This window comes from Saccoglossus kowalevskii, chromosome 11, assembly GCF_978046115.1.
Source record: "Saccoglossus kowalevskii chromosome 11, keSacKowa6.1, whole genome shotgun sequence".
NCBI classification, from domain to species: Eukaryota; Metazoa; Hemichordata; class Enteropneusta; family Harrimaniidae; genus Saccoglossus; species Saccoglossus kowalevskii.
This window is the reverse complement of record NC_140651.1, coordinates 23553955-23626043: the sequence shown is the minus strand read 5'-3', so window position 1 is coordinate 23626043 and position 72089 is coordinate 23553955. Positions and strand designations below refer to the sequence as shown.

At 35.3% G+C, this 72089-nt stretch overlaps 3 long non-coding RNA genes across 3 annotated transcripts; all 3 read right to left on the bottom strand.

Annotated features, from left to right (window-relative positions):
• Positions 1 to 12673: 12673 nt before the first annotated feature.
• On the bottom strand, positions 12674 to 12929 carry LOC146736540 (uncharacterized). The gene is made up of 2 exons (XR_014930945.1): positions 12840 to 12929; positions 12674 to 12744 (listed from the first exon to the last, which is right to left on the bottom strand). It is a non-coding gene; the product is annotated as an uncharacterized LOC146736540 (long non-coding RNA).
• Positions 12930 to 46919: 33990 nt separating this feature from the next.
• On the bottom strand, positions 46920 to 47165 carry LOC146736539 (uncharacterized). The gene is made up of 2 exons (XR_014930944.1): positions 47086 to 47165; positions 46920 to 46990 (listed from the first exon to the last, which is right to left on the bottom strand). It is a non-coding gene; the product is annotated as an uncharacterized LOC146736539 (long non-coding RNA).
• A 3112-nt stretch (positions 47166 to 50277) lies between these two features.
• Positions 50278 to 50626, bottom strand: LOC146736538 (uncharacterized). The gene is made up of 2 exons (XR_014930943.1): positions 50549 to 50626; positions 50278 to 50376 (listed from the first exon to the last, which is right to left on the bottom strand). It is a non-coding gene; the product is annotated as an uncharacterized LOC146736538 (long non-coding RNA).
• Positions 50627 to 72089: the final 21463 nt, after the last annotated feature.

The following is a 72089-nucleotide window of genomic DNA, read 5'->3' as shown; positions in this document are numbered from 1 at the left end:
ATCCATAAATCTATCAGAAGTGTACGTATATACATTATTATTACCGTCGATTGTTTTGATGTAACCCTACACTTGCATTACAGTCGAAAACTCATTAAAAATATGTACATCATAATATGGACAGACAAATATTCAGACATTGTTGACATCGAAAGCTTATATCATCTTTGCAATGCATGGCTTTATTTGTTTGAACAAAAAAATGTAGACGAATGTATTTCGATGTATGATTGCATATTCTATCTCTACACATGTGGGTCGATTACACTGTTATGGTACACTATCTACAATGTATTGACAAATAGATCTGTAATGTTGAATTTTATTAACATTTTGAAAAACATAGGACGGCACATTGAAATAGACACAATTGGAATCAACGTTAAGAATTTGATTGCTGATTTTGGAAAGTTAAAATTATGATTATGTTGAATTGATATATAAGAGCATGGTTACATGGTATTCATATTTGTAATATTTATAATTAACACATCCAAAAATTATATAAAGGCATGTATTCGGTGTCAGTATTCGTTAAGCATTATTTTTCAAAGTAAACAATGACGTGGTTGCTACTTTCGTAGAGACCGGATTCGTTGATGGCCGTCAGGGTCAGGTGATATTCGTATGAAGGGTCAATGTCTGATACTCGTATTCTAGTTTCCATGGTTTCCAGCCATTTGACCACGTCACTGCCGCCATATACAGTACCTACGGTGAGCTCATATACCATGGAAGATTTGCTGGCATATAAACCTGTCCAATCAATCTCTACCTCTGATGTAGACAACCAGTTTACGCTGATATCACTTTCTAAAATAAAAACCAAAGGATGGAGTTAATACAAACTCAAGTTTTATGTTTGTTCTGCCCAATGTCCACGGGAAGGTAAATGTCATTAGCAATATTTTAACCAATATAGCATGGAAGAAATTATTCATACCCATAAACACGCTTCTATTATCATAAAATTAGCATGATCTGTAAAGATTGTTTGAATACACTCACTTTTAATAATTGGCTTTTCCGTTTCTATGGTAACATTGACTGGCACAACACCGCTGTGGTATCCAACATGATTGACAGCCCGCATCAATATATCGTATGTTGTGTAAGAGTGCATGTTTAATCCGTATAACGTTGCAAATGTTTCGCCATTTCTACCGATGTCTGTCCATCCCAGATACTGTTTGTAACCATTCACTATTTTGCACTGAAATAAACATTAGATTTTTTGTCAATCAATGCAATCGGCTCTTGACGTCAGTGAATGCAGGACACAAGTGATTCGACTAGGCAACTGCAATTTACATAGCCTGTCTCAGAAAACTGACAATAGTATGAGGTTATTACGAGAATATCTCAAAATATGCACGAAGACAGTTCCACAAGGAGTATCGACCGACGCGCAGCGCGCGGCGTACTATCTGAGTGCATACTTTGAGGTACTCTCCTAATCACCTAATAATTGTAATATATCTTTTCCTTCCAAGGATACACCATGGAAATGCCAAAATCTAAAACGTTTAGAACAGAATCAGCGAAGTTTTTTGTGTTGAATCCTGTCAAACTTTGCTAATATGGTAGGATGAAAATACCCCGTAAAATATTGCAAAAGTACGGCAACTTATGGCGTTACGTAGACAGATGTATAATAATACAATATAAGCCGAAGGCAATATCTCGACCAAATAACTGACAACAATTCATATATGGGAGCTGGTGTTAAGTAGATATACTTGAGGAACTTGACCGGTAATCGTACCTGGTAATGCGATATACCGGTGATATCTTCAAATCCGTGCCAGGCTATATCAATCATATTGGACAATGACTGGTGGTGGCGTCTTGTTGCATACTGCGTTTCAGACATTGTAGTTACATCTACGAATGCCTCTCGAGAATCTGGATTATCCTTAACTACAGTAACACCATTTGTTGTAATTGTAGATGACGCACCTACGTAGTTTTGGCAACGAATCGTGGAATAAATCGTCTCTCCGTGTGCCACCATACCAGTCAAGTCTATCTGTGTTCGGTTTAACTCATCCGTCGAATGAAAGTTACGCACATCATCTGTTCCAGGACTGAAACCTAATTCCAGATATAAATTATAGAATGCCATTAAAATAAATGAAACATACATTTTAGTGGTGTTCCAACTATGTCAATTTCAATGATTGATTGTGCTTATCATTTAAATAATTATTGAACCCTACATACCAACGGCTACTTCACATGAATCAACACCGCTCTCCGGGTCATCTACGCGCCAATGTACAACCAACTGATCGCCAGTAATATAATCTATATCGTCATCTTGATTTCCATCCTAGAAAAAACAATAAAATACATTAATAAAACGGTGACATGGATTAATTCGTGCAACATTCCTTTCCACTATGACAATTTTTTAAAAAGCGTATGAATACAAAATAATAAACATGATAACCCACCTCTGCACAACACAAATTTGGAGGAGTCAGGTCTACCGTAATAGGATCCGAATGTATTACAGTCTCCATTCCAACGATATTGGTCACCACTATTGTCACATGCAATTTAGTGTTATGTGACAATACCAGATCCTGGCAGTTTGCTGAGAATTTGCGACCAATGGAAGTAAAACCTTGGAGTTGAGTACTACCTGTAATGTAGCATGATAAGTGCGGAAGTGAAAGCGGATTAAGTGTGATCAATTTAGTAAAATAATGCATGCAACTTGAAATACACATCTGTTAATATGTTTTCCATTCCGAAGCGTATAAGACTTTCAATTATATACTTTGAGATAATAAAAAACTACAACTTTGATATGGAATGTGCCATCAAGTGTTCATACCATATGTAGTTCCAATTGCCCACATGTTGTCGACTATGGGACTTTCAGAGTCAATAACATCCCAGGTTGCTTGTACGGTGTGATAATTCCCAACACGTTGAATTGTAATGTGAACAGGACTAGTCAAATTATTCACAGGATGGTTTGGGTCTTCTGATGGTGTTCTCTTTCCTTCACTCAGATGACGTAGTTCAATGTTATCAAGTGAAATACCTATTACATGAGGTGACACGTATAAAATATGTTACATATTTGTAATAATAACGGTATCTTAACTAATAACTATATTATTGCAACAATTATTTGTGTTTTACCTAGTATTGACTTACCTCCTCTACCAATGGATCCAATAAGAAGGGTAGTCATATGCTCTTCTGCATGAAAGTACTCTACGTATTCGTGCCACTGAATATCGCCCTCAGAAAAATTAAAACGAGAATCTAACCTTCCTTTCCGCTGGTACAATTTAAACACTTTGTATAAGCGGGAAATTTGAACGAATCCTTCTTGTGACAAAGCAGGTACAATAGAATGTGGTGAATAGCTAGCATAGAATCTTAGTCGATACTTCTCGCCAATAGTTGTCACAATGTTCTGTGATATTTCACCGACTACTACTGCAAATGAGTTGCCGTGCTGTGCTAATGTGTTGTTACATGAGTATACATAACCCTTTCCACTTAGTATCCAGTCAGTTGGTACGTCCGATGAAACACAGTCCCCTGACAATACACTGCTGTTTTTGTCATTTGGTATCAGGTACTCAAATGATGGATTGTTCAGCAAATTGTCACTGAAGTTAAACTTCTTTAAAACTTCTGGTGGTGTGGCATCTATGATCACACCGTCAGATATGGCGGGCTCTGATATCAAACCAGCAGTATTAACCGCCATGACTTTAGAATAAACCTTGGTACCTAGAGGAAATAAACAAGAAACTTTAACGTTAAAACTTTTATTTTTGAACCCCAAATATTGAGTATAGTGAGTAAATATTGCACTAGTAATTACAAAACGCATACCACGTTCTGTTGTTAATCCTTGATCAAATTTTTACAATCAATGTCGTCACGCATCGTGTGTTTGAATTTCATTTAAGCATACATGTGCACGTCGCTATGAGTCCCATATCGAACAGGACGCGGCGCGACGACAACGGCTCTTTAATATCTATTAGACTCTATATAGCTATGTCATTAAACATCCAGTCTTAGCTCGTCTTATATAAAATACATATTTGCTTGAGTATGTCAGTGTGTACAATGTACTCACCCGTTGCTATACGCCTTTTGACGGTCCTTGAAAATGACTTCCTCAAGCCAACGGATTGACATGAAAGAATATCATCGAAGCCTGGTGAGCTTCCTACACACCAGAGATAATAGTCAACATAAGATTGTAGATCAGAAAATCCATGCCAGTTTGCAGACACAGTAGTGGTAGAATTCTGATAATCTGCATCGTGTAGTCCAAGTCCATCATAAACAATGCCTTTAGTTGGCGGGCTGTAGTCAACCTATTTGACAATAACATTTATATTTATTGATTAAATTCTTGCGATGTCATGCTGTACACATATCAATGCAATAACGTTATTAAATTACCTTAATACCATCAGAACTGGCGATTGATCTCAAATTCACGTGGTTAGATGCGATGACGTTAGAATAGTAGATAACTCCTGGTTGTAGATTGAGATCAGTAAATACTACAGTGTCTATGTCTGGAGAATATCGAGAAGCACTGAATGGTCGTACATCATCTCCTGAAATAATAAATCGAATTGTATTAATTCAATGACAAAATAATAATCAGTTACACCACACACCGTGTGCTTAGTGATATTATCACATATGTCAGTTGTTTGTAATTGTGCTTCAATTTGTAACAAAACTATTTTAATCCAATACTTGGTCTATCTCGAGTGAGTCTACAGTGAGCATGTAGCTCTGGACAATTTTTGAGAAATGTATTATTGTGTTTCTGTTACTAACCTCCTTTATACGTACTGACTGAAACTTCGAAAAATGCAAGTTTATCTATTTCATCGGTAAACACATCCTTCCAATGTACTGTCAGTGTATTCGTAGACGTAGTGTAATCCTTATCTCTTGTGTTATTAGGACTATGTAAATCTTTAACCTAAGGAGAGACACATTATTTATTAATCCTTCTCTGACGATTGCATAACTGGACTATTATGATCCAGTGCTATTACCTTGTCTTTACACGGTATTGCGTTTGTCTCTTCTGTTGTACTAGTCGATGTTCCACATTGTAGTACAATGGCCGCATTCAGTCATGTTATCGGGCGATAACTGGTTAGTTTTGAGGTCAAGGCATTTGCTTATATTAAATACGGATATTTTAAACAGAAACTCATTTTGATTCTTTCACATTAAATTTCCGTCTGGAACAATCCTTGTGAACGTTTTCGCATGGCGTTTAATAGCGTGCAACTGAAATACAAAACATCTACGATGCACTTGTCACAGTACTAAAGTTTATTCTCAAAATATCAGTATACGTATACTAAATTATTCCACATTTCGTAGTATTATAAGAACTACTGCTGACAAATTAACTTTGTGTTTCTGTTTTTGATTCAATCGATAACGCGTCAAGGGCTGGTTGTTACCCGCAAAATTTCAACAAATAAACGTAGAAACTTAAAAGTCGTAACATGACATACTGGTCGGCGATGGAATACATGATTTAGTAAAAACAAGTGCTTCATAATTATATATACTATGACGGGGAACCTGGATTTTTGCTACTGTTTACAAGTGCTGTAAATTTCAGTTATTTACGACATCATTGTCATTGGCAATAACAGAAAGCTTCCCCATGGACTGTTTCTCCGAATTCCTGACAAATACATTGAAATTTACACACCTTTCTAGAGTCAGACATTCGCGGAGATGTGTATAATATTGTAACTCCGTTTGACTGAAATATCGCATACGTACTCTCATCATACCACGCTTTCACGTAGAATACATACTGTAAACCTTCCAACAGTGGATCTATTGGACGAAATGTGCGTTCATATTACATTAACAGTTGGTAGAATAAAATTCATAAATAAATGTAGAGAATGACTGAGTGAAGAAACTCACGTTCTTGTAGAAGTATTGCATATGTCTCTAATCCAATGTCGTACCAAATACGATCGTTTGCTGGGTCGAACACACCGGTACCTGGGTCATCGCCTTTTATTCCTGCACTCCATTCATAGCGTTCAACAGCTATGCCTTAAAACATAAATATACGCATGAGATATTAAACTTAATAAGTCAATGTAAATATAGTGAAGACTTTTTACTGTACAGTGCCTACCTTCATTTCTGGCTTTCCACACAGCTGCTAGAGCACATCTTGATGGAGAATAAGTGACGTCACGGGGATCAGTGTCTTCTATCCGGTAATTTATAATGTCGAATACGTCAACGTGATCATAATCTGAGTGTTCTGTACATAATAATGATAAATAACGATCACAGGATTACCAATACATGATATGCTTCTACCACAGTAAAGTGAACTGCCAATTTCAATATGAAAACATTCGTTTACGTAATAGGAGTAATAGAGAGAGGCAGCGTTTCGTTCGCTATAATTATGTCCATATTTTACCTGTTACATTTGAACATTTACTTTCATCTCCATGACAAACAGAATATCCAGGTGCGCATGTGCAATCACCTTGACAAGTTTGTGCCGAACATCGTCTTAACAACACAAGAATTCCTTCATGATCATTGGATTGTACAACTTCGAACGTGTCATGTGCCTCCATGCTTCGCTTTCCAACCTTTTGATATGAATATTCACGTTTGTCAACTTTGAACAAGATATTTCAGAATTACAAAGCAGCAAGATAAATCACATACAGGTAAACTAGCGACCTTGTTTTTTGTCCAAATGTTTATAAAAACAATTTAAGATTAAAATTAAATTAAATTAAGCTAAAAGAACTTGATACAAAGACGTGTCCTAACGGAGAATGATGTACAAATGTGACTGTACTTGTTAGAGTAGAATGAAAGTTCGAAGAAATATTTGTAATTCGTTGTGTTTCAAACAACTTCGGAAATCTGACATAGGAATTTCAGATTTCATTAGTGGCATGAATGATGACAAATTATAGACCTTTCCTCTCGATGTATCTATAATCGCTGTTTGTTAGTTCCAGGGGACAGTTTTATTTTACCAAGGGGTACAAATTTCGCGTACTGTACCACCTTTGTACGTGATTGTTGATGCTTTAAAGTTATTCCCGTATATCAGAATTTACATTTAAAATAAAGTTTGAATATCATAATGGCATGAAACAACAGAAATACGATTTTGCACAATCCACCTCATATACCCACTTGCTAACGCTTGCGTATATACATCATGGATTGTGTAACGTCATGAGGTATACCCTACTTTCATAGCAGGTAATATGACGGAAATTGTTTTGATAAATTACAACTCACCCATAAAGTCAACATTTGTATCAAACATACATGGCACAACTTTTAAGCCACAAGTGTAATACCAACCTCAGCTATCGCTGGTGTTGCATATTAATACATTCATGGATGTTATTACATCGTTGGTTATAAGGCATTTTTTCTACTTACACCATTTACTGCCCATAAAGTTATGTATATATATTCTCCTGGTACAAGATTTCTGTTGATTTCAACTATTCCAGTCTGCACGGCTCCTTCATCACGAAAAGGCTCTCCATTCTCATGTACCAATGCTACAGGACCCTCCTGAAAACAGTATAAACTGATGATAAAACTGAAACGCATAATATATGCATTGTGATAATTAATAGTTTGGAATTCAATTGGACGCTTTTCACAGCTATTTAAACATACCGGTGTTAGATCTCGACCACTATATTGACTTCCAACTGTCACATAATAGTGTGTAATTCCTGAGTGAATATCAGAGAAACCAAGCCACGCTAGTTTGATAATTGCTGGATTATCTTCAGTCTCCTGTACATACGTCATGTATCCTTCTTGGTGTCTTGAAAGATCAGCAGAATGATTAGATTCCGCAGCAAATGTACCAACAGTCGGCTGAGAGGAATCTACCTACATATAAAAATATTGACTGACTGTTTTTTTCCTTAGTACATGTATAAATGTGTTTCCAAACCAAGGTCAATCATAATGTGACATGAAATAGAATAGGGTTATATTTGTCATTGCTAAAATAATTTCTCTTGTTTTTAAAGTTTACTTACTAGAATCCCATCAGTTTGATCAGAACTGCAGAGTTTTGCAGCGTTACATGCAACGATCTTCACATAATATGTATCACCATCTTGTAAAGAGAGATCAGTGAACGTATGCTCCGTAGCTATGCCGGGAACCTAAGTATGTAAATAATCTGTATTAGTAACACATTTCCTTGCATGGCCGTTCCTCAATAATGTAATGTGTATTTTGTGGCTTTTCAATTCAGCATTATCGATACCACACTAATTTTATATTACATACCTGTGTTGATGGTACGTCTACTTCTGATTGGTAACTGGTGAAAACTGACAGTATCTGCCGCTCGATTGGACTCTCAGCATCGTCAAATCTCCAGTTGACATGGAGAAAGCTTTTCCAAACCTAGTGGAGGAAAATACATTTCATAACAGACATTGATTTTCTGGATTAATATTGCTAATTTAGTTGTAATGAGAAACATGAACCTCGATATGATATGTGCGACTTGACGCAAACCCAGGTGTTTAATATTCGTGACATGATTATTGTTACAAGTAGTCATAATAAGTGGTAATACCTGTGTAGCTGGTAAGATAGATCCCACACTATGATTAACGGTTATGTGTCTTATAATACGTGGAACAGTCACGTCAATTCCCATACCATTTGAAGTAGCTTCCACAGATAACCCTGTTTAAATATAATTAAATATATTACAAAGAGTTACATTATTAATGATTGTTGAAACAAAATAATCTATTACATCAGTTTTCGTCAATTACTTTACTCACCAATGCTATCGTATGCTTTAATAGTAGTATATATTGTTGCATTTTGTGGCATGAGTGACTCTAACTGTGGAACATAGAGGCTTTCAGTTATATGCAGAGGCGTTGATCTAACAATGTCATCTCCACCACGTGTTACACCTGCTCTCCATTCATAGTGAGATAACTTAGAGTGATAATCGTGAAAGTTGTACCAATGAGCTGCTAGTCGTTTCCTTGATTAACATTGGTAAAAAACAGCAATGTCAGCTATACCAATTTCATAACATATTTTCGAGGTTAATTTTAATTGCTTATTATTCTGAGAATATAAGAGACGTACATGGATGCCTGGTATTGCCAGTCTTCACCACTTGGGCCATCAAATACTATACCAGCAATGGGTGGAGAATTGTCCGGAGTGACACCATCAGAGGATGCACAAGTACACAAGCCAGCCGAATTGCATGCTGTTACCGTGGTATAGTACGTGAATCCAGGTTTTAAATTGAGATGATCAGCTTTCATGTCTGCAAATATACATAAGCATTAATTTATCAAGTAGAAAAATATCCAGATGATAACCAACGGCACATCTATTTATTTGTTGAGTAAGTTATAAAATGTACATTTTAATTGTACCTGTAACCAGTCCAACGTGTTGTTCTTGCATCACATCATCACATCCACGACACGTACCTATCTTCCAAATATAATCAACAATTCCCGAATGAGGATCCATGAATCCTTCCCAGTAGGCATTTATATTTGATGTATCAAACTGCAATATGTTTATATGATATATTATACTTCCATTCGTACTTACGTACACTTCTACGGTTGTATCGTGTATACTGCACTATATATTTGTTGTTAGTACACACTGCACCATCAGCAAATATGTGTATTACATGTTGTGTAAGTAAGATTCTTGAATTTCACAGAGCAAGACTATGTGCGCAGATATGTACACAATGTAATGTTTAATTAGTACTTATAATCCGGCAAGATAAACATGATTATTTTTTTGTTCGAAATTCGATAGATATAAAATATAAAATGTCCGCAACCCATTCACAGTGTGACTTCAGCATCTCAAAAGGACAAACTGTAAGATAATGATGTAATTACACTACATAATAAATAATACCAAAATCTCGTATAACATACGGCGCAAACTTTTCCAAAATGAATTGATCAATGTAAGAAAATTACCTGGTAATCGGAATCCTTGACCGTGCTGTTTCTCTCACCATCATATACAATGCCTGGTTCTGGAGGACTTGTATCGATTGTTACTGCCCATGAAGTAGCCATTGCGGACATACCAGCACCATTAAAAGCCTATATAAAACAAAACCCAAATAAGCCTACATATGGCGTCTCGAAAATCGGTCATTTATATCAATGAATATTCAATGTATCGCACATATACTTACTCTGACTGAAATAAAGTAAGAATGGCCTTCTTGTAAGGCAAGCTTTTCTGCAGTTCCATACTCACAGTTTGTGACTGTGAACGGGGAAATGTCAGCAATAGCTGGTGTAGAACCAATAGCCCATTCATAATAAGATATTTCTGTAAATAATTGCACAAAAATACATGTTACACTGTAGCTATGGCATCGGGATTAAACTAGAAAGCATTACACATGACAAAGTCCTCCCTCGTCATGACAATGGTAATAGTCAAACACGCTTTTACAACATCACTTGGCAAAACTTCACAGCGTTCTGAGTTTTGGTAAATTTAAATCATAAATTACCCAGTCAACCTGTGCATGCTTGATGTCTAATACTAAACCTGTTATTGTATCAGTCATAACCTAACTAAAACGAACAGACGTTTAGATGATGTAGGTTGAACGGATTTACTACTGCAATTCACGAGCGTCAAAACAACCTGTATCTAATAGAGGGCGCCGGCAAAATTGCAACAAATAAACATTTGAAAATTACAGGTCATTTTCCGTAACAAACCTATTTATTGGATTGAATGCTTTAGAATTATATATATTGTTTGAGGTGAACTGGATTTGGGCTATCAATCACTGATTTGGTCACATAATGGTAATAAATATACACGCGTACGTCAGTTCCATTCCAGTGTTACGGATGGGGTAGCTGCTACTCGCAACATAGGCTACCTGTCATGGTAAGAGTTACCGGTAAAATTGTCAACACATCAATTGTCGCCTGCATCAAAATGGACAGACTTTAGTTCCACAATTAATATCAAAACGAGACAATATGAAATGGTAGATTCGTTGTAGTAGATCTGTGAAATTCGGTTATTGATGATATCGTGGTCAATGACACAGGCAGGAAGGTTTCCACACGTTCTGTTTAATCGGATGTCAGACATATAATAAATTTATTAGCAAAAGTATAGCCAGGATATGTTAGCGTTATTTTCACACCGGCTAAATGAATACGTTAAGTCACACTCGTATACAACCTATGTTCAATGTTTGGAGAGTATCAATAGTCCATATTACTACAGTCGCTCGACCAAAATAAAGATACGCCAGTGATATGTTGATGTATGTTGCTACGATACAACAACTAATATAAATCACACCGTCTCCGTAGGGGATTAAAGTTAATTGTAGTTTCATGAATTTAAACAATCCATAAATAAATACCGCGCCCTGCAAACAGAGAAATTATTGTTGAGATGCGTCGGGCGTCCAACTGCACGGTTTGCGGTATATATGTATCAATGAGACTCTTGTTCATAACCGATATGCACAATCTCTGGCGTACAAAATGTGTTCATTTGAACTTAAATTTATCTTTTTTGTACTTTGCCAATTTTAGACCAATTGATGATATTTCATGTAACTCACGACTTTCTTCATCATAGAACAACATTTCCCATGATGCACTGAGGATTGTTGTAGAATGGTGATATGAGCCACCAACGTCAATCTTCACATTGGTTTTCAACGGCAATGACGTGTCAATTGTGACTCCTGATGAAATTGATTTGACGGACAGACCAACAAAGTCAATTGCTGTGAATGAAATTAGAAATACGATTAGACAAAATAAATAAATTCATACCTGATCCATAGTATAGCATAGTTACACATTTAAAACAATATCAAAATACTATCAATAATATGTATTACATGCTTTTTTTGAACAATGAACACAAGTTGTAAGTACAATATCACTGACACGTCTGATAGATATACCATGCAAGTATCACGACGATTTATTACGTCAATTAATCTAGTTTACACTCTGAAAGATAATTTTAATAGGTCTACCTTTAAGCGTTACATAATAGGTGTACCCGTCTCGTAGTTGTAAACTATGGGCAACAGCCCAATTTGTGACTCCAACATCAGCAAAGTCTTGAACGTCCACACCTCCTGGAAATGATCCTGTCAAATACATTATAGATAGTTTAGTTTCTTATTCAACGCTGTAGTTTGCAATAAGAAGACCGAAAAAGCATTAACATGTACCTAGCGCATATTCATATCTTTGAATTCCTGAATCATGTGACATCTGAGCTTCTGATTCTTCGATATCAGTAAACCCCATCCAATTGATGTACATGTGAGAGGTTGATGTCTGAAAAATAGAAATACGAGGTTATCAACTGTTGCTATGTGATTTCACGTCTTGAGTAGTATCTGGTCTACGTATTCCCTGTGTATTTTGTATAGGCTTCCGGTTCACATAAACCAACCTGATAGTGGTGTCCTACTCTGTTAATCCAAACAGTGCCGGCCTCAGGTGGTGTCCAGTCAACGGTTATACCATCAGAACATTCAGATACCATGGGGAGTATCTGCAATGTGTCTTCCTTTTCTATGTGTGTCTCATTTGCATATAAACATATGTAATACCTCCTACCATACTCAAGATCTAGATTGTCGATGTTAACGAAGTTTTCCTACAAATAGTAATGTTTGATTATATGTAAAAAAATACGTAGCAAGTACAATAGTAGGGAGTGGTAGTATTTGAGAACAACTAATCCAAAATTACTTTAGTAAAACCGCAAGACAGTACTTCGACTGATCCACAGGAGTAGGTTCCGTAGTTCAATTCTGTGCTGGGTTCAGCATACGCCCACCTATCAATAGACTCATCTGCAACAACCTTCCAAAGATACTTATATTGTCTGAGAGTTGGCCAAACAGCAGACAATTTATGTTTCGATAACGTGTATTCAGCATCCACTTCATTCCATTCATCATTGACAGCAAGGTAGATATCACTGTGAAGTTATTATTGTGATATAAATTTGGTAAATTAATACATAAAATTGTTACATTCATTGTATTGTGAGGAAAATAGAAATACGATGGTAATAACTCTATTGAAAAGGCTTTATATATATATATATATATCAAATATTGCAATACAGGATACTTGTTATTCTTGTAACCAACTATCCACACAGTTTTTCCACAGGTGTCTCTAAGAACCAAGTATATTAACTGAGAGTAGGTAGCTTGTACGAATTGTATAACCTTAGTTTACTTACTCCACATCGCCCTCATCATTCCTGTCGCCAACGGCATCAATGACTGTATTTGGAGTAATGTACTGTGAATAAATCGATTCACAGTCGTATATTTCCTTGTAAACTGTAGAGTATAAACCAGCTTTGTTGTTTCCACGTATAGCCAACTGTATACACTCTGTGAAGACCAGTTTACTTTGCAGTACGACATTGTGGGATAACTATAAAAAAATGTAATTATTAAACATTTACTGCAAATTACTCAACCATTTCCCGTGGAATAACTTTAATTTTGTTTATGCCTACTATGTAAATGAGACAGAATAGTTCTTCACATGGGTATTTGATGCGGTCTATTTAAACGCCAATCATGAAAAAAAAACGTATTCCGCAACCGTAAGATCGCGGCTATGACGTACTATCAAAATTACATTATCAAGACACAGTTCGAATCTGGTAAATATATATCTATGTCATATCAAGTTAATACAATAGACACACATACCTTTCCATCTACATTTACAGGATCGATAATTCGTTCCCATGGATACAATAAATCTCCGTGGTTAGATGTTTCAGAATCTACAGACAACGTCCATTCATAATATGCCATGTATTCACTGCTTTCAAGACTAGTTTCAACTTCGACATTGATGAATTCCACCCAACTAAAACTTAATTCTGCTGTATCCCTAAATTATATATAACATACTTTAGTGTTCTTTATATTGAATCACCTCCTAGATATTTTAATGATATTATATGACAATATATTGTATATACTCACTCGATATATTCAATATTCTCAATGCCTTCTGAAATCGGTGGAAATGGAATCACCCAAAATCCATTACTAACAATCGATTGAAAACATCCTTCTGGGTGGCAGAAAGCTATGGCTGTCCTATAATGAGCACCTGGACTCAAGTCCAAATTAGTCATCAGGACGTGGTTATTTTGAGGGAACCTATCATATACATGCTTGGAATTCCATGTTGAAAATGTCCTGAATAAAATTATTGAAATTAGTATTATGTCTATGAGCCATGCGATCATGATATAATAATATCAACAACAAAATATTATATAGTGTTTATCATTTACTTGTATATGTTTTCTCTCTGTACCATAACCTCGAAATGAGTGATGTAAGGGAATGATTCATTTGGCATATCCCAATGTGCGTTGATGATAGATGTGGACGACTGGTAATCAATATCCTCTTCACATCGAAATCTTCCATAATAATCATGATGTTCTTCTGTTGGTAATTGTTGTATGTCTGTAAAACAAACGAAGTGAAATGTTGTGATGTTATGCTATGTACGACTGGTTTAGATACATTACATGAAACAGAATATATCATTTGTGTGCAGAAATTATCATAAACAGTATTTTGTTTACCTCTTGTAGTGCAATCAACTCCATCAAATATTTGAACACCCTCTATGTAATCACTATCTTGAATGATCAATATTCCATCAGAGCTGGCATCTACAAAACCAGATTCACTGGATGCTCGAATTGTCACAAAGTATATCTGTAAAATACGCGTCCTATAATTTAGTTCAATTCAACTGAACAAAACTTAAATACAATGACAGAAAATCCAGGTAGTAATTAATAAATTATTGCCTGAGCGGGCGTATTAGAAATAGAAAATCGATGATATGTAAGATCAAAATAACGAATACTATGTCGTATTAAAAAAATAACGTTTAACATTACAACATTTACAAACAAGTTCACCACAAACCAGTGGTTTAGTCGCAACAATGATACACAGGCTATCACGGTGCAATGTGACAGTTACTGTATTTACCTGATTTGACGAAAGGCCCAGGTTAAAGTTCGAGTGTTCTGTTTGTGTACCAAGATAAATGAAGTCAGATATATCAGTATCTCCCGGGGAAGTCCCAATTGCTAGCTTATACGTTACAACCTGATTTAGACGGGCGAATCCGTACCACTTAGAGTGTATCTCTGTTGCCGTTGACTGGTAGTCTATATCATGTAGAAACTGAAATTCAAAGTATGGAACTTAACATTATTCTATTTCTTGTTTATCTAGATCAGCGTTGTGAAGCTTTTGGGTCACACATGCCTGACAACCGATCTTTGCAAAGATAATAGACATATTTGGGTTGTATCTTTAGTTGGCGACATAACACACTTGATTGTACAAGGTACAGCCATCTTGATTGCAGATGGAGTCAACTCGACTAGGGTACTGGTAATGTGACACCATCACAAATTTTACTTACCACTGATGTATTTGGATCAACTGTGTCCCATACTACACCAGCAATTGGAAGTCCAACTACATGTCTGTATGGATTAGAAACTCCAATTACACTCAGACCACCAATGTTTTTTACTTTGATAGATATGTAATAAATGTGATCACCATGGAGATCCCAATCTAGTAAATCCACCGGAATAGCCACACAGGATGGTTGTACGGTGTTATCGCATTTAGGACTGTCAAACGTTTCTAGTGGCGTAAACTCCAATAACTGTGTTCCATATGGTGTATTGCCTATTCATATATATCATAAAGCAATTATTATACTTCAATACGCATCAGAATGTTTCGTTTCGATCAGTGTAGACAAATAAAACGCGATTAATCAGGTCTTACCAACAGCGACACTGTAATCAGACAACGGTTCTTCGTCCTCGGTCTCATCAAAATCATGTTCATCCCATTTTGCTATCAGGTAACTCGAATTAGGCGCGTCATATTCAACATAAATCGACCCCATGAATACGGGTGGTGTAACGTCAACAATTATGGGTCCAATTTTCTACATTACAAAAAAGCACAATTTGATTGAATTCTATCGCGTTTTTTATATAAAAACGTAATAATTATCACGTAAATATCATTGTAATATTCATTAACTTTCATTGAAATCGGTATGAATATGTCTGAGGTATTATCAGTGAATGTACATGTTCAAGAGGAGAAAAAGACAATAAACACCTTTGTTGTTGTCATCATGGCTCCGTTGATTGCATGAAGAATGACGTAAAATTCTGTCCCTTGTTCTAATTGTAGATGGAAAGAAGTGAATTTTGCGTGAGAATGTGTGGCAGTATATGAAAGTATATCAGGAGCTAGTTCGTCTCCTGTGCTACTAAAACCAATCAGATAATCGTATATACCACTTTCTGGATCTCCACCTCGCCACGAAACGGAAACCTGCAATTGAAATATTAATTAGCATTGAATATGACAGTGACTATATACATATAACGTGTGCAGAATATGACAATGGTACTGTCCGTGTAGTGAATTACTGTACCTTATGCTCATTAATGAGAAAAGCATTATCAGAGAGTGGTCTGCTGTCATTACACGATAAATGATGAATATTACCATCACTCAAAGGCCACACACTGGCATCATCTACTGGGCGGACTTTTCTACTGTGAGAGACGTTGAATAATCATGATAACATGATAATTAATAGATGTTCTCGAATTACAGACATAACCATTTTGCATTTGATATAACCCAACTTATTATAATGGTTATTAACACCTACCTACAATCATCAACTGATTCATTGATGTGGTATCTGTAACCATGATCATTAACCATCCATATAGTGCCATTGTTGTCTTTGATGAGTCCACCATGTAACCGAAGATTTGTAATTCTGATCTCCTCTATTATTGGTTTAGTGACGTCAATAACTATGCCATCTGAACATACAGGCAATGAAGGGTCTAAGGCGTGGTTATAGGCTATAACTGTACAATAGTATTTACCAGGTCCAGGTGCTGTCCAACTAGCATGTGTTGCTGTGATATTTACATACTGTGGAAGTACATTCATTATAATTACAAGATGCGTTAATTTTTTTTCAATACAAATTATGACATTCTATTTTTTTCAGATGAAATCCTGATTGATTTACGTCATGACATGCAAGTATTTAGACTTATTCTTTCCAATTACTGCAATCACAAAAGATGTTACGAAAATGTGTATTCTGCATATAAATGTATATCTGATTCAACCAGGGATGTTCATGCGGGATAAACAATACGTATTTATTCTGAGATATAATACTAACCTCGTACTTAGTAAGCAGTGTTGTTTTATCATCTACGCATATGTCTGCAAATACATACATATACGTCATGACACCACTCTCTTTATCAAAAAATCCATTCCACCATGCATTGATGTTGAAGTCTTGCTGATAATCAATGTCGTTGTTGCCGTGACCTTCGTGAACTGTTCCTGCTGTAGGTGGACTTGTGTCGATAGTTATCTGAAAATACAAAATGTATTGGCTATTTTATTTTAATGAATTTCCATTCGTTTTAGATTACTAGAATATATTAAAATTAAGAGACAGCAACCACGTAACGCATTGCTTTATATAATATTAGCCAATGTAAATATATAAGATTGTTATAGATAACAACTAACTTTACAATGTACCTGAAAGTGATGTGTTGTCATCAGACACGCATTATTTCTGACATTAATAGTAATTACGTAGTCATAATCATGTGTACCAGATGTATTATTGAAATCATTCTTATCCATTGGTATGGCATAGTCAGTACCATAACACTCGCCCTTTGGAATACATGTACAAGATTTAGACTCACACGTGCCATCCTGTGAAAACGATGTTACATACAAGTATAGTTAGTAGTTTTGCAAAGAACGTTAGTCTATATATAACCCAAATGTTATTCATAGTATTATACACATTCCAATTTTGATGGTAAACAACAGAGTATGTGAGATGTATACCTGTTTCTGGACAGCCACTGTGCCACTGGCAATTGTCTCTGTCATGTCTGCCATATCCCTCAATTCCCATTTAATATCAAACAGACCACTATGTTGGTCATAGGTTCGAAACGTTACACTGAGTGACAAAGAGTATAAGCAGTTTAAATTAAGTACTTAATTACTACACAATAACAATATGTCAGAGAATAATGTAATAATTATACAATTAAGACAAATCACATATAGAAGAAATTGATTATTGTTCTATTTGTAACTTTCAAAATAGCTGCATATTTCGAGCAATAACACTTCTTCAATATTATCTGAAAGGCTTACTTCATATCATATAGATCTATTGAGTCGTGCACTGCAAGTTGGTGTACTCCATCTTTCGTTAGTCCTACATCAAATATATTAGGCGGAGAGGAATCTACATGAATTAATACTTCATCCACAGCAGTGTTGCCAATGATGTCATAAGATTGGATCCATACACGAACGGAATCACCATCTACCCTTTCAATATCGAAATATTGTTCCTCGATCTGTCATGACAAACGACAATAATTCAACAAATTAAATTGATATTTGAGTTTGCATTTCATAAGTCAGTAAAATTAAGGTGAATCTCGCGTACGTACTGGAAAATTTGGGACATCCGACCACAGATCGGGAGGTTCAATAATACTCTCCCCTCCTTGATGATCAACTGCGTAAACTGTTTCAGTTTTGACAATGCCATTCACCCCAGGTATAGCTTCACGTGATCTGATCGTCGGCGGTTGTCCAGTCTTTTCTTCGTAGGGTTCGGGAATGTCCGGAACGTGTTCTGCTATGGAGCCCAAAAAACTGTTTACATCGTGATGAGTATTGCGGAAGTGATCATTCCATACAATATGAACCTGAAAAATAAAATGTAAGAGTTTCAATTTGAGTGGGACTATTGATAGTATGTCATGCTCTGACTAACGCGTTATTGACTTTGTAGTTCAGTGTAGAGATACGCTTCCTCGTGATATCGTGTATAGAGTACCCACACTAAAAAGGAAAATGGTTAACCAATTGATACTGTACCTGTTTTCCACTGTGGCGTTTATCCTGTAGATCAGTTTGCCATATGTCATTGTTACTTGGATTTGTTATAGCGGACTCAACTACGATAGGTGATTCTTTATTGTGAATGGTAACTACATTTTTATTGTCAAATGTTATAAATCGTCGTGCATTGCAATAGCTTCCCGCCACGTCATCCACCGTTAAGAGGACACAGTATACTCCTAGATATATACATATAAAGTTTATTTATACCAATCTGAGCAAACCATTTCAACGGCATATGATGACACTTCTCAAAACACTTAACATGTGGAATATGCCATATTTTATTGTCATAACCATAAGTGCGCTGTTTTTGTTGGGTCTTTTCGATTGATGAATTGTTAAGTAAACAGATATATATTTCCATATCCGGAATAGCACTTTACGAATACAATGGATAAATATTATATCTTCATGAAATGAAATCGGCGTTTAATTTACTATATAAAGGAACTGTTATATGTAAAATAAAATTGTAAATAGCACATGTGTTTATAAATAACTACCTGCATTTGGTAATGATACATTACATCCGACTGAATGTGCATCATAGTAACCTTCATCCAAGGCGGGATAATCGTAGTCGAGCTCAGTAGAGTTTGTCGCAACAAGAAGATATATCTGCCAGTGAAAGCCTTTCAAACCTGATACATCGTCTATCCAACCCGACCACGTTACACTAAGATTTCTCTATGTAAAACAATGCACACGATTGTCAATTAAGAAGTGTCATAATTTAATTGATCATAATTTTTTTTGCCATGAATTGGTAATACTGTAGCGTTTCTATTGGGTTGGTAGGAGCTTTTTGAAACAGTCGGTTTCCCATCACTTTTATTAGTTTAGTGATCAATTACCATGTTATTTACAACATCAAGTAGCAATATAATTGTGTATTTTTAGACTCAACTTCAAATCAACTCATTAATTTTGAGTATAATAGTCTGTGGTTAAATTAACACTACGTATTTTTTCAATAACGAATCGAACAATGATGTAATATTTGAAAGGGGTATTGATAATTGTTAAACTCGGCTGATAATATCCTACAAAACAATACTTACATTTGTTGTATATGGATCACCCACATCCAACATGTTATCGTCACAATTTGAATTTTCTGAACAATGATATGGCTTCTCCAAGTCCACGACAAAAACGACAGTTCCGTCAACATCATTACCATTATAATAATACCTTTCAACTACTATATTGTCAATGTCATCTTTATTACTAATATCGATGTTACCACCATTAATACTTCTAGCGGTCACCACAACTCTGAATTGAAGGATAAAGAAGAAAATGTTGCACGCCAATCCAAACAATTAATGAATTATTCATTTTATTTATTTGTTTGTTTGTTAATTACGTGTATACGCATAATTTTCTGTCATAATTGAACTATATTACCTGTCTTCATTTTGAAGAGTGATGTTTGTATAATCTCTTTCAGTACAATCATGCATACCCTTATTCGGATTTTCTTGGGTATAATTACTGGAACATTCTATGTGACCGGAATCCAGTACCAAATCATCTAAAAAGTATCACAATGATATTAACAGTTAGTCGGTGGACTAGTTCAATACCCCATTAGCCAAACTAACTAGCACAATACACAATCACTTACTTTTGTTTGTCACTTTCCATGAAAACGATGCTTCCACAATACCAATATTGACATCGTCCACATAGTGACCTGGTGGATATTCATCTGGGTTTGGTCCGTAGAAATGAGAATCCCAGTCAACTTCGATGATGTTAAATTGAAGTGCATAATGAGGACCAATATATACTCCTGTGTCATTGATACAATTTGTATCAATCAACGTTGTTTCAACACCCGACGACCTTTCTATGAGCTTTGCTAGACACCAGTCTAAGCTTGGTTGTTCAATAACTGAAACAGATTTGGCAAAATGCACATGTGACAATGACAGAAAATGACAAATGAAACATAGAATGATTGAACATGCGAATCACATGTGATTGCATTGATTCATTTTAGATTGTACAGTGCGGTACGTCGATTAGTACTGTACTGACAGACTGTACTCCATATGGCTTATATCCATACAAAAGTAAAAACAATCCAGTCACACACAGTACATGTAGCATTCTTCATTAGTAATCAGGTGTCTTTGTTCCTAAGTTGGAACTATGTCGCATATTGTAAATTTATAGCTACTGTAAAATAGTGTCAAATAAGATGCCCATCATGGGAGTTACATTTAATGACGTGATAGGCGCGTTGATTTGCGGTTGCTTCGTAACAGGAATAACGTACTGAAGTAATCAACTTGATTTTAAGAATTTACCAAACAACATAATCAAATCAAGTGTGTTCTTTACAATAGAAACTGTAAAATAACCATATTTTCTGAAGATAATTGTCCTACCTATAGTATGTGTAACCAATTGCTATTAATAGAAATATACTACCACTCCATTGACATGCAGCATTTTACATTAAACCATGAGTATGCATAACGGTGTAAGGCACTCATATATATAAATTTTAAAATTTGCCCTTACTATTTAGGCAGTTAGTTGTTTCACTTGCATATCCATCCGCGCACTGACACGACTCTCGTGAGTCACGACATCTTCCTGGATAACACAAAGTACTGTCATCTCTCCAAGAACACCGTGCTGTAAATGGAACGAATGATGTACGTATTGTTAATAACGGCTTTTGTATATATACATAAATCTCGATATTTCCTTATATATACCAATTTTACCAATTTACAATTTCCTTATATTTACCTTGACAGTATCTTCTCTCATATCCGTCTTGACTAACAAGGTCATATGCTCTTTCACATGTAGTCCAGTCAGTAGAGTTAGGGCACCCATAGTCATAATCACATTCACCCCCACAGAATTGGTCCGAACGTGTAGTACAACATAGTTGCTCACACTGCTCAATATCAACGCATTCTGAAATATAAATGTGAACAAGAACATCTCACATGCAAATTTAGAAATTATTGTAACTAATTAATAATTGCGATGGTTTGGTTGAACATGTATCCAGGTTCATACTTACTGGTTTCACAGTTCCCACCATGATATCCTGTGCACGTACAGTCGCAACGGTAAGAGTCACAACTTCCATCTTTGCTGCAATCTATACAAGTTCCGCCATTCTCACATGGACCAGACGAGCACCACTTCTCTGGAAACAAATAGCTAATCATAATTCCGCTCTCATCCAAGACGTTATGTATTTCACAGTTAAAATGTTTCAGACTGAATTAACTGATGTTATTATATCATTATTATGTTGCAGTATATACGCACAATTTTTGTAAACTATTCTAATGATATGCTTTAGGCTTATTTAAATAAGTATAGTTTCCATTGTAAGATTATGCGCAACCATGTGCATATAGGACAACGTGCATGCGCGACTTATTCCAATGAAAGTACAGTGTAACTGAAATGTGCTGTGGCCCACAAGTGACAGTACATCATTCATCATGGCAAAACTGTATTACCTCGCATCGAATCTTGTAATTTTAGGCTAGGTAGGCGTATGTACATGATTTCAAATTCATCATACAGAGACAACAACGTATGAAATTGCCCAATAGACTTGTTTTATTTTCAGTTTGTGACTTCAGTCACCCAGGCCACTTAGCTAAGATTTGGGTATCCAGTATTCAAAATTATAAAAGGTCTTAAATTGTATCGCTAATCACTTTTTGTTGAATATACTAGTAAATTAGCTACCCCTTTTACATAATTCCCCTGTACAGAATTTATACTGAGTAAACCAATTGTTGGCTGAAAATATTATTAATATTGGGGGGAAGGATAGTTTTATTACTGCTATTCAGAAGCCCAAATAAGATAAGTTTTGATAGATTTTGAGGCTAAGTTGGGTATTAATGACGATTTAAATACACCTCCATATATCGGATTGAAATCCACTTGAAGCTAAATTGTCAATGTGATGCCTTAAGGTAGAGATGCAGTTTACCTGACGGGTAATTTAATTAGTTAATTAGGCAACCAAGATGACCTCCCTTGTCCACAAAACTATATATTTTCTGAAAACTTATTGTATGAATTTTAAATTTTTGTTAGTATTTTTTTTATGGACACTGTAGTTTGAAATGTGCACAAAAATGTGCTTTTTTGGTCAAAAGTGATTTAAAAACAAATACCTTCAAAACCGTGCTTCTGTTTCCTGTTAAAATTTGTTTATGGGTACATCTGTTTACTATGAAGAAAGTGCTGTCTTGAAAACTGTCTACAGTTGTCAATTTTGCAGGGCAGCAGCTCAAATTTCACTACTTCAAGTTTATGCATAAATTAACACCCATGCTAGTTATCTGTACGATTGTTGTAACACTGTTCGACCCAAAACAATGCCCCGACGGCATTTTGAAGATAAAAACACATTATCAATCATTTGTGAAAATTTCAAAACAAAAGGTCAAAGCGTCTAGGAGCTATTTTTTTTTAAAGTTCTGGGATGTGCACTAAAAATAGGCTGAGATAATTGCTAATTTGCATAACAATTCACTCAGTAAGAAGTTTGCTAATGATCATAATTAAAATGACTGTAACAGTTCCAAATTTAAATGTATTATCGTTTTGTTAAAAGTTAAATATAGTGCATAATATGGAGATCCCATTTTATTTTTCACTGTGTTTCTTTTTTATTATTTATGTACAGCCTTGCTAAATCTTTCCAAGCATTCAAAAGAGATAATGTTTGCACCTGTTATCTATATTTTAAAATCGTTTTTTGAGTATGTTCCATTATTCACAATTCTACACAATTTTAACAGTCTATAGTCAAGACTGTTTGGATAATAAAAAGCAAACAAAAAAATTTCACTCCCAAGTGCCCCCGAACCTGTATCTCTACCTTAAATTGAGTCAAATTGTATACTTTTGACATGAAATAATAGTTTTGCATCAAATGCATTACACGTGTACTGTAACTTGTTGGCCACCGTAAAAATGAGATGTATGATGTAGAGGCATGTGCCGACAGAACGAACGAAATTTTCAAAGATTCGCAGTTATGATATATTAGATTATGATGAAATATTACCATCACTTCTTTTACAGACAAATTTGTTTGGATCATCTTTAAGGTCATTCCATTCACCACTGCTCTCCATTAAAACTGTATCTTGGGTATCCTTAAATAATTCTGCCCCATTATTTGGCTGCCATTGCTTCCAATTTCTTAAAAGTAAATTTACGAGAAGAATTAAAAATGGACGGCATACTAGGAATAGTCCGGTAATGTTAAGCTCTTACTCGACTTATATATACATTAAGAAATTTGCCGATTAATAGACGTTGATTTGTTCAATGCTGGCAATATGTAAAGCCAATGCTCTAGCGAATCACAGTAATGGTTAGTTAGGATGCACTATTGGTATAAACCATCGTCATGGTCAACTATGTTCAATAACTAACCCAGCTATTCTGTTTGAATGAACGAAAATTAAAATGTGAGCAATTTATCATTATCGTATTGCCTGCCATTTGGATGCAGTGTAGTAATGATGCTAAATGTGTGAAGACAGCAAAGATATAATATAACCATATATGATAATCATTTATATTGTACCCCTTCAAGAAAAGCAACACATATTGTGAATAAAACACAATAATATATACAAATGTAATATACATTCATTCTTACGTGTAATCAACATGTGTCCCATCACTCCAAACATAGGAACTTGTATCCCTATCATTCAGTCCTATCCAACCGTCAAAATGATCGGATATCCAGTTCTGTATATACATTAAAGGATTAAACTGACATCGAAGGAAGAAATCATTACACCTAATATATATATATATATTTTTAATCTTTAATCACCTAGTGTTTTAGTGATTATTACCGGATGATCCGTTTTCCCATTGTATCTACACAAACCACAACACGCAAATGTCACTCATTATTACTTATTGGGAAAATTATCGTCACTAAGAAATGCAAAGGCTTACAAGAACACAACCTTTGGGACATATCAACAACTTCAAACTAGTGGGTAGAATATATCTAGACGCCGGACTAACATGATAATATTTCTACTATTTGGTATAGATATAGGTAGTAATATTATTGTGGTTTTCATGCGAATTTTAAACTTTTCAGTTATTTCTATAATCATTCCACATGGCTTTGATTTGTCTGAATGTCGGACAGACTGTCCCATAATTTCACCTTTGGAGTTTACATACTGGGGTTTTATATTTCAGACATATTCCTTCTTTGGTCATGTGTAAACGCAATACATCAAATCCGATCGAATAAAATTATATATTTAATCCTACCCATCATAGAATTATTGTACACAATACTACCTGTTGATAAATTAAATGAAAATAGAACAACATTTCCTCACAAGATACTACCGTTCGCCATATCTCTTACTGATTTTCTATACCAACAATCATTACTTGTTACTTCTTACATTTTCGCCACTACTGTGTATACTTGCAAGGTCACCGTACTCATCCCGACACCAATCTCTGGCATCTGGCCATTTCTTTTTATTTCCACTAAAATAATAGCAATGGTCACCATAATCATCCCATCCCGATTGACACACTGTGAATATATGTAAATATCGACAAATATCATAATTGTAGCGGATTTTTTTTATTTTTTTGTGTAGATTTAATTTACTTGAAATTCAAATGTAATATTCGGGTAAACTGGGTCTTTCCCTGACAGAATTGAAAATTCATACAATTCGTCCGATAATCTTGCTTTTCGTCATTAGCACAATTTGAAAACCTATTAAAGTATTATCAACTTTAAATCTTAAACGAAGGGGATTTTACTAATAAGTTTAAATGGCTCATCGACGTGAAATTAATAAGAAAAAAGTTCAGATATCAGAATAATAATAGATGTTCAAGCATGCAATAAGAACTATTGACCTTATAATGAAATATATTTAAGGTAGAGATGCAGTTTACCTGACAGGTATTTTAATAGTTAATTAGGAAACCAAGATGACCTATCTTGTCCACAAAACTATATATTTTCCGAAAGCTTATTGTATGAATTTTAAAACTTTGTTAGTATTTTTTTATGGACACTGTAATTTGAAATATGCACAAAAATGTGATTTTTTGGTCAAAGTAATTTAAAAAAATTAGCTTCTAAACCATGCTTCTGTTTTCTGTCAAAATTGGTTTATGGGCATATCTGTTTAATATGAAGAAAGTGCCGTCTTGAAAACTGTCTACCAGTTATCAATTTTGCAGGGCAGCAGCTCAAATTTCACTACTTCAAGTTTATGCATAAATTAACACTCAGGCTAGTTGTCTGTACCATTGTTGTAACACTGTTCAACCAAAAATAATGCCCCGACGGCGTTTTGAAGATAAACAAATAGTCAATCATTTGTGAAAATTTCAAAACAAAAGGTCAAAGCGCCTAGGATGTGCACTAAAAAGAAGCTGAGATAAGTGCTAATTTGCATAACAATTCACTCAGTAAGAAGTTTGCTAATGCTCATAATTAAAATGGGTGTAACAGTTTCAAATTGAAATGTATTATCGTTCTGTTAAAAGTTAAATATAGTACATAATATGGAGATCCCGTCATTTATTTTTTTTTCACCATGTTTCTTTTATTATTTATGTACAGCCTTGCGAAATCTTGCTAAGCATTCACCTGTTATCTATATTTTAAAATCGTTTTTTGAGTATGTTCCACTATTCACAATTCTACAAAATTTCAACAGTCTATAGCCAAGACTGTTTGAATAATAAAAAGCAAAAAAAGAAATTTCACTCCCAAGTGTCCACGAACCTGCATCTCTACCTTAATTTATGGTGCTAATATGAATATTAACACTATGAACCATATAGGGAAATGTTTGACTTACCAACACAGCTGACACGCATTCCATATTAGCTTAATTATTATTAATCAATGTATTGCGATTGGGTGAGTGTAATAATGACATAAACACTTCTCTTACTATGGGAATTCATACATCACTAGGTAACACATAAATGCTCAAGTGCACCAAAGCAAACCACACGATTCAGTTTTCATACATGAAAACCTAAATTATTCAATCTTTGGATGGCGTCTTCAAATGTCTTACACTGTCTTAAATACCATAGTTTGGTGTAAATTTTTAAAATCATAGAAACACACACAACACATAATGAACACATAAAATGATTTTGTTCCATACCTTTAGATTCAATAGGCATATAAAGCAGTAAATGAGTCGCCCAAACTAACAGACATACGCGTATAACTTCATAACGGCAGGTCTTCGTGAACATTCTGTTCTGCGATGTTTCACCAGTATGTAGATAAAATATTGTTAGGCATCAATAATTTGTCCTGCAAAATAGACCACCTGTCACTCAACACATCACATGTACGAGTTGTTCGTTTTACATTTGATCATCCTGAATTATTTAAAAATATTCCGTAAAAAACAAATAGCTACGTTTTAGTGGTACTACGGTCATTCATCAAAGTTAGGCAACAGCCTGTTCTATTTTGTCATAGTGTACGTTTCGTATTCGAACATTACGTTCTCTAATTTATTGGGACGTCAGCAGAGTTTCATGTAAAAATATATAATCTGTGCGCTGTAAGGCCTATTTCAAGAGCAGTTTCCTGGCCAGTAGAAATGTCGATGAACTAAAATTAATGTAGAAATTCAAACGTTTTTTTTTAAAATACATTAATCTACATTCGGTAGTTTGATTTAGTCGTGGGTTGGTTTGTTGTTACGGCAGATACACCCAGGTACATACATTTATGTCATATGTTACTCCAAATTCGAAAAAAAAAAATATTTCTGAAAGTTTACTGAATCACGGTTATATAAATTGTGCAGGTTACAGTTTTTTTTCAGAAATCAATTCGAAAAGCGCTTAAAACTTCTATATACCATAAATTACGTTCTAAATTAGGCATACTTCGATGTGTATCTTCTAGCAGCATTATAAAATGTAGAATTACTTAATTTAAAATGAATATATTGGTTGTGAGTACATGTACGAGTAAAAGTCTCAGATCACAAATTAATATTTAAATACAAAAAAAATATATATTTTCAAATATTTGTCCGTTTCCTATTGCTTTTTACTAACTTTGTGTACTATCTTACGTCAAGTAAATTTCCTTAATTTATATTGCATTATATTTTCGACGTGTATGGAGTAATCAATGGCATAATACTCATAACTATCGTGTCCAGTCACTTGCATATATAAATCGCAACATTTAAGTGAAAATAATGTTTCATATCGGCCGAACTTATTATGAAGCAACTTTTTACGTCAGAAACGCGGATGATCATCGGTAATTAAGTTACTTAATTAATTAATTACGTGTGTATGTCATAAAAGACTGATTAAATTATATACAACAGCTGACAAATTTGACATTGCGCTTCACAGTGAACATATAATAATTCATATTTGACATATTTATCTTATCTAGAAATCTCAATGAAAACTGAAGCAGTAACAAAAGTCCAATTGTACTAGGCACTGTTTTGGCGTTTTTAAGTTTCTAAAAATTGATATCCTGGGACCATCGATACACAAACATAAACGTTGGCAGGTCCCCGGGAGCACAGCGAGCCCGGTTAAAGAATTCATATTTTATCAATATGGATAACCAGTATGAAAAATAATTTGCAATTATTATCCTAAATATCGATGATGGAAGGCACGACTGTGAGACAAAACCTGCGGCACTTTCTGGGTTACTGTGGGACACTTCGGAAAGGCAAAACACGCATTCTATCAGCTGGAACAGTTACAGCAAAATAGCCTTTTCGTGCGACGTTACTGTGCGCCACTCTGCGTTGTTCTACACATTATACATATTGGATATTTTGACGAGGGAACATAATATCCCGGTGACGACGTTCGAAATATAGAATATATATGTCGTTGTCTAACCATTTGTTGAGTGACCGTGGTGGTACTCACCTGTTTAATCGCAGCCTGCTAAATGACAAATGCTGCATCAAAGCAGTAGTTATAGTTCACAGTACATACGTCTCAGCTTGACGTGTTTATTAAAACGTTTCCCCTAACAACAAAATATCACGTGACTATCGCCTAATTTACAAATAACATCGTAATTGAAAAATGCTGTCTAACAGTCAAAGGAATAATACGAGAACTAAAATGACAAATACCACAGACTAAGACTACTGTGACCATAAGCTAGGCAGACTAAATGTTTTTAGCATGTGTATGAAAACTAAAGACCAGTTGTCTATATTTTATATCGATTAATTGATCGTATCTGCGAATGCATTTCAATGTTGTCTAGCTACTCACGACGTGTGATGAACAGGATTAAAGTTAGGTCAGGGTTTCTTTACACATCCTAACATCCGATTTGGAAAATAAGGGGAGTGAATATTTTGTTTGTTAGTTCTTCCTTATTAGAGGTACGTTGTTGAAGTCATACTGGTCGCATTTATATCAGCTGTTGAGGCCAAAATGTTTTGACGGTCAGGGCTAACAGTGTATAATAGAATTTTATTTCATCTTTGTGTTACAATGTGAGACAGATTTTAAATCTGTGTATACAATAACACTACTTACATAAGACATCACAAGCTAAATCTCTCGCTGAATATTGATATAATTTTACTCATTCTGTTATGAAAAAGGTTGGTGTGAATATAGTTCTCTCATTTACCATTTCCTTATTTGCATTTCCGTGTACTTATCTACTTCCTCTTCACAGATGCCACTTGTTAATGTAGCTGAGAAATGTGTGATTGTGTGATATTCAAAATATTAGAAGACACAAATACGACATTCCTCGTCTGACAAACAAGTCGTGTTATTGCTGATTCACTATAACCACATGCTCTGACCTGCATCGGTGTCCGTAGTTGTTGGAATGGAAGTCTGCTAAATGATGAATGTTGTATCAAAGTAGTCGTCATAGTTCACATCACATGCGTCTATTTTTAGCAAACTCAGCTAGACGTGTTTATTATATTTTAAGTTGCCCCTAACAACATTATCCTCGCGGTCGTTCATAATATCCGTGACTATCGTCTATTTTACAAATAATGTCGATCAGGAAAACGCTGTCCAACAGACTGAAATGACAACTCCCACAGACTAAGTGTACTATAACTATACGATAGGCAGATTGCATGTTTAAGCAGGCGTATGAAAACTAAGGACCAGTTGTTTATATTTTATCTCAATCTACTTATCATATCTGCAAATACATTTCGATGTTGTCTAGCTACTCACGACGTGTGATGGAAAGGGTTAAAATTAGGTCAGGCTGTCTTTACATAGCTAACATCCAAGACACAACAGACAATGTGGGGGATAAAGGGAGTGAATACTCTGTTAGTTCGCCCTTATTACAGGTACGCTGTGGTATCACAGACTGTCACATTCATATCATTCATCTATACACGCAGCTAAGGCCAAGATGTTTAGAGCGTCAGGGCTAAAAGTTTATTGTATAATTTTATTTCATCTTTTAATTTCAGTTTGTTCTTGTTGTAAACATAGCATGATTTCCAATTTCTGTATATAATAACACTACTTACATTAGACACATTTTTATAATTTCCGCACAAGCCAAAGTAAATTGATACACCACAAGCTAAAATCCCCCTGGATATTGACATAATTCTACTCATCCTGCATTGAAATGGATGGGCGTGATTATAATTCTATAATTCACCATTTTCTTATTTGCATTTCCATGTACTTATCTACTTCCTTTCCATAGATGCAACGTGTTGATGTAGCTGGTAAATGTGTGATCGTGTGTCATCCCAATCATTAGAAGTTCATAAAATGCGAAATTTACACAAATGCGAAATTAATCGTTTGAAATACAAGTCGTTTTTAATGTTGATTCTATATATACATGCGGCACGGTTCTAGAAGCCGTATCTACATACGAGTTGCTGACGTCACAAAATATATGACCTTCAATCGGGGTCGTTTCCTCGGTATATACGAATTGGTTTATACAAATTACAATACAGATACTTAAGACATTACACATAATGTGAAAAAAATCACGTGACAATATAATGATAATAACGGTAATACATCCTAGCTTAACAGTTGAACAGAACGATCATATAGTCAGTTGGGTCACGCCAAGGGTCACGCACTTCGTTGCAAAATGGCCGTGTGGTTGAAACTAGGTCATGGCGTGACGGGTGAGGAAGACATCATTAAACTCACAAAATCACAATAAAACGGGGTGGTGGTCGCATATTACGGTGTAGCCAACATGAGAAATAAAAAAAAAAAAACGCGCAATACAAACGACATGGGTTCGAATCACACTAGATACACACTCGCTTTCCCGTTCAACTCATTGGTACATTGGAGTAGTTAGAAGAATAAACACCACTCAACGACCAACGTCGCGGCGTGGTACGCAAGCGTGCCATCGAGATAAAACAAAACTAGCTTGAAAAGACAGTGGGTTCGAATCCCGCTCAGAGCTAAATCATATTAACTGAATTCCCTCAAACCGTAACAAGTAAACACAGAACGACGACGCGCAATTTGTTTCCAGATTGTGACAAGAGATAAACAATACCCAAGTCAAGGTAAGTTTTGTTAAAGTGTCGATGGCGTTCCCTATAATTACGAAAATAATTCAGGCAACTGTCGAATATGTTCTGTGGTGTTGTGGAATTTATACTGTGTCTGCGGAATTGTTGATTGAGGGTTCGAAGTCAGCAGTTACCATTTTGTTAGAAAGTTTCACGATTAAATCAAATATCCAATGATACCAGTATATTTATCTCATTATTTTAACAACTTGTAATTGTGTTGTTTACCTCAAAATAAGTCTCAAATATTTGTCCACACATTTATTCTCTCAATTTAACAACTTGTAATGGTGTAAAATTATTAAACGAGAGTTGTCTACACCAAAATAAGCCTCAAATATTTGTCCACACATTTATTTTCACAATTTAACAACTTGTAATGTGGAAGTTAATTAAATTTGACTTGTTTACACCAAAATAAGTATTAAATATTTGTTGAGACATTTATTCTCCTCGCAATTTAACAACTTGTAATGTGGAATTTAATTACATTTGACTTGTTTACACCAAAATAAGTATTAAATATGTTTTGAGACATTTATTCTCTCAATTTAACACGTTGTAATTGGTGGAAGTTAATTAAACGCAACTTTTCTACACCAAAATAAGTCTCAAATATTTGTCAACACATTTATTCTCTCAATTTAACAACTTGTAAAATAATTAAACGAGAGTTGTTTAATCAGTTGACATCAATGCGACTTACCCGCAGACAGTGCACAACAAAGTATCATTATTGAGCAATTATTGAAAGGAACGTGTCTTGGCATTTAGGGTTCGGTTCGGTTCAGGTATGGACAACGGAATTATTAACAAGAACGTGTCTTGGCATTAGGGTTAGGGTCGGGTCTGGTATGGGCAACGCAAATGGCAAACACCCAATTGGCAAGATGTACACTAACGGGCTGTGACATGCATATAATTTACACAAGTAAAACCACTTAAACTTGGCAATTGTAACTCAATAATAGAAATATGTTGTATTTCTATATCTATAGATACTCATCAAATGCAAACATAACCAGTCAATCCATCGTGGTCTTTTGGGTCAGTTGTCTACATAGTGATCACGAGAACCCGGGTCCAATTCCTATGCCAGCCCTTCTTTTCTCGCAAACACTAATTTGCAATAAAGCTAAATATGACAACATATCATTTATTTGCATGACTACCAATATAGTTCAGTGGATATGTACAATGCCAGCAATGTGAGAGATTGCATAAAGTATAGGTACGTGTGCTGGAGTCCTGCCATACATGCCAGTAAATTCCAGACTTATTTAGACTTATCATATTACTTCCTGTTGTTAATTGGATTAAAAAAATTATATTTTCTCACAACTGGATCGTATATCTGTTTAAAAAAATGTCAACGCTAATTTGGACTGCGAATACTGCGTCAGCTGCGTCGCTATGTTCATTGAACCAGAAAGTATCCAGAACGGAGCGAACAAACAAATTTCGTTTCACACCGCTTATATAAAGCATTAAATATATTTCCTAAGACAACAAAAAATGTGATAGAAACACACTTCATTCTTGGTAAATTACCCAAACCCTCCCTGGCTTTGTTTGCATACAATCCATAATATAGTATTAGAACATACAATACCAGATATGAATAATGAGTATTCGATATTATATATCACGTGAATTATGTTACCCCTTAGACACTTTTGATGTTCGCATTGCATTGATATACGAGGCGATTTTCATTTTACTTGCAATTATTTCAACATTGATTGGTTTTCATTTCCCTCAACGTCATGCAAACCATATATTACTGTGACCAATTCATATTTACTACAAGATCAGTCTTTTGATTCAAACTTTAATTTATTTAGATTAAAACCACTAATCTCTGTCTGTGAGCAGAAAGCGAGAATATCATTGATAATCAGGTCGATGCTGATAATTAAAATTGTATCTGATATATGGTGTTGCCGAAGTCCGTCGTCGAGGACGCTAAAACATGCTTGAAAGACCCAGAAGGGTAAAGTGTGTATTATGTAATATATGTAATAATGAAAATATAGCCATAGATCTATTTTAGTGTAAATCGTTTATAGACGATGGAGTCAATGTTCGTATGAGAGCTGATTATTTGCAATATTTTAACTAGGGGAGACATCTGCAGAAGGAGTAGATGGGCGCATATTGATATTTGTTTTACTGATGTTAAATTCAATGAAAAAGGTGAAGGGTTTTTTAGGCGATATTTGATACTTTGATTATTCTCGATCAATGCAATATTGTAATGGCCGCGATTGGTCACGGAATCAGCAATTTGCTTCAGTGTATCTTCTGCTTGGATCACGTGTTTTTGTCATGAAAAAGGTTTGAAAAAGGGAAACCATGTAGATCAGAAAAAAAATGCAAAAAATATTATCGTTAACTACAGGCAGTGACCAAACGAGTATTGAGAAGAACGGACACGGCCTCAAATGCACAATGCACAGAGCTGAATCCATAAATCTATCAGAAGTGTACGTATATACATTATTATTACCGTCGATTGTTTCGATGTAACCCTACACTTGCATTACAGTCGAAAACTCATTAAAAATATGTACATCATAATATGGACAGACAAATATTCAGACATTGTTGACATCGAAAGCTTATACCATCTTTGCAATGCATGGCTTTATTTGTTTGAACAAAAAATGTAGACGAATGTATTTCGATGTATGATTGCATATTCTATCTCTACACATGTGGGTCGATTACACTGTTATGGTACACTATCTACAATGAATTGACAAATAGATCTGTAATGTTGAATTTTATTAACATTTTGAAAAACATAGGACGGCACATTGAAATAGACACAATTGGAATCATCGTTAAGAATTTGATTGCTGATTTTGGAAAGTTAAAATTATGATTATGTTGAATTGATATATAAGCGCATGGTTACATGGTATTCATATTTGTAATATTTATAATTAACACATCCAAAAATTATATAAAGGCATGTATTCGGTGTCAGTATTCGTTAAGCATTATTTTTCAAAGTAAACAATGACGTGGTTGCTACTTTCGTAGAGACCGGATTCGTTGATGGCCGTCAGGGTCAGGTGATATTCGTATGAAGGGTCAATGTCTGATACTCGTATTCTAGTTTCCATGGTTTCCAGCCATTTGACCACGTCACTGCCGCCATATACAGTACCTACGGTGAGCTCATATACCATGGAAGATTTGCTGGCATATAAACCTGTCCAATCAATCTCTACCTCTGATGTAGACAACCAGTTTACGCTGATATCACTTTCTAAAATAAAAACCAAAGGATGGAGTTAATACAAACTAAAATTTTATGTTTGTTTACCCAATGTCCACGGGAAGGTAAATGTCATTAGCAATATTTTAACCAATATAGCATGGAAGAAATTATTCATACCCATAAACACGCTTCTATTATCATAAAATTGGCATGATCTGTAAAGATTATTTGAATACACTCACTTTTAATAATTGGCTTTTCCGTTTCTATGGTAACATTGACTGGCACAACACCGCTGTGGTACCCAACATGATTGACAGCCCGCATCAATATCTCGTATGTTGTGTAAGAGTGCATGTTTAATCCGTATAACGTTGCAAATGTTTCGCCATTTCTACCGATGTCTGTCCATCCCAGATACTGTTTGTTACCATTCACTATTTTGCACTGAAATAAACATTAGATTTTTTGTCAATCAATGCAATCGGCTCTTGACGTCAGTGAATGCAGGACACAAGTGATTCGACTAGGCAACTGCAATTTACATAGCCTGTCTCAGAAAACTGACAATAGTATGAGGTTATTACGAGAATACCTCAAAATATGCACGAAGACAGTTCCACAAGGAGTATCGACCGACGCGCAGCGCGCGGCGTACTATCTGAGTGCATACTTTGAGGTACTCTCCTAATCACCTAATAATTGTTATATATCTTTTCCTTCCAAGGATACACCATGGAAATGCCGAAATCTAAAACGTTTAGAACAGAATCAGCGAAGTTTTTTGTGTTGAATCCTGTCAAACTTTGCTAATATGGTAGGATGAAAATACCCCGTAAAATATTGCAAAATTACGGCAACTTATGGCGTTACGTAGACAGATGTATAATAATATAATATAAGCCGAAGGCAATATCTCGACCAAATAACTGACAACAATTCATATATGGGAGCTGGTGTTAAGTAGATATACTTGAGGAACTTGACCGATAATCGTACCTGGTAATGCGATATACCGGTGATATCTTCAAATCCGTGCCAGGCTATATCAATCATATTGGACAATGACTGGTGGTGGCGTCTTGTTGCATACTGCGTTTCAGACATTGTAGTTACATCTATGAATGCCTCTCGAGAATCTGGATTATCCTTAACTACAGTAACACCATTTGTTGTAATTGTAGATGACGCACCTACGTAGTTATGGCAACGAATCGTGGAATAAATCGTCTCTCCGTGTGCCACCATACCAGTCAAGTCTATCTGTGTTCGGTTTAACTCATCCGTCGAATGAAAGTTACCCACATCATCTGTTCCAGGACTGAAACCTAATTCCAGATATAAATTATAGAATGCCATTAAAATAAATGAAACATACATTTTAGTGGTGTTCCAACTATGTCAATTTCAATGATTGATTGTGCTTATCATTTAAATAATTATTGAACCCTACATACCAATGGCTACTTCACATGAATCAACACCGCTCTCTGGGTCATCTACGCGCCAATGTACAACCAACTGATCGCCAGTAATATAATCTATATCGTCATCCTGATTTCCATCCTAGAAAAAACAATAAAATTCATTAATAAAACGGTGACATGGATTAATTCGTTCAACATTCCTTTCCACTATGACAATTTTTTAAAAAGCGTATGAATACAAAATAATAAACATGATAACCCACCTCTGCACAACACAAATTTGGAGGAGTCAGGTCTACCGTAATAGGATCCGAATGTATTACAGTCTCCATTCCAACGATATTGGTCACCACTATTGTCACATGCAATTTAGTGTTATGTGACAATACCAGATCCTGGCAGTTTGCTGAGAATTTGCGACCAATGGAAGTAAAACCTTGGAGTTGAGTACTACCTGTAATGTAGCATGATAAGTGCGGAAGTGAAAGCTGACTAAGTGTGATCAACTTAGTAAAATAATGCATGCAACTTGAAATACACATCTGTTAATATGTTTTCCATTCCGAAGCGTATAAGACTTTCAATTCTATACTTTGAGATAATAAAAAACTACAACTTTGATATGGAATGTGCCATCAAGTGTTCATACCATATGTAGTTCCAATTGCCCACATGTTGTCGACTATGGGACTTTCAGAGTCAATAACATCCCAGGTTGCTTGTACGGTGTGATAATTCCCAACACGTTGAATTGTAATGTGAACAGGACTAGTCAAATTATTCACAGGATGGTTTGGGTCTTCTGATGGTGTTCTCTTTCCTTCACTCAGATGACGTAGTTCAATGTTATCAAGTGAAATACCTATTACATGAGGTGACACGTATAAAATATGTTACATATTTGTAATAATAACGGTATCTTAACTAATAACTATATTATTGCAACAATTATTTGTGTTTTACCTAGTATTGACTTACCTCCTCTACCAATGGATCCAATAAGAAGGGTAGTCATATGCTCTTCTGCATGAAAGTACTCTACGTATTCGTGCCACTGAATATCGCCCTCAGAAAAATTAAAACGAGAATCTAACCTTCCTTTTCGCTGGTACAATTTAAACACTTTGTATAAACGGGAAATTTGAACGAATCCTTCTTGTGACAAAACAGGTACAATAGAATGTGGTGAATAGCTAGCATAGAATCTTAGTCGATACTTCTCGCCAATAGTTGTCACAATGTTCTGTGATATTTCACCGACTACTACTGCAAATGAGTTGCCGTGCTGTGCTAATGTGTTGTTACATGAGTATACATAACCCTTTCCACTTAGTATCCAGTCAGCTGGTACGTCCGATGAAACACAGTCCCCTGACAATACACTGCTGTTTTTGTCATTTGGTATCAGGTACTCAAATGATGGATTGTTCAGCAAATTGTCACTGAAGTTAAACTTCTCTAAAACTTCTGGTGGTGTGGCATCTATGATCACACCGTCAGATATGGCGGGCTCTGATATCAAACCAGCAGTATTAACCGCCATGACTTTAGAATAAACCTTGGTACCTAGAGGAAATAAACAAGAAACTTTAACGTTAAAACTTTTATTTTTGAACCCCAAATATTGAGTATAGTGAGTAAATATTGCACTAGTAATTACAAAACGCATACCACGTTCTGTTGTTAATCCTTGATCAAATGTTTACAATCAATGTCGTCACGCATCGTGTGTTTGAGTCCCATATAGAACAGGACGCGGCGCGACGACAACGGCTCTTTAATATCTATTAGACTCTATATAGCTATGTCATTTAACATCCAGTCCTAGCTCGTCTTAAATAAAATACATATTTGCTTGAGTATGTCAGTGTGTACAATGTACTCACCCGTTGCTATACGCCTTTTGACGGTCCTTGAAAATGACTTCCTCAAGCCAACGGATTGACATGAAAGAATATCATCGAAGCCTGGTGAGCTTCCTACACACCAGAGATAATAGTCAACATAAGATTGTAGATCAGAAAATCCATGCCAGTTTGCAGACACAGTAGTGGTAGAATTCTGATAATCTGCATCGTGTAGTCCAAGTCCATCATAAACAATGCCTTTAGTTGGCGGGCTGTAGTCAACCTATCCGACAATAACATTTATATTTATTGATTAAATTCTTGCAATGTCATGCTGTACACATATCAATGCAATAACGTTATTAAATTACCTTAATACCATCAGAACTGGCGATTGATCTCAAATTCACGTGGTTAGATGCGATGACGTTAGAATAGTAGATAACTCCTGGTTGTAGATTGAGATCAGTAAATACTACAGTGTCTATGTCTGGAGAATATCGAGAAGCACTGAATGGTCGTACATCATCTCCTGAAATAATAAATCGAATTGTATTAATTCAATGACAAGATAATCCTCAGTTACACCACACACCGTGTGCTTAGTGATATTATCACATATGTCAGTTGTTTGTAATTGTGCTTCAATTTGTAACAAAACTATTTTAATCCAATACTTGGTCTATCTCGAGTGAGTCTACAGTGAGCATGTAGCTCTGGACAATTTTTGAGAAATGTATTATTGTGTTTCTGTTACTAACCTCCTTTATACGTACTGACTGAAACTTCGAAAAATGCAAGTTTATCTATATCATCGGTAAACACATCCTTCCAATGTACTGTCAGTGTATTCGTAGACGTAGTGTAATCCTTATCTCTTGTGTTATTAGGACTATGTAAATCTTTAACCTAAGGAGAGACACATTATTTATTAATCCTTCTCTGACGATTGCATAACTGGACTATTATGATCCAGTGCTATTACCTTGTCGTTACACGGTATTGCGTTTGTCTCTTCTGTTGTACTAATCGATGTTCCACATTGTAGTACAATGGCCGCATTCAGTCATGTTATCGGGCGATAACTGGTTAGTTTTGAGGTCAAGGCATTTGCTTATATTAAATACGGATATTTTAAACAGAAACTCATTTTGATTCTTTCACATTATATTTCCGTCTGGAACAATCCTTGTGAACGTTTTCGCATGGCGTTTAATAGCGTGCAACTGAAATACAAAACATCTACGATGCACTTGTCACAGTACTAAAGTTTATTCTCAAAATATCAGTATACGTATACTAAATTATTCCACATTTCGTAGTATTATAAGAACTACTGCAGACAAATTAACTTTGTGTTTCTGTTTTTGATTCAATCGATAACGCGTCAAGGGTTGGTTGGTACCCGCAAAATTTCAACAAATAAACGTAGAAACTTAAAAGTCGTAACATGACATACTGGTCGGCGATGGAATACATGATTTAGAAAAAACAAGTGCTTCATAATTATATATACTATGACGGGGAACCTGGATTTTTGCTACTGTTTACAAGTGCTGTAAATTTCAGTTATTTACGACATCATTGTCATTGGCAATAACAGAAAGCTTCCCCATGGACTGTTTCTCCGAATTCCTGACAAATACATTGAAATTTACACACCTTTCTAGAGTCAGACATTCGCGGAGATGTGTATAATATTGTAACTCCGTTTGACTGAAATATCGCATACGTACTCTCATCATACCACGCTTTCACGTAGAATACATACTGTAAACCTTCCAACAGTGGATCTATAGGACGAAATGTGCGTTCATATTACATTAACAGTTGGTAGAATAAAATTCATAAATAAATGTAGAGAATGACTGAGTGAAGAAACTCACGTTCTTGTAGAAGTATTGCATATGTCTCTAATCCAACGTCGTACCAAATACGATCGTTTGCTGGGTCGAACACACCGGTACCTGGGTCATCGCCTTTCGTTCCTGCACTCCATTCATAGCGTTCAACAGCTATGCCTTAAAACATAAATATACGCATGAGATATTAAACTTAATAAGTCAATGTAAATATAGTGAAGACTTTTTACTGTACAGTGCCTACCTTCATTTCTGGCTTTCCACACAGCTGCTAGAGCACATCTTGATGAAGAATAAGTGACGTCACGGGGATCAGTGTCTTCTATCCGGTAATTTATAATGTCGAATACGTCAACGTGATCATAATCTGAGTGTTCTGTACATAATAATGATAAATAACGATCACAGGATTACCAATACATGATATGCTTCTACCACAGTAAAGTGAACTGCCAATTTCAATATGAAAACATTCGTTTACGTAATAGGAGTAATAGAGAGAGGCAGCGTTTCGTTCGCTATAATTATGTCCATATTTTACCTGTTACATTTGAACATTTACTTTCATCTCCATGACAGACAGAATATCCAGGTGCGCATGTGCAATCACCTTGACAAGTTTGTGCCGAACATCGTCTTAACAACACAAGAGTTCCTTCATGATCATTGGATTGTACAACTTCGAACGTGTCATGTGCCTCCATGCTTCGCTTTCCAACCTTTGGGAGATTGTAAATGAATATTCACGTTTGTCAACTTTGAACAAGATATTTCAGAATTACAAAGCAGCAAGATAAATCACATACAGGTAAACTAGCGACCTTGTTTTTTGTCCAAATGTTTATAAAAACAATTTAAGATTAAAATTAAATTAAATTAAGCTAAAAGAACTTGATACAAAGACGTGTCCTAACGGAGAATGATGTACAAATGTGACTGTACTTGTTAGAGTAGAATGAAAGTTCGAAGAAACATCTGTAATTCGTTGTGTTTCAAACAACTTCGGAAATCTGGCATAGGAATTTCAGATTTCATTAGTGGCATGAATGATGACAAATTATAGACCTTTCCTCTCGATGTATCTATAATCGCTGTTTGTTAGTTCCAGGGGACAGTTTTATTTTACCAAGGGGTACAAATTTCGCGTACTGTTTGTTAGTTCCAGGGGACAGTTTTATTTTACCAAGGGGTACAAATTTCGCGTACTGTACCACCTTTGTACGTGATTGTTGATGCTTTAAAGTTATTCCCGTATATCAGAATTTACATTTAAAATAAAGTTTGAATATCATAATGGCATGAAAAAACAGAAATACGATTTTGCACAATCCACCACATATACCCACTTGCTAACGCTTGCGTATATACATCATGGATTGTGTAACGTCATGAGGTATACCCTACTTTCATAGCAGGTAATATGACGGAAATTGTTTTGATAAATTACAACTCACCCATAAAGTCAACATTAGTATCAAACATACATGGCACAACTTTTAAGCCACAAGTGTAATACCAACCTCAGCTATCGCTGGTGTTGCATATTAATACATTCATGGATGTTATTACATCGTTGGTTATAAGGCATTTTTTCTACTTACACCATTTACTGCCCATAAAGTTATGTATATATATTCTCCTGGTACAAGATTTCTGTTGATTTCAACTATTCCAGTCTGCACGGCTCCTTCATCACGAAAAGGCTCTCCATTCTCATGTACCAATGCTACAGGACCCTCCTGAAAACAGTATAAACTGATGGTAAAACTGAAACGCATAATATATGCATTGTGATAATTAATAGTTTGGAATTCAATTGGACGCTTTTCACAGCTATTTAAACATACCGGTGTTAGATCTCGACCACTATATTGACTTCCAACTGTCACATAATAGTGTGTAATTCCTGAGTGAATATCAGAGAAACCAAGCCACGCTAGTTTGATAATTGCTGGATTATCTTCAGTCTCCTGTACATACGTCATGTATCCTTCTTGGTGTCTTGAAAGATCAGCAGAATGATTAGATTCCGCAGCAAATGTACCAACAGTCGGCTGAGAGGAATCTACCTACATATAAAAATATTGACTGACTGTTTTTTTCCTTAGTACATGTATAAATGTGTTTTCAAACCAAGGTCAATCATAATGTGTTATGAAATAGAATAGGGTTATATTTGTCATTGCTAAAATAATTTCTCTTGTTTTTAACGTTTACTTACTAGAATCCCATCAGTTTGATCAGAACTACAGAGTTTTGCAGCGTTACATGCAACGATCTTCACATAATATGTATCACCATCTTGTAAAGAGAGATCAGTGAACGTATGCTCCGTAGCTATGCCGGGAACCTAAGTATGTAAATAATCTGTATTAGTAACACATTTCCTTGCATGGCCGTTCCTCAATAATGTAATGTGTATTTTGTGGCTTTTCAATTCAGCATTATCGATACCACACTAATTTTATATTACATACCTGTGTTGATGGTACGTCTACTTCTGATTGGTAACTGGTGAAAACTGACAGTATCTGCCGCTCGATTGGACTCTCAGCATCGTCAAATCTCCAGTTGACATGGAGAAAGCTTTTCCAAACCTAGTAGAGGAAAATACATTTCATAACAGACATTGATTTTCTGGATTAATATTGCTAATTTAGTTGTAATGAGAAACATGAACCTCGATATGATATGTGCGGCTTGACGCAAACCCAGGTGTTTAATATTCGTGACATGATTATTGTTACAAGTAGTCATAATAAGTGGTAATACCTGTGTAGCTGGTAAGATAGATCCCACACTATGATTAACGGTTATGTGTCTTATAATACGTGGAACAGTCACGTCAATTCCCATACCATTTGAAGTAGCTTCCACAGATAACCCTGTTTAAATATAATTAAATATATTACAAAGAGTTACATTATTAATGATTGTTGAAACAAAATAATCTATTACATCAGTTTTCGTCAATTACTTTACTCACCAATGCTATCGTATGCTTTAATAGTAGTATATATTGTTGCATTTTGTGGCATGAGTGACTCTAACTGCGGAACATAGAGGCTTTCAGTTATATGCAGAGGCGTTGATCTAACAATGTCATCTCCACCACGTGTTACACCTGCTCTCCATTCATAGTGAGATAACTTAGAGTGATAATCGTGAAAGTTGTACCAATGAGCTGCTAGTCGTTTCCTTGATTAACATTGGTAAAAAACAGCAATGTCAGCTATACCAATTTCATAAAATATTTTCGAGGTTAATTTTAATTGCTTATTATTCTGAGAATATAAGAGACGTACATGGATGCCTGGTATTGCCAGTCTTCACCACTTGGGCCATCAAATACTATACCAGCAATGGGTGGAGAATTGTCCGGAGTGACACCATCAGAGGATGCACAAGTACACAAGCCAGCCGAATTGCATGCTGTTACCGTGGTATAGTACGTGAATCCAGGTTTTAAATTGAAATGATCAGCTTTCATGTCTGCAAATATACATAAGCATTAATTCAAGTAGAAAAATATCCAGATCATAACCAATGGTACAGCTATTTATTTGTTGAGTAAGTTATAAAATGTACATTTTAATTGTACCTGTAACCAGTCCAACGTGTTGTTCTTGCATCACATCATCACATCCACGACACGTACCTATCTTCCAAATATAATCAACAATTCCCGAATGAGGATCCATGAATCCTTCCCAGTAGGCATTTATATTTGATGTATCAAACTGCAATATGTTTATATGATATATTATACTTCCATTCGTACTTACGTACACTTCTACGGTTTTACCGTGTATACTGCACTATATATTTGTTGTTAGTACACACAGCACCATCAGCAAATATGTGTATTACATGTTGTGTAAGTCAGATTCTTGAATTTCACAGAGCAAGACTATGTGCGCAGATATGTACACAATGTAATATTTAATTAGTACTTATAATCCGGCAAGATAAACATGATTATGTTTTTGTTCGAAATTCGATAGATATAAAATATATAATGTCCGCAACCCATTCACAGTGTGACTTCAGCATCTCAAAAGGAAAAACTGTAAGATAATGATGTAAATACACTACATACTAAATAATACGGCGCAAACGTTTCCAAGGTGAATTGATCAATGTAAGAAAAAAACCTGGTAATCGGAATCCTTGACCGTGCTGTTTCTCTCACCATCATATACAATGCCTGGTTCTGGTGGACTTGTATCGATTGTTACTGCCCACGAAGTAGCCATTGCGGACATACCAGCACCATTAAAAGCCTATATAAAACAAAACCCAAATAAGCCTACATATGGCGTCTCGAAATTCGGTCATTTATATCAATGAATATTCAATGTATCGCACATACACTTACTCTGACTGAAATAAAGTAAGAATGGCCTTCTTGTAAGGCAAGCTTTTCTGCAGTTCCATACTCACAGTTTGTGACTGTGAACGGGAAAATGTCAGCAATAGCTGGTGTAGAACCAATAGCCCATTCATAATAAGATATTTCTGTAAATAATTGCACAAAAATACATGTTACACAGTAGCTATGGCATCGGGATTAAACTAGAAAGCATTAAACATGACAAAGTCCTCCCTCGTCATGACAATGGCAATAGTCAAACACGCTTTTACAATATCACTTGGCAAAACTTCACAGCGTTCTAAATTTTGATAAATTAAATCATAAATTACCCAGTTAACCTGTGCATGCTTGATATCTAATACTAAACCTGTTATTGTATCAGTCATAAACTAACTAAAACGAACTGACGTTTAGATGATGCAGGTTGAACGGATTTACTACTGCAATTCACGAGCGTCAAAACAACTATTAGAGGGCCCCGGCAAAATTGAAACAAATAAACAATTGAAAATTACAGGTCATTTTCCATAACAAACCTATTTATTGGATTGAATGCTTCAGAATTGTATATATTGTTTGAGGTGAACTGGATTTGGGCTAACGATCACTGATTTGGTCACAAAATGGTCATAAATATACACGCGTACGTCAGTTCCATTCCAGTGTTACGGATGGGGTAGCTGCTACTCGCAACATAGGCTACGTAAGAGTTACCGGTAAAATTGTCAACACATTAATTGTCGCATGCATCAAAATGGACAGACTTTAGTTCCACAATTAATATCAAAACGAGACAATATGAAATGGTGAATTCGTTGTAGTAGATCTGTGAAATTCGGTTATTGATGATACCGTTGTCAATGACACAGACAGAAAGGTTTCCACACGTTCTGTTTGATCGGATGTCAGACAAATAATAAATTTAAATTTAAAGTATAGCCATGATATGTTAGTGTTATTTTCACACATTACCGGCTAAATGAATATCTCAAGTCACACTCGTACACAACCTATGTTCAATGTTTGGAGAGTATCAATAGTCCATATTACTGCAGTCGCTCGAGCAAAATAAAGATACGCCAGTGATATGTTGATGTATGTTGCTACGATACAACAAGTAATATAAATCACACCGTCTCCGGAGGGGATTAAAGTTAATTGTAGTTTCATGAATTTAAACAATCCATCAATAAATACCGCGTCCTGCAACCAGAGAAATTATTGTTGAGATGCGTCGGGCGTCCAACTGCACGGTTTGCGGTATATATGTATCAATGAGACTCTTGTTCATAACCGATAAGCACAATCTCTGGCGTACAAAATGTGCTCATTTGAACTTAAATTTATCATTTTTGTACTTTGCCAATTTTAGGCCAATTGATGATATTTCATGTAACTCACGACTTTCTTCATCATAGAACAACATTTCCCATGATGCACTGAGGATTGTTGTAGAATGGTGATATGAGCCACCAACGTCAATCTTCACATTGGTTTTCAACGGCAATGACGTGTCAATGGTGACTCCTGATGAAATTGATTTGACGGACAGACCAACAAAGTCAATTGCTGTGAATGAAATTAGAAATACGATTAGACAAAATAAATAAATTCATACCTGATCCATAGTATAGCATAGTTACACATTTAAAACAATATCAAAATACTATCAATAATATGTATTACATGCTTTTTTTGAACAATGAACACAAGTTGTAAGTACAATATCACTGACACGTCTGATAGATATACCATGCAAGTATCACGACGATTTATTACGTCAATTAATCTAGTTTACACTCTGAAAGATAATTTTAATAGGTCTACCTTTAAGCGTTACATAATAGGTGTACCCGTCTCGTAGTTGTAAACTATGGGCAACAGCCCAATTTGTGACTCCAACATCAGCAAAGTCTTGAACGTCCACACCTCCTGGAAATGATCCTGTCAAATACATTATAAATAGTTTAGTTTCTTATTCAACGCTGTAGTTTACAATAAGAAGACCGAAAAAGCATTAACATGTACCTAGCGCATATTCATATCTTTGAATTCCTGAATCATGTGACATCTGAGCTTCTGATTCTTCGATATCAGTAAACCCCATCCAATTGATGTACATGTGAGAGGTTGATGTCTGAAAAATAGAAATACGAGGTTATCAACTGTTGCTATGTGATTTCACGTCTTGAGTAGTATCTGGTCTACGTATTCCCTGTGTATTTTGTATAGGCTTCCGGTTCACATAAACCAACCTGATAGTGGTGTCCTACTCTGTTAATCCAAACAGTGCCGGCCTCAGGTGGTGCCCAATCAACGGTTATACCATCAGAACATTCAGATACCATGGGGAGTATCTGCAATGTGTCTTCCTTTTCTATGTGTGTCTCATTTGCATATAAACATATGTAATACCTCCTACCATACTCAAGATCTAGATTGTCGATGTTAACGAAGTTTTCCTACAAATAGTAATGTTGGATTATATGTAAGAAAATACATAGCAAGTACAATAGTAGGGAGTGGTAGTATTTGAGAACAACTAATCCAAAATTACTTTAGTAAAACCGCAAGACAGTACTTCGACTGATCCACAGGAGTAGGTTCCATAGTTCAATTCTGTGCTGGGTTCAGCATACGCCCACCTATCAATAGACTCATCTGCAACAACCTTCCAAAGATACTTATATTGTCTGAGAGTTGGCCAAACAGCAGACAATTTATGTTTCGATAACGTGTATTCAGCATCCACTTCATTCCATTCATCATTGACAGCAAGGTAGATATCACTGTGAAGTTATTATTGTGATATAAATTTGGTAAATTAATACATGTTACATTTATTGTGCTGTGAGGAAAATAGAATTACAATGGTAATAACTCTATTGAAAAGGCTTTATATATATATATATATATCAAATATTGCAATACAGGATACTTGTTATTCATGTAACCAACTATCCACACAGTTTTTCCACAGGTTTCTCTAAGAACCAAATATATTAACTGAGAGTAGGTAGCTTGTACGAATTGTATAACCTCAGTTTACTTACTCCACATCGCCCTCATCATTCCTGTCGCCAACGGCATCAATGACTGTATTTGGAGTAATATACTGTGGATAAATCGATTCACAGTCGTATATTTCCTTGTAAACTGTAGAGTATAAACCAGCTTTGTTATTTCCACGTATAGCCAACTGTATACACTCTGTGAAGACCAGTTTACTTTGCAGTACGACATTGTGGGATAACTATAAAAAATGTAATTATTAAACATTTACTGCAAATTACTCAACCATTTCCCGTGGAATAACTTTAATTTTGTTTATGCCTACTATGTAAATGAGACAGAATAGTTCTTCACATGGGTATTCGATGCGGTCTATTTAAACGCCAATCATGGGAAAAAAACGTATTCCGCAACCGTAAGATCGCGGCTATGACGTACTATCAAAATTACATTATCAAGACACAGTTCGAGTCTGGTAAATATATATATATGTCATATCAAGTTAATACAATAGACACACATACCTTTCCATCTACATTTACAGGATCGATAATTCGTTCCCATGGATACAATAAATCTCCGTGGTTAGATGTTTCAGAATCTACAGACAACGTCCATTCATAATATGCCATGTATTCACTGCTTTCAAGACTAGTTTCAACTTCGACATTGATGAATTCCACCCAACTAAAACTTAATTCTGCTGTATCCCTGAATTATATATAACATACTTTAGTGTTCTTTATATTGAATCACCTCCTAGATATGTTAACGATATTATATGTCAATATAATGTATATACTCACTCGATATATTCAATATTCTCAATGCCTTCTGAAATCGGTGGAAATGGAATCACCCAAAATCCATTACTAACAATCGGTTGAAAACAGCCTTCTGGGTGGCAGAAAGCTATGGCTGTCCTATAATGAGCACCTGGACTCAAGTCCAAATTAGTTATCTGGACGTGGTTATTTTGAGGCAACCTATCATATACATGCTTGGAATTCCATGTTGAAAATGTCCTGAATAAAATTATTGAAATTAGTATTATGTCTATGAGCCATGCGATCAAGGAATAATAATATCAACAACAAAATATTATATAGTGTTTATCATTTACTTGTATGTGTTTTCTCTCTGTACCATAACCTCGAAATGAGTGATGTAAGGGAATGATTCATTTGGCATATCCCAATGTGCGTTGATGATAGATGTGGACGACTGGTAATCAATATCCTCTTCACATCGGAATCTTCCATAATAATCATGATGTTCATCTGTTGGAAATTGTTGTATGTCTGTAAAACAAACGAAGTGAAATGTTGTGATGTTATGCTATGTACGACTGGTTTAGATACATTACATGAAACAAAATATACCATTTATGTGCAGAAATTATCATAAACAGTATTTCGTTTACCTCCTGTAGTGCAATCAACTCCATCAAATACCTGAACGCCCTCTATGTAATCACTATCTTGAATGATCAATATTCCATCAGAGCTGGCATCTACAAAACCAGATTCACTGGATGCTCGAATTGTCACAAAGTATATCTGTAAAATACGTGTCCTATAATTTAGTTCAATTCAACTGAACACAACTCAAATATAATGACAGAAAATACAGGAAAATAATTAATAAATTATTGCCTGAGCAGGCGTATTAGAGCATGAAAATCCAAGATATATGTAAGATCAAAGTAACGAATACTGTGCCGTATTAAAAAAAAAACGTTTAACATTACAACATTAACAAACAAGTTCACCACAAACCAGTGGTTTATCTCAACAATGATACAATGCTATCACAATGTAATATGACAGTTACTGTATATACCTGATTTGACGAAAGGTCCAGGTTAAAGGTCGAGTGTTCTGTCTGTGTACCAAGATAAATGAAGTCAGATATATCAGTATCTCCCGGGGAAGTCCCGATTGCTAGCTCATACGTTACAACCTGATTTGGACGGGCAAATCCATACCACTTTGAGTGTATCTCTGTTGCCGTTGACTGGTAATCTATATCATGTAGAAACTAAAATGCGAAATATGGAACATAAAATCATTATATTTTCTTGTTTATCTGGGTCAGCGTTGTGAAGCTTTCGGGTCACATATGCCTGACAACCAATCTTAGCAGAGATAATGAACATATTTTGGTTTTATCTTTAGTTGGCGACATCACACACTTGATCGTACACGGTACAGCCATCTTGATTGCAGATGGAGTCAACTCGGCTAGAGCACTGACAATGTGACAGCATCAGAAACCACCAACTTTGACTTACCACTGATGTATTTGGATCAACTGTGTCCCATACTACACCAGCAATTGGAAGTCCAACTACATGTTTGTATGGATTAGAAACTCCAGTTACACTCTGACCACCAATGTTTTTTACTTTGATAGATATGTAATATATGTGGTCACCATGGAGATCCCAATCTAGTGAATCCACTGGAATAGCCACACAGGACGGTTGTACGGTGTTGTCGCATATAGGACTGTTAAACGTTTCTAGTGGCGTAAAATCTAATAACTGTGTTCCATATGGTGTATTACCTATATATATATATCAATAATCAATTATTATTCTCCAACAGAAAACAGAATGTTTCGTTTCGATCAGTGTAGAAAAATAAAACGCGATTAATCAGGTCTTACCAACAGCGACACTGTAATCTGATAATGGTTCTTCGTCCTCGGTCTCATCAAAATCATTTTCATCCCATTTTGCTATCAGGTAACCTGAATTAGTCGTGTCATATTCAACATAAATCGTCCCCGTGAAAACAGGTGGGGTAACGTCAACAATTATCGGTCCAATTTTCTACATTACACAAAAAACATTTTATCACGATTTTTATATACAGAAGTAATAATTATCACAGTAATATCATTGTAGCATTCATTAACTTCCATTAAAATCGGTATGAATATGTTAAAGGTAATGTCAGTGAATTGACATGTTCAAAAGGCACCTGGAAAAAGACCATACACACCTTTGTTGTTGTTATCATGGCTCCATTAATTGCATGAAGAATGACGTAAAATTCTGTCCCTTGTTCTAATTGTAGATGGAAAGCAGTGAATTTTGCGTGAGAATGTGTGGCAGTATATGAAAGTATATCAGGGGCCAGTTCGTCTTCTGTGCTACTAAAACCAATCAGATAATCGTATATACCACTTTCTGGATCTCCACCTCGCCACGAAACGGAAACCTTCAATTGAAATATTAATTAGCATTGAATATGGCAGTGACGAAATACATATAATGTGTACAACAAACAGAATGTGACAATGGTACTGTCCGTGTAATGAATTACTGTACCTTATGCTCATTAATGAGAAAAGCATTATCAGACAGTGGTCTGCTGTCATTACACGATAAATGATGAATATTACCATAACTCAAAGGCCACACACTGGCATCATCTACTGGGCGGACGTTTCTATTGTGAGATACGTTGAATAATCATATTAACATGATAATTAATAGATGTTCTCGAATTACAGACATAACTATTATGCATTGGTTATAACCAAACTTATTATTACACCTACCTACAGTCTTCAACTGATTCATTAATGTGGTATCTGTAACCATGATCATTAACCATCCATATAGTGCCATTGTTGTCTTGAATGAGTCCACCATGTATCCGAAGATTTGTAATTCTGATCTCCTCTATTATTGGTTTAGTGACGTCAATAACTATGCCATCTGAACATACAGGCAATGAAGGATCTAAGGCGTGGTTATAAGCTATAACTGTACAATAGTATTTACCAGGTCCAGGTGCTGTCCAACTCGCACGTGTTGCTGTGATATTTACATACTGTGGAAGTACACTCATTATAATTACAAGATGCGTTATTTCCTTCCCAATACAAATTATGGCAATATCTATTTTTTCAGATGAAATCCAGATTGATTTCCGTCATGACATGTAAGTATTTACACTTATTATTTCCAATAACTGCAATTACAAAAGATGTTACGAAAATGATAATATATTATGCATCTAAATGTATATATCTGATTCCACCAGTGATGTTCATGCGGAATAAACAATATGTGTTTATTATCAGCTATAATACAAACCTCATACTTAGTATGCAGTGTTGTTTTATCATCTGCACACATGTCAGCAAATACATACATATACGTCATGACACCACTCTCTTTATCAAAGAATCCATTCCACCATGCATTGATGTTGAAATCGTGCTGATAATCAATGTCGTTGCTGCCATGACCTTCGTGAACTGTTCCTGCTGTAGGTGGACTTGTGTCGATAGTTATCTGAAATTACAAAATGTATTGGCTACTTTACTTTCTGTTTTAGATTAATAGAATATATTAAAATCAAGAGACAGCAAGCACATAACGCATTGCTTTATACGATATTTGCCAATGTAAATATATAAGATTTTTTTTATAGATAACAACTAATTTTACAATGTACCTGGAAGTGATGTGTTGTCATCAGAAACGCATTATTTCTGACAGTAATAGTAATTACGTAATCGTAATCATGTGTACCAGATGTATTATTGAAATCATTTTTATCCATTAGTATGCCATAATCTGTACCATAACACTCGCCCTTTGGAATACATATACAAGATTTGGACTCACACGTGCCATCCTGTAAATACGACATTACATACAAGTATAGTTAGTAGTTTGCCAAAGAACGTTAGTCTATATATAACCCAAATGTTATTCAGAGTATTCTTATACACATTCTAATTTTGATGGTAAACAACAGAGTATGTGAGGTGTATACCTGTTTCTGGACAGCCACTGTGCCACTGGCAATTGTCTCTGTCATGTCGGCCATATCCATCAATTCCCATTTAATATCAAACAGACCACTATGTTGGTCATAGGTTCGAAACGTTACACTGAATGATAAAGAGTATAAGCAGTTTAAATTAGGTGCCCAATAACTACACAATAACAATATGTCAGAAAATAATGTAATGATTATACAATTAAGACAAATCGCATGTAGAAGAAATTAATCGATAATTATTGTCCTATTTGTAACATTCAAAATAGCTGCATATTTTAAGCAATGACACTTCTTCAATATCATCTGAAAGGCTTACTTCATATCATATAGATCTATTGAGTCGTGCACTGCAAGTTGGTGTACTCCATCTTTCGTTAGTCCTACATCAAAGATATTAGGCGGGGTGGAATCTACATGAATTAATACTCCATCTACAGCAGTGTTACCAATGATGTCATAAGATTGGATCCATACACGAATTGAATCTCCATCTACCCTTTCAATATCGAAATATTGTTCTTCGATCTGTCATGATAAACGACAATAATGCAACAGATTAAAGTGATATTTGTGTTTGCGTTTCATAAGTCATTACAAATAAGGTGGTTCTCGCATACGTACTGGAAAATTTGGGACATCGGACCACATATCGGGAGGTTCAATAATACTCTCCCCTCCTTGATGATCAACTGCGTAAACTGTTTCAGTTTTGACAATCCCATTCACCCCTGGTATAGCTTCACGGGATCTGATCGTCGGCGGTTGTCCAGTCTTTTCTTCGTAAGGTTCGGGAATGTCCGGAACGTGTGCTGCTATGGAACCCAAAAAACTGTTTAAATCGTGATGTGTATTGCGGAAGTGGTCATTCCATACAATATGAACCTACAAAATAAAATGTAAGAGTTTCATTTTGAGTGGGATTATTAATAGTATGTCATGCTCTTACTAACGCGTTATTTACTTTGTAATTCAGTGTAGAGATACGCTTATTCGTTATATCGTGTATAGAGTACCAACACTAACAAGGAAATAGTAAACCAATTGATATTGTACCTGTTTTCCGTTGTGGTGTTTATCCTGAAGATCAGTTTGCCATAGGTCATTGTTACTTGGATTTGTTATAGCGGACTCAACTACGATAGGTGATTCTTTATTGTGAATGGTAACGACATTTTCATTGTCAAATGTTATGAATCGTCGTGCAATGCAATAGCTTCCCGCCACGTCATCCACCATTAAGAGAACACAGTATACTCCTGGAATTTATTTATTTATACCAATCTGAGCAAACCGTTTCATCAACAGATGATGACACTTTTCTTACACTTAACATGTGGACTATGTCATATGTTATTGTCATAACTATATGTGCGGTGTTTTTGTTGGGTCTTTTGACTTCTTGTAATTTCGATTTAGGAATTGTTAAGTAAACAGATATATATTTCTATATCCGGAATAGCACTTTACGAATACAATGGTTAAATTTTAAATCTTCATGTAATGAAATCGGCGTTTAATTTACTATATACAGGAACTGTTATATGTAAAATAAAATTGGAAATAGCACATGTGTTTATAAATAACTACCTGCATTTGGTAATGATACATTACATCCGACCGAATGTGCATCATGGAAACCTTCATCCAATGGGGGATAAACATAGTCGAGCTCAGTAGAGTTCGTTGCAGCAAGAACATATATCTGCCAGTGAAAACCATTCAAACCTGATACATCATCTATCCAACCCGACCACGTTACACTGAGATTTCCCTATGTAAAACAATGCACGCGATTGTCAAAAAAAGAGTGTCATAATTTAATTCATCATTTTTTGGGCCATGAATTGGTAAATATAAACAGTATACAATACTGTGGCGTTTGTATTGGGTTGGTAGGATATTTTTGTTTCCCATCTCCTTTATTGGTTTAGTGATCATTTCTGGTAATTACCATGTTATTTCCAGGATCAAGTTGCAATATAATTGTGTATTTTTAGACTCAACTTCAAATCAACTCATTAATTTTGAGTATAATAGTCTGTGATTAAATTAACACTACGTATTATTCAATAACGAATCGAACAATGATGTAATATTTGAAAGAAGTATTGATAATTGTTACACTCGGCTGATTATATCTCTACAAAAACAATACTTACATTTGTTGTATAAGGATCACCTACATCCAACATGTTATCATCACAATCTGAATTTTCTGAACAATGATACGGCCTCTCCAAGTCCACGACAAAAACGACAGTTCCGTCGACGTCAATACCATTATAATAATACCTATCAACTACTACATTCTCAATATCATCTTTATTACTAATATCGATGTTACCACCATTAATACTTCTAGCGGTCACCACAACTCTGAATTGAAGGATAAAGCAGAACATGTTGTACAAACCATTAATGAACTAATTATTTTATTTATTCGTTTGTTAATTACGTGTATACTGTCATAATTGAACTACATTACCTGTCTTCATGTTGAAGAGTGATGTTTGTATAGTCTCGTTCAGTACAATCATGAATACCCTTGTTCGGATTTTCTTTGGTATAATTACTGGAACATTCTATGTGACCGGAATCCAGTACCAAATCATCTGATTTAAGTATCATAATGATATTACCAGATTAGTTCCTAAATAAACAGACTGGTGGACTACTATTTCAATACACCGTTAACAAAACTGACCAGCGCAATACATAATGACTTACCTTTGTTTTTTACTTCCCATGTAAACGATGCTGCCACAATACCAATGCTAACATCGTCCACATAGTGAGCGGGTGGATATTCATCTGGGTTTGGTCCGTAGAAATGGGAATCCCAGTCAACTTCGATGATGTTAAATTGAAGTGCATGGTGAGGACCTATATATACATTTGTGTCATTGATGCAATTTCTATCAATCAACGTGGTTTCATTGCCCGATGTCCTTTCTATGAGCTTTGCTAGACACCAGTCTAAGCTTGGCTGTTCAACAACTGAAACAGATTTGGAAAAATTCACAAGTGACAATCACAGAAATAGTAGTAATCCTGTAGCACAAATGCAACGTAACATGGTTGAACATGCGAATTACATGTGATTGCATTGATTAATATTTAGATATACAGTGCGGTATGTCTATTAGTAGTACTGACAGACTGTGCCCGTGGTTGCTTACAACTATACAAAAACAATCCAGTCACACAAAGTACATGTAGTGTTCCAGCATCATTAATAATCAGATGTAATTGTTCCTAAGTGGGAAATATGTTTTTACATATTGTAAATGTATACCTACGGAAAATAGGGTCAAATTAGAATAATAAATAGGAAATGCGCAACTAGTCCATAAACATGCAACATGTTATATTATACCACCTATTTTCCTCTAATAGGATTGTTGCATAAAAGTGTATGCCTAACAGAGTAAGTAACTCGTATAATTACACTTTAAAATGTGCACGTACTATTAAGGCAGTTAGTTGTTTCACTTGCATATCCCTCCGCGCACTGGCACGACTCTCGTGAGTCACGGCATCTGCCTGGGTAACACAAAGTACTGTCATCTCTCCAGGAACACCTTGCTGTAAAAACGAACGAATGATGTATTATCACAAATACAATTAATAATGGCTACGCTATACATCAATCAAGCTACCTTTATAGCCATTTGTTTATATTTACCTTGACAGTATCGTCTCTCATATCCATCCTGACTAACAAGGTCATATGCTCTTTCACATGTTGTCCAGTCAGTAGAGTTAGGGCACCCATAATCATAATCACATTCACCACCACAGTAATGGTCCGAACTGGTAGTACAACATACTTGATCACAATTGTCAATGTCAGTGCATTCTGAAATATAAATGTGAACAAAAACATTTCACATGCAAATTTAGAAATTATTTTAACTAATTAATAAGTGTAATGCTTTGGATAAACATGTATCTAAGATCATACTTACTAGTTTCACAGTTTCCACCATGATATCCTATGCACGCACAGTCACAACGGTAAGAGTCACAACTTCCATCTTTGCTGCAATCTATACAAGTCCCGCTATTCTCACATGGGTAAGACAGGCACTTCTCTGGAAACAAATATCTAATAATTTGTCCATTTTTTTAAAATTACCAGAGTTGTTTGCAGCATTGTAGACTCAAACAACTAAAACGTGATGTATTCTTCAGTTAAATTGTTTCATACTGAATTAATTGTTCTAATTTTAAATCATTTGTATGTTGCATTATACACACACAAGTCAAGTTAAATATACTCATTCCATGCTTTAGGCTTGTTTAAATAAACATGACATATTATGCACAACTCTTTGCATATACGAAAACATGCATGTGTGATCTTTTCCAATAAAAGTAACTAGAATGAGAGTGGAAAATGTAAAGTATAATGCCTGCCAAAGAAGTATTTTCACAACAATTCAATGATTTGACAGAGTTGGATAACAATGCAAGTATTACCATCACTTCTTTTACAGACGTATTTTTTTGTCAATTCTTCATCAAGGTCATTCCATTCACCATTGCTCTCCATTACAACAGCATCTTGGGTATCTCTAAATAATTCTGCCCCATTATTTGGTTGGAATGGTTCCCAATGTCTTTATGATAAAATATGTACGTAAAAAGAAGAACAGCGACATGATGTCGAACACTTACTTGTACATTGATAACAGTGACAATATATGCTTAAACTCGTGCTTAAATACTAACGTACTATTCAGGATTACCTCACATACAATGCAAACATACTCAAGAGATTGAGTTCTTGTAAGATATGATTACTATGACATGGGCAGATGTTTAGACTTATAAATTCAACCAAAAATATTCCTATGAAGGTAAGCACGTATAATTTATCTGAATTACTGTGGCTGTGCTAAATTTGTTTAGGCAGTTGGAAGCTGGTATATGGAAAAAAATACTAATAGTTGAGACCATGAAAAAGAAAATTAATAATTTGGATAGTTCAAGTTCAAATTATTATTCATGTATGGTCATGTTGCTTAAATTTCTATATGTATATTTCTTGCTTATGAGTTAATTATTTCATCAGAAAATGTATCCTCCCAAAGTAACTCAATCTATATTTTGATCTAATTATGTGAACCAAATAAAACATTATCATGATTTGTCGGTGATCAAAAACTTATGAATGAATCATGTTCGTGTTGATATGTCCAATCTAATGAGATCTATTGTTATTTTTGAAAAAAAAATCTTCCAGCAAATCCCATTAACGATTTGTTGGGATGTACTTTTTGTAAATATCATTGTCCAACTATATTCTATAACTAATCCAGCTATTCCATTTGAATAAATTGAAAACAAATTATGTGCAATTTAACGTAAATACAGTGTAGTAATGACGCTAAATTTGCGAAGGCAACATAAATATAATATTACCATATATAAGATTCATTTATATTTTACCCCTTCAAGAAAAACAACACATATTGCGAATAAAACACAATAATATATACAAATAAAATATACATTCACACTTACGTGTAACCAACATCTGTCCCATCACTCCAAACATAGTCACTTGTATCTCTATCATTCAGTCCTATCCAACCGTCAAAATGATCCGATATCCAGTCCTATATATACATTAAGTGATTAAATTGACATCAAAGGAGGGAGTCATATCTCCCCTTATATATATTTTATCTTTAATCACCCAGTGGTGTTGCGATTATTACCAAAGGACCCGTTCTCCCATTGTATCAACACAAACCACAACACGCAAATGTCACCCATTATTACTAATTGGGACACTTATCGGCACTAAACCTGCAAAGGCTAACAGGAACGAAGGCTTTGGGTCATATCGGCAACTGCAAACTAGTGCGTAGAATATATTCTTCTTGTGTTTAATGATAATCAACCCATATAGATGCTGGACTAACGTGCTAATATTATTGCTACTATATTATTTATTGTTTGGTTTAGAGATAATTCAAATTCTAATCTTTTCAGCATTACCAATTGTCTTGTCCTAAGTTTGAATTGCCTAAACTAATGTGGTATTGTGATTGTATATGCATAACAACACATCTCGTAAATTCAATGACAATAATTTCATGAATGATCGGTAGCGTCCACATCGATGAGACCGATAATATGAAATACATCTGTCATTTCCGTCATTATTCTATGTGACCGGGAATTGTCTGGATGTCGAATAATTAGGTTTATAAAACCCGGCCGCAATTAGCCATTGACAATATTTTGTTGTTATGTTCAAAAAATTGCATAAGTGATCCTGCCAGCCAAAATATTTGTTTACGTGTTTAAATTGACATTCCTTGTTCTGTCGACGTAATCAAAGGTAGGGGTGTGTGTGAATTGTCTAAACTGTATTTCATTCCAAGTGACCGCCTTTCGCCCAATCAGCAAGTTGATATCGTACTGGCAGGAGTAACTAGCAAATGTCGGCCCTGGGCGAGATCAAACGACTGTACTGGTATATTATTTTATTATCTTATATTAACATTTAAAGATTCTCATTTAAATGCACATAGATATGATAGCTATTGCAGATATACCTCCGTTTTTACCTCCATCATGTGTTAACGCAATACATCAAATCCAATTGGAAAATAAGATATATTCAATCTTACCCATCATAGTATAATTGTATGTAACACTGCCTGTTTATTAATTAAATCAAAAAGGAACAACATTTGTTTACAAGACATGTACTATCTCATACGGTTCTTCTGTTTTTCTACACCAAAAATGTTATTTGTGTTTCTTACATTTGCTCCACTGCTGTGAATACTTGCTAGGTCAGCGTCCACATCGCGGCACCAATCTCTGGCATCTTTCCATTCCTTTTTATCTCCACTGAAATAATAGCAATAATCACCATAATCATCCCATCCCGATTCACACACTGTGAATACAAATAATATCGATATAAATTTTATTGTAGCTGAAATTGGTATTCATACAATTAAGTTTTTGTTGTTGAAGTATCAGTAAAATACCATCAGTAAAAATAATTATTCATATTCAATGAGAATATAAATTTTTACCAATATCATAAACAAAGTGCAGTCTATGTTTCAACATTTGGCTATGAACACAATCAAAAGCTTGTAAGTGTGATTTTACCTTTACCTTTCAGATTTGTACATTCATACAATTCGTACAGTAACTATTTAACATTCGTATAATTTTCAATTAAAAACAAATATTATTTCCTTTAAATCTTAAAAGAGGGAGAATTTACCATTCAGTTTCACTGGGCAAAATCGTTGGTATATGGCGGGTACATTAGCGTATTCGCACGCGTATATTCCCGATATTCGAAGATATACGTTGGTCGGCGCACACGTACATTCAACGTATGTACGGGGAATACGCAACGTATATTCACACATTCGGAACATACTGATACGTAAATATACACAACAGTATATTTACGCAGACCGGAAGTATACAGTGCGCACATTAACGTACACCTAATGCAGAACAATGCTGTCTAACGTATTCCTACGTATACGTAGTATATACGGACACGTGATAAACCAATGCACAGAGTTAATACTGACGCAGATCGACGTATACGTAGCGTATACTGTCACGCAATAAACCAGTGCACGCAATTAACATCGGCGTAGATCTACGTATATTTTGCGTATACTAGGCATATTTAAAGCGCATGCTATTGGCTGATTTTTCAGGAACATTTGCATACAGGTCACATATTTTAGGTCATGCTTTATTTCCGGTTAATCATTCACGTAGTAATTTGGTTCTTGGGCGACGCACGTGCTTGTAATTTTTCTACGTACTAGTATTTTGTTTATAAATAAAGTATCGACAGTATTACTCGTGTTTGCTACCGCAACACATTTATTTATAAACATAATACAACAACCTAGCAATATCACGAGCTCCTGTTACAGTCATATACATGTAAAGATAATAAAGAAATGGTTATTGCCACACCCATGGCCATCCCAGTGATCAGACGTTTTTTTTTATGAACACAGGACCAGCAACGAGGCATTAACCCTTTCTTTATCTGTAAGTTACAAGTGACTGTTCTCCCGTGACTTGCATCAGACTAGATCGCATACCACAGGAAATTAAACGTGGGAGGTGATTCACAATGAAATATTTGGCCACTCGATGTTCAACACAAGTAGGATCAGGGTAACGTGAACAGTTCATAATCGGAAATAACGTTTACAGTAGATCTACGGTCAACGATAACACATTGCAACTAATGCAATTTCGTGTTAATTAATATTGAGGAGTTGTTTTGGGGTAATTGCAAAGGTGGGAATAAAAGACGTACATTTGTGATTCAAGTGATTTAGTATTTATTTGTAATAACAATACACACACTTACAAGTACACAAATCTTCCTCGACATACATAAATAAATCATATGGGGTTTTAATTTCAATTTAATTGAAGGTGAAAAATAAGTTCATTTCAAGTGGTTTAAATTTAGTGGACTTCTTTAACAGAAATAACGACATTAAATGCATTAATTGTTGAATTTCAAGTAATTTATAAATTCAATGAAACAAAAGAAATAAAATTCCAGTTATAAGCTAAAAATATTGAAAGGGTTCATTTGGGTAGGAATCAGAAAAAAATCACGCTGGTCATCAAAACTTAGGGCAATCACATGGGGTTTGACAGGTACATGGTGGTACTACTTATTTCTGGAACATGCGGATCGGTTGCCTCCTTGCCACTTGGTTGTTTTAATCCAAAATCAAGTCGTGCAGTGCCATGGCCTGAATGTCGGAGACCTCACAATGAACATTCCTTTCCGATCTTCTTCGCCGTCTTCCCCATCTGACATCATAATGTCCACAACTTTCGTCACCATCTCCCACATCTCTTGTTCTTCCTCTTTAACTTCTTTTCCCGACATTCCGTCAGCTGCAATGATAGAAATGTTATTTATAACTAACACTATATTTATTATTACTGCTATTTTAACAAGCTTGAATAAAACGAATTCAAAATTATAAAAACTATAAATTAACACTTACTCATCTCCTCTTTGGTTCTTTATTTGTTTTTTCCATGCTGTATAAAAACACTCTCGTCTCTCTCTGTCATTTTCTGGCAACAGTACCTAAAATAGAATATGTAACAGAGATTTGTCAAGCAAATTTGAATAGGAAAAGGTGTTGTATTATAATGTTTGGTGACCTGGACAGTTTTCACTCAATATATTGCCGACTCAACAGTGGGTAATGAGATTCAAACCTACCTCCCGCTCGAAATCAAAACGTGCTAATCATTGTAGTAATAACTTATGTATTTTATATTTAAAATTATAGGGGTGAAACATTTGTTAAGAAAACGCAAGCCAATCACCAAGAATAAAAAAATGCACGCGAGCTGTAGCTGGAACAAACGTTGACACATTCAAGAAAAAAAAAAAAAATAAGACAGCGTGAAAAAAATTAATTGCAATGGTCATATCCCGTGATTTCAAATGTTTGCCTCAAATATTATGCCACATAAAACTGTTGTTAAAATGCAAGTTGGTATGAAGTATTACCGGTAGTGCTATATGACTACATCCACCCACACTTGCTTACAGGAAGTCAGTAGAAGACAAAAGATTTTTTCGTTAGTGTGGGGAAAAGTTGGTCAGCGTGGGGGAAACAGAGGTGTTAATCCGAAAATTCATTGTCTGTTCTTGTTTGTGATTGGTTCAGGCAACGTTTCGAGGATCGCGTCGTAGCTCCTTCGTTGGTAGTGGGAGCGTGTAAATGGCGAGAGCCGGGTTACCACGAAAGTTGGGTTACCGCTATCGCCATTTATACACTACCATATTTTATTTAATAAAAAAATAAAACAAGAGACTGTATTCAAGTCTAACGCCCACTTTACACTAGCCTGTATCGGTTAATTGCTGAACAGCCTGAGCCCTTTGTCAATTTGAGTATAGCTCTTTGAAAACAATGAAGGATCAGACAAAAGCATGGAAAAATGGACATCATATGGTATAACCAGGCCAACATGAATTACTAGTAATTTGGGTGAAGAGATCAATTAATTAGATCGGATATCAATTTTCGACTTTCGTATACTTACGTTTTTTCTGACACATAAAATAAAATTTCGTATATAGCGATTTACAGGCTGTAATCAAAATCGATCCACTGAATACAAGTTATAATAGTTACAATGAAATGGTATGAACTAAGTGTGAACAATTGAACAGTGACTTTTCTATGCGTGTTTGAAATGACACAGCTAGACACGCTACATCGACTGAAAGTTAAACACAACTTACACAAATACTGCAGGGTCAATCCGGAGACGCTGATTTTCAGAACTTCTTAAAGGGTTGATATCATTCTCTTGTGATGACTTGGTTTCGGTTTTTAAAATAGCACGCCTTTTTCTGCCTGTTTTGATGTAGCCATGACTTCCTTGCGCAAACGATTTACTGTTGTAACTAAAGATCGCATACTGTTGGTGATCCGAGATGCTTGAAGACTGTGGGCGAGATCTATCAAAACTTCCGAATAAACTTTGACATGGTGAAGATGAGATGGGGATTGAGATCAGCCTGAACGCTGAACGTCAGACAATCGACAACTACGATGGAAATGGGACATCTTGTTCCTGGATTAATACAACAATTACGTAACTGATTACAAAAGGGCTCATCACTTCAGTCACGTTAGCGTATAGCATTTTGTTAGTAGGGGTGTGCGATTGCGAAATTCGACATTTCACAGTTTCATCATGTTCGATTATTATTTTATTTCCAACAGTGATATAGATATTTGTTATTTTACTATTCTGTACGTACTAAAAACGTAGTGTTTGATTTGTTAGTGACGACGGTTCCAACTCAGCCCATAATGATAACGTCCAACCAGTGTATTGCGCCCTCATTATTTTGGACAGTGTTCTACGGACGCCTGTTCGCGCAAAGAATTGTGGGACACTCTACCACAAAGATGAAATGAATATATATACCCGAACGAGAGAAAATGCGATGTTTAGCGTTGTTCACTGTATGTGTCCCGAGTGTATGTGGTGATATCACAGTCACTCTACTAGTAGAGTGACTGTGGTGATATAGATCGTATTCTGAAAATAACGCAGCGTACGATGGTAAATGGAATAGGAATGAAACTCCGTAATCAAACAATCCCTAGAAATGGCGATGACGGCAAATTCGACCAATTTTGTTACATGTGTCTCAGTGAGAATCCATTTCACTTTCTTGGTATGGACTTTGTGGCTATTCTTACCAAAATGCCGATCGGCCAACATTCACGTGTATGAGACCACAAGCCGGCCCCGAGAAAGACGCACACGACCCGAATGGAAAGTATTTTAACACTCGCCAAAATATTCACACTTGTATTGTTCGCATTCATTCAGGCTTGCGAATGATATTGCAATTAATCAACGTGTACTCTATTGTGCAATTTCCTGTCTTGTGTTCGAATTCACCAGTGTATAGTGAGACAAATGAAGACGTCACGTTAATATCAAAGCGATGGTACATTTCAGTCAGGAAATGTTTTTTTTTTATTTAGAAATTAGTAACAACCGTTTCTAAATTGTACCTGTACATAGCCATTTCTCAATTACATGTACTCGGCAAAACAGGAGACGTTTTTAGATCGATTCAAGACGCCATGCGAGTCGACAGTTCCGGTAATTATTTATTATAAGTACTGGCGGCCGCGATCCCAAATAAAACCGGACAATTCCAAGCGCACAGTATTCTCCACGTATGCGTAAATATACAGACTTCGTAAAACAACGTTAATTGTACTACGAGAATGCATGTAAAATACGTACGTATACGCTGCGTGCCACCCAAGGCGGGCATGTGTGAAAGAAACCATAAAAATACGTAGCGCATATGTACGTATATTCCACGATTTGTATACGTAATCATATCTGCGTATACTAAACGTATACCGTGAATATACACAAAATGTATATCTGCGTATACAATTGTATATCAACGATTTTGCCCAGTGTTTAAATGAACCATCGACGTGACATTATAACGAGTTCACAAATCTGTTTTACAATAAAAAAGAGAATAAGTTCAGATATCAGAAGAATAATCGATGTTTCAATTTACTATCAGTTCTAGCATGCAGGAAGAAACATAGACTTTATAATGAAATATATTCTGTAATGCTTATTTGAATATAAAGACTATGAAGAATATTTGGAAATTTGGAGTGGCTTACCAACACAGCTAACCCGCATAATAACTTAAATATTATTAATGTATTTAGAATTTCGTTCATTGCGATTGGAAGAGGGTAAAACACTGCCTAACGTCATAATGTATATGTTTTTTTACAATGGAAAGATAAACAAAATACCAGGTTAAACCTTAAATACTAAAGTGCCCCAAAACCAATCATACAATGTAGTTCCCAATACATGAGCACGTAAATTATTCAACCTTTGGGTGATGCCTTTTATTGTCTTACATTGTCTCCAATTTCATAACATGGTGTGAAGTTTTAAAGTCGTAATAATCAACTTACACACATAACTCATACAATGACTTAGTTTCATACCTCTAGATTCAACAGGCATATAGAGCATTAAGTGTATCACCCAAACTAACGGGCATACGAGAATAACATCACGAAGTCGGATTCTCATGAACATTCTGTTCTGCGTTGTTTTATATTAACCTGTAAAGAGAAAATGTCAATAGTTTGTCCTGTAGAATATACCACCTGTCACTCAAGACATCAGATGTACAAACTCTTTATGATGCCATCAGACATTTGATCGTCCGGAAATATTAAAAAATATTCTGTAAAACAAGGCTACCTTTTAGTTGTAGCTCGGTCACTCAGCAAACTGTTTGTCATAGTGTGCATTTCGCATTCGGACATTGAATTATTTAATTTAATGGAACACCAGGGTGGGTTTCGCGTCAAAATATGTAATCCACGTTCTGTAAGGGCCATTGCAAATCGTGGGGTTGGATTAATGTTACTGTTGACACACTCAGACACCCACATTTATGTCGTGTTTTATCTCCAAATTCGACAAATAATTTTGAAAGTTGACAGAATTACGGATTTAATAATTGTCAAGGTTTGTTTTTAGAAATCAAATTGATATGAGCTTCGAACTTCTATATACCACTAAATACGTTCTTAATTGTACCCCTCAGTCCGTATCTTCTAGCATCATGATACAATGCAGAATCACTTAGTTTGAAATGAATATATTGTTTAGGAGTAAAATGCGTGTAACTATAATGTACGAACATATACAATTTACTGGAAAGTTACGAAACCCAAATCTGACCCATACTGACAAACGAGTTTGTAAAAAATGCGAGAAAGTTGAAGCCACATACATTTATATTATCGAAGATGAATTCGAGATATAAATATTTTTTATAAACGGAAAGAATACAAATTTATTAAATAGATCTTTTCTACAAGACAACATCGATATATTGCACATAATACCACACTATGCTTGCTCTCATTTCTCATTTCTTCCATACTAACTCTGTGATTAGAAGTTAAACTATGATATTCCTCATCTGAAAAACTGACGTATAACATTTGATAATATAAGCGAAATGAATGAACATTTCAAAAGTGCGTTTAATAACATAAGATCATTTTGTTCATTTAAACATTTGTGAACCTGGTATTTGGATGTTACAATAAACTTATTGGGACCGTGGCTAATGACAGACAAGTTAATTTCAAATATTTTCTGGAATCCAACATTTTTGGTTCAACTGATGAATTGGCGGCAAGTAATCGCAATTTAAATTTATGCTTGTGGTGAGAACATCGTCATTTCGATTTTGAAATGAACAGAAAAAATCCAAATCCTATTTTTAAGTTTAGGCTGTTCATTTTATTGATGCGCTAGGGAAGCTAATAATATATCAAAGGCAAGTAGAATCAACAATGTATCAGTCAGCTATTTTCCCACGCTTCGTCTACGTGATGATCTCGTGCGTGACCTGCAATGTACATTATAGAACAGTAACATTTTCCATTATTTGTAAAGAATAATAATTGTCTGTCTTGAAAATTAGAGACAGAATAAGATTGGGAACGTAAGAGTTTATTTTCTGATATGCTTTATATTTTGAGTAGAAATGTTTGCATAATGAGAGATCAAAAGTAACGAATACATTGTCGCGTTCCCGCGTGGCGATTCAATCGTCCATTAAGCAACAGGTATTTTTCAATTTTTCACTTTCATTATTCAAAAGTGTTACCCCTTTTCGAAATCGCACTTCAGTGCTTGAAAGTGTTGAGTAATATAATATTTTGAAGTTGGCGTTGAATCGCGCAATGTTTTAGTCCCGTAATTTTGTTCAAAGACAGTCTCATTTGCAATGCGATCCATTCCATTAGAGGGTGTATAGCACGATGATTGCAGAATCGTCGCACGTTATTTCAGTCATTCCCCGAAGGGCACTTTACGGGGTTGTAATTTTTAGCTGTTTTTTTATAGAATGAAGTTTAGATTTGCTTGATTTTAGGTACAATGTTAGGTTTGCCTGTCTAGAATTGGGCCGGGCTGAGTCTGTTCCGGGGGCAATACATAGAACTTGCCTAATGGGGACGTGCCCCTGAAATGGGTCTTGTTTGTTCGGATTTTAGGTATAAATATCGGTCTTATTTCTGGTCAAGATAGGTATAAAAATCGGTAATATTTTTTGATTTGGTATAAATAACCTGAACATTGTGTTAATAATATGCTCTTATGTAAGTGACAGAGGTGTTTCTATGGTCAAATACATACTTTAAGAAATGAATATATATTGCAACTGTTGGCCTACGTGTGCTTCTATAGGAGATGCACTTCTAATAGATCAAATACGGTAACTGTTTTTTTTTAAATAAACAGTGATGATAGAAATGGTACTTTGGTATAAATATGGGTATAGATTTTGCCACTATCCAGGTATAAAAATTTTCACACTTTTGAGCACTCAGGGGCACCTCCTTACCCAACTATATATCAACTGCCCCCGGGGGTCTGTTGTTTTAATTTATATGTATTTAACCGAGTTTGAGTACTTTTATTGATGGGATTAAGGTAGAGAAACAGTTTACCTGACAGGTATTTTAATTAGTTGATAACGAAACCAAGATGACCTCCCTTGTCCACAAAACTATATATTTTCGGAAAGCTTATTGTATGAATTTTAAAATTGTGTTAGTATTTTTTGTTTATGGACACTGTAATTTGAAATAGGCACAAAAATGTGCTTTTTTGATCAAAAGTGATTCAAAAAAATTTAGCTTCTAAACCATGCTTCTGTTTTCTGTCAACATTGGTTTAGGGGTACATCTGTTTACTATGAAGAAAGTGACGGCGTTTTGAAGATAAACAAATAGTCAATCATTTGTGAAAATTTCAAAACAAAAGGTCAAAGCGCCTAGGATGTGCACTAAAAAGAAGCTGAGATAATTGCTAATTTGCATAACAATTCACTCAGTAAGAAGTTTGCTAATGCTCATAATTAAAATGACTAACACGTTCAAATTTAAATGTATTATCGTTTCGTAAAAAGTTAAATATAGTGCATAACATGGAGATCCCGTCATTTCTTTTTTTCATCATGCTGCTTATTTATTATTTATGTACAGCCTTGCTAAATCTTGCTAAGCATTAAAACGAGAGAATGTTTGCACCTGATATCTATATTCTAAAATCGTTTTTTTTTTAGTATGTTCCACTATTCATAATTTTACAAAATTGTAACAGTCTATAGCCAAGACTGTTTGGATAATAAAAAGCAAAAAAAAAATTACTCCCAAGTGCCCACGAACCTGTCTCTCTACCTTAAAACGAAGCCGGTTAAACAACTCACATTATAACGATATGGATAGTCGGCATGAGAAATATTTTACATATACTTTAACATCGAATAAATAGTATCCTAAATATGGATGAATAGAAGAACTTGCATGAATCTGAGACTAGTTTTTCGGCACTTTCTGGGTTACTGTGGCGTCATTGACGCTTCGGATAGACGAAACACGCATCCTATCAGTTGGCACAATTACAACAAAGTTGCCTTCTCGCGCGACGTTACTGTGCGCCACTGCGTGTTGTGCTACACATTATACACATAGGATATTTTGACGAGGGCACACATTATCCCGGTGACGACATTCGCAACATAGAACCTGCAAAGGGCAGTGGTCAATACTTAACCGTTTGTTGAGTGACCGTGATGGTACTCACCTGTTCAACTGAGGCCAGCTGAATGACGGATGATGTATCAAAGTAGTAGTCATAGCTCACAACGCATGCGTCTAGTTTAGTAAATTCTGCGAGACTGGACCTGTTGCTAACAACAGTATTCTCGTGTTATATGTCACATGACAATCACCTATTTTACAAATGACATCCATCAAACGATCTCATCTGCAGATGCATTTCAATGTTGTCAAGCTATTCACAGCGTGTGATGAGCAGGGTTAAAGTTAGGTCAGGGTTTCTTTAAACAGATTAACATCCGCGACACAAACACAATTTGGAAGATAAGCAGAGTGAATACTTTGTTAGTTCGCCCTTATTACAAGTTGCAGTCATGCTGTCATATTTATATAAGTCGTATATATACGCAGCTAAGGCCAAAATGTTGGGACGATCAGGGTTAAATGTGTATAACTTTATTTCATCATGCGTTACATGTAAGTTCTGTTGGTCCCTGTTGTAAACATAACATGACTGTAGTACAGCCAGATTTTCAATCTGTGTGTATAATAATACTACTTACATGAGACACTTTGTGATAATTGCTACACAAGTCAAAGTAAATTGAGACATCACAAACTAAATCACTCCCTGGATATTGACATAATTTCACTCATTCTGCATTGAAATAGATGGGCGTAAATATAGTTCTCTCATTTACCATGTCCTTATTTGCATTTCCGTCTACTTATCTATTTCCTCTTCATAGATACCACTTGTTTATGTAGCTGAGAATTGTGTGTGATCGTGTGATATTCCAATCATCAGAAAACACAAAATGCGAAATTGACACAAATGCAAAATTCACCATCTGACAGACAAGTCGTTTTGTTGTTGATTGTCTATATCTAGATGCTATGAAATGATTATTAGAGTATTTCTTAATTCCAGATTCTACAGCTATCACTAATTACAATTAAGGGATAGATAAAGTCTTCAAAATCACTCTGGTGACATACTCATTCCTTGATTTAATACATATAATACTGAAGTAAAGTATGTAGTAACCTGTATAATATAGCAGTCAGGAAAAATCTTATATTTATATAGTCTTAATACCAACAAACGTTATCACCAAAGACATATCAGAACACGTATTCTTGTCTTGCTATGGCGTCAGCTCTTATTACGTCTTTAGCTTCATACTAGTTATCTAAATTTAGAATACCATGTGACTGTCGTCTATGCTATTTCACACACTGATGTTAACCAGACTGACCATGTATCACAATCCACATATTCTATCAAATAATGCATTCCAGAGTTTAGATATTCACAGTGTGAGGTCAACGAGCTGCTTTACACAGGTGGATAATGATGCATATTACGCGACGTGATCAAACATCAGTGACACCCAAACCAATTAGTGAGATAACAGGATTAAATGGGGCTGCAATTGCAACTAATTCACCTTATATCTCATAAGGTAAAATACCTTGATAATCATACTATTGTGCAAACAGTCTTTGATTTGCACTGAGGCACAGAATAACTTGTCCTAGTCATTGTGACCGTCAAGGAGAAACCAGAACTGAGATAATACATTCATGTGAGTGGAATTTAGTTGCTGAATTCACATCGCACATCCACACCGCCATCCTTCAATCTGTCCTCCTTCCATGCCTTCCCTTCCTTTTTTCCTCCCCCACTACCACCTTCCCATACGAATTAGATATAATATAATCAATATTAGCACACTACCGAGATTTGAATGTGATCATGATTGTACTGGACAGTTCACGGGAATTGATGAACAGCACAAGTGTGTTGATTTGATTGAACAAAAAAACTGGATCTGAGAGATGAATCTATGATGATCTAATTGAACAGATTAATCGACGTTTCTCGCTACTATCACCTATTCTTCAATTTCAATTATAGATGACGATTGGCAAAACTGCGTTCACAGCGTAGTATGTTAAATATTATTTATCCCTGGCCAGTACAATTTAGCACCGCCATTAATACACACAATATTTATTTTCTTGTGTCTTTATTTATTTTCTTCAATGCCGTAGTATGATACTCCAAATTTGTAATGAACCTAAACAAACAACACAGAGTTATTTGACCCCAAACTCCATTCAACTATCACAAACAGCATCAAATATGTCGACCTTAACAACATTCAGACTCTTCAGCTCTGTTCCATTCTACATACACGATATATTAACCTGCGTAGACGGACTGCCACGTAAAAAATCGTAGTTCATGGTTAAATGACTTATCATAATGATAATATTCATGTCTTTTTTAATATTTATTACATGCACCTATAAACCACTGTTTGAACAAACTAAAATATACCGAAATAATTATAATACAGAAAATAAATAAACTGCTGGTTTTACTCAGTGGTTTCGTCTTCGGCCGTTAAGTTACGTTGTTGCAGTAGACATAGCGCCTGTTCATATATATTATATATTTTCTTCTATCTCTGCTGCCTAATGGGTACATGTCAGTTAAACGCTAGTCCAGACTGAAATATGATTATTATGTGCTATCTATTAATACTCAGCAGCTAAGTAATTCAACAAATAAGGTGGGAACTTTAATTTAATTTGAACTGTGTGGATCTACTACTATTATAAGTAGCAATAGGGACGTTCGGTGGTGATAGTCGTCGCGCTACGCATGCGCGAAAAGTGGGTTTCATTTGAACGCAGATGAAGACTTTGTCTGTTGTACAGATCAACAAGTACAAACTGAGACGTAACCAAGCTTTAACTTGGTAAGTTCTTTGGTGATTGTAAGGTTTCAAAAGAGTAACCGGCGGTGATTAGTGCATGTCACACCAAGGTCAAAGCTTGTACCTGAGATTTTTATTAAAAAAATTCAAGGGTGTATTCAACTGTGGGAAAATCAATTTCTATCGCACCTGCGCGGCGTTTCTATGGTCAAAATACATACTTTAAGAAATGAATATATATTGCAACTGTTGGCTTACGTGTGCTTCAATAGGAGATGCACTTCTAATAGATCAAATACGGTAACTGTTTTATTTGAAATAAACAGTGATGATAGAAATGGTACTTTGGTATAAATATGGGTATAGATTTTGCCACTATCCAGGTATAAAAATGGTCACACCTTTGAGTACTCAGGGGCATCTCCTTACCCAACTATATATCAACTTCCCCCGGGGGTCTGTTGTTGTAATTTATATGTATTTAACCGAATTTGAGTACTTTTATTGATGGAATTAAGGTAGAGATACAGTTTACCTGACAGGTATATTAATTAGTTAATTAGGAAACCAAGATGACCTCCCTTGTCCACAAAACTATATATTTTCGGAAAGCTTATTGTATGAATTTTAAAAATGTGCTTTTTTGGTCAAAAGTGATTTAAAAAAATTTAGCTTCTAAACCATGCTTCTGTTTTCTGTCAACATTGGTCTATGTGTACATCTGTTTACTATGAAGAAAGTGACAATTGTTAATTTGCATAACAATTCACTCAGTAAGAAGTTTGC